This window comes from Triticum aestivum, chromosome 1D (assembly GCF_018294505.1).
Source record: "Triticum aestivum cultivar Chinese Spring chromosome 1D, IWGSC CS RefSeq v2.1, whole genome shotgun sequence".
NCBI classification, from domain to species: domain Eukaryota; kingdom Viridiplantae; phylum Streptophyta; class Magnoliopsida; order Poales; family Poaceae; genus Triticum; species Triticum aestivum.
The window spans coordinates 246193882-246265970 of NC_057796.1; positions in this window are offsets into that span (position 1 = coordinate 246193882).

Here is a 72089-nt window from a genome sequence, read left to right on the forward strand (position 1 = left end):
CCCTAGGGGAGTCGACGAAAATCAATTCCAACCACTGGAAGTTCCAGAAACACCAAATCCAATCTAGAGACCATCGCGGAGGGGTTCATCATGTCCATTGGTGCCTCTCCGATGATGCGTGAGTAGTTCTTTGTAGACCGACGGGTCCGCAGTTAGTAGCTAGATGGTTTCCTCTCTCTCGTTTGATTCTCAATACAATGGTCTCTTGGAGATCCATATGATGTAATTCTTTTGCGGTGTGTTTGTTGGGATCCGTTGAACTTTGAGTTTATGATCAGATCTATCTCTTTTTATCCATGAAAGTTATTTGAGTCTTCTTTGATCAATTATATGCATGATTGATTATAGCCTCGTATTTCTTATTCGATATTTGGGTTTTGTTTGGCCAACTTGATCTATTTATCTTGCAATGGGAAGAGGTGCTTTGTGATTAGTTCGATCTTACGGTGCTTTGTCCCAGTGACAAAGGGGAACCGACACATATGTATCGTTGCTATTAAGGATAACAAGATGGGGTCTATTTCTACATAAATAGATCTTGTCTACATCATGTCATCGTTCCTATTAGCATTACTCCATTTCTCCATGAACTTAATACACTCGGTGCATGCTGGACAGCGGTCGATGTGTGGAGTAATAGTAGTAGATGCAGGCAGGAGTCGGTCTAATAATCTTGGACGTGATGCCTATATAATGATCATTGCCTGAATATCGTCATGATTATTTGAAGTTCTATCAATTGCCCAACAATAATTTGTTCACCCACCGTCTGCTATTTTTCTCGAGAGAAGCCACTAGTGAAAACTACGACCCTCGGGTCTCTTCTTTAATATATTTGCCTTTGCGATCTATTTCCCTTTGCTTTTATTTTTAGATCTATTAAACCAAAATTACAAAAGTACCCAGCTGCAATTTATTTTATCCGAGATCTATTTATCCCATCTATCATATTTTTATCACGTCCGTTTGCCAATTTCTGGCACCGTTACCCGAAAGGGATTGACAACCCCTTTTACACGTCGGGTTGCGAGTATTTGTTATTTGTGTGCAGGTGCTGTTTACATAGTGTTACTTGGTTCTCCTAGTGGTTCGATAACCTTGGTCTCATCACTGAGGGAAATACCTACCATCGCTGTGCTGCATCATCCCTTCCTCTTTGGGGAAATACTGACATAGTTCTAGTAGACATCAACCCCCGATACTAGCCATGGATTCATCAAAATAAGCAAACAACACTTAGAAAACAGAATCTGTCAAAAACACTGTATCAATCTGTAAACTTGGAATACTTCTTTAACTCTCAAAATTTTGAAAAATTAGGACAACAGAGGAAATTCTTATATCAATCTTGTGTAAAAATTTAAGATCTTTATCATGCACCAGTGAATTTTAGAAATTCAGCTACTGGAGTCAAAAGTTTATGTTTCTCAGCAAAATCAAATCAACTATCACCGTAAGCCATCCCAAAGGTCTTACTTGGCTCAAACACTAATTAAAACACCAAAACACAATTACTACACTAGCATAATTGTGTAAACTCATAAAACATAAAATAAAAATATTGGGTTGTCTCCCGACAAGCGCTTTTCTTTGAAGCCTTTATGCTAGGCAATGATAATTTTAATGATGCTCACATGAAAGATAGCAATTGAAACACGAAGAGAGCATCATGTAGCATGTGAAAAACAAGTTTAAGTCTAACATACTTCCTTTACATATGAATTTTATAAGCAAACAAATTATCAAGACAAGCAAAAACTAGCATATGCAAGGAAGAAGAAAGAAACAATAACAATCTCAACATGACGAGAGGTAATTTAGTAACATGAAGATTTCTACAACCATATTTTCCTCTCTCATAATAATTACATGTAGGATCATAATAAAATTCAACAATATAGCTATCACATAAAATATTCTCAACATGATCCACATGCATGCAAAGTTGACACTCTTCCAAAGTAGTGGGATTAATATAAAATAAAATTCAAGCCCACTTTTATCAAAAAATTCATAAGATTTATCAATCTCCAAAGTAGTGGGATCATTATTAACTAGAGTTGACACTCTTCCAAACCCACTATCAATATTATAGCAAACATATTCATCATGGGGCTTAAATAAAATTTTAAGATCATAAGAAGCATTATCACCCCAATCATGATCATTGCAATAAGTAGCGGACATAGCAAAACTAGCATCCCCAAGCTTGGGGTTTTGTATTATTAGCACAATTGACATTAATAGAATTTATAATAACACCATTGCAATCATGCTTTTCATTCAAGGAGCTATAATGAATCTCTTCACAGATTTCTTCTTTTAATACTTCATCACAATTTTCAGATTCATGAATTTCAAGCAAAACTTCATAAAGATAATCTAGTGCACTCACTAGTAATAGGTTCATCATAGTTGGATCTCCTAAAAAGATTAGCAAGTGGATGAGGATCCATAAGCTTTTTTTTCTTGATTTCCAATAAACACACAATTATGCCAAGCGAACAAGCAAACAAACCAAGTAAGACATAAAGGGCAAACGAAAAGAAGGCAAATAAAAAGGCAAATATTTTTGTGTTTTTTTGAAGATGTTTTAGAAGTGGGGGAGAGGAAAATGAGAGGCAAATGACGAATAATGTAATGCAAGATATGCGAGTTTTATGATGGGTACTTGGTAGGCTTGACGTAGATCTCCCCGGCAACGGCGCCAGAAATTCTTCCTACTACTTCTTGAGCTTGCGTTGGTTTTTCCTTTGAAGAGGAAAGGGTGATGCAACACGGTAGAGATAAGTATTTCCCTCAGTTAAGAACCAAGGTATCAATCCAATAGGAGAAACGCGCAAGTCCCCAATAGATGCACCTACACAAACAATCAAACACTTGCACCCAACGCGATAAAGGGTTGCCAATCCCTTCACGGTCACTTGCAAAGGTGAGATCTGATAGAGATAGATATAGAAGATTACTAAAACGTAAAAGTGAATAGATTGCAGAAAGGTATTTTTGATATATATATATATATATATATCTGAAAAATATAATGAGGAAAATAGACCCGGGGGCCATAAGTTTCACTAGAGGCTTCTCTCTTGAAGGCAAATAATATGGCGGGTGAGCAAATTACTGTCGAGCAGTTGATATAAAAGCGCAAAGTTATGATGATATCCAAGGCAATGATTATGAAATATAGGCATCACGTCCGTATCAAGTAGACCGACTCCTGCTTGCATCTACTACTATTATTCCACACATCGACCGACTCATGCCTGCATCTAGAGTATTAAGTTCATAAGAACAGAGTAACACATTAAGTAAGATGACATGATGTAGCGGGATAAACTCAAGCAATATGATGAAAACCCCATCTTGCTATCCTCGATGGCAACAAAGCAATACGTGTCTCGCTACCCCTACTATGTCACTGGGTGAAATCACGCAAGTCTGAACCCAAAGCTAAGCACCTCTCCCATTGCAAGAAAAATCTATCTAGTTGGCCAAACCAAACCGATAATTCGAAGAGAAATAAAAAGATATCAAATATGCATATAAGAGTTCAGAGAAGATTCAAATAATATTCATAGATAAGCTGATCATAAATCCACAATTCATCAAAGCTCGACAAACACACCGCAAAAGAAGATTATATTGGATAGATCTCCAAGAACATCGAGGAGAACACGGTATTGAGAATCAAAGAGAGAGAAGAAGCCATCTAGCTACTAGCTATGGACCCGTAGGTCTGTGGTAAACTACCCACGCTTCATCGAAAGGGCAATAGAGTTGATGTAGATGCCCTCCATGATCGAATCCCCCTCCGACAGGATGCCAGGAAAGGCCCCAAGATGGGATCTCACGGGAACAGAAGGTTGCGGCGGTGGAAAAGTGTTTTCGTGGAAGCTTCTGATGGTTTTGGAATATATGTGAATATATAGGAGGAAGATCTAGGTCAGGAGGTCACCGAGGGTCCCACAAGGTAGGGGGTGCGACCCCCCTAGGGCGTGCCCACCACCCTTGCCGCTGCCTCGTGGCTCTTCTGACTTGGACTCCAAGTCCCCTGGTTGTCTTCTGGTCCAAGAAAAATCATCGTGACGTTTCATTCCGTTTGGACTCCCTTTGGTATTCTTTCTCTGCGAAGCTCAAAAACAAGGAAAAAACAGAAACTGGCACTGGGCTCTAGGTTAATAAGTTAGTCCCAGAAACAATATAAAATAGCATTTTAATATATATAAAACATCCGAAATAGATAATATAAGAGCATGGAATAATCAAATTTTTTAGGTACGTTGGAGACGTATCGGTGCGCCCCTCGGTGACGTCCCGCACCTCCTCTTTGCTCTATAAATACCCCAATATTCCAGAAACACTAGGGGAGCCGATGTAAAACAATTGTAGCTGCCGCAAGTTCCAGAACCACTAGATCCAATCTAGACACCATCAAGAGGGGTCCATCATCCTCATTGGTGCCTCTCCGATGATGCGTGAGTAGTTCATCATAGACCTACGGGTCCATAGGCAGTAGCTAGATATCTTCCTCTCTCTCTCTCTTTTGATTCTCAATACAATGGTCTCTTGGAGATCTATTTGATGTAACTCTTTTGCGGTGTGTTTGTTGGGATCCGATGAACTTTGAGTTTATGATTAGATCTATATCCATGAAAGTTATTTGAGTTTCTTTGATCCCTTATATGCATGATTACTTATAGCCTCGCATTTCTTCTTCGAATCTTTGGTTTAGTTGGGCCAACTAGATCGATTTTTCTTGCCATGGGAAGAGGTGCTTTGTGATGGGTTTGATCGTCTGGTGTTCTTTCCCAGTGAGAGAAGGGGCAGCAAGACACACATGTATCGTTGCTATTAAGGATAACAAGATGGGGGCTATTCCTACATGAATAGATCTTGTCTACATCATTTCTTTGTTCTTATTGCATTACTCTGTTTCTCTATGAACTTAATACACTAGATGCATGCTGGACAGCGGTCGATGTGTGGAGTAATAGTAGTAGATGCAGGCAGGAGTCGGTCGACTAATCTTGGGCGTGATGCCTATATAATGATCATTGCCTGGATATCGTCATAATTATTCGATGTTCTATCAATTTCCCAACAATAATTTTTTTACCCATCGTATGCTATTTTCTCGAGAGAAGCCACTAGTGAAATCTACGGCCCCCGGGTCTACTTTCTCATCATATATTTTCAGATCATCATTGCTATTTGCTTTTTCCTTCATTTGCATCTTTTATTTTCAGATCTATATTATCGTAAACCCAAAAATACCTTGCTGCACTTTTTGTTACTTATTTTATTTCGCGTCTTACCGAGAGCTATTTATCCAATCTACCACAAAAATCTATCTTTTTACCGTGGAGGGATTGACAACCCCTATTACCACTAGAAAAAAATACACTTCCATGATGATACGTGTTTGTCACAGTAGGTCACGCTTTTTGTCATGCATGTACATCCATGTCGTAGAAGTGTTCAATGACAATACCAAAATTATCATCATGGAAGTGTCCACTTCCATGACGATAAATGGCGCGTCATGGAAGTGCTTTCGTCAAGGGTAACCGACACATGGCATCCAACATAACGGGTTGCCGTTAAGCTATCGGGTTCCGGTTTGGATCCGATAACCCGTTAACAGTCCGTACCAATGGGGATTTTCCACGTGTAAAATCATCATCAGCTGGAGGAAACACATGTCGGCTCCTCGGTGGGCCAGATGTCATCCGTCCAATGGAGGAGAAGTGCGTATGATACGTCAACACGTGGCAGGGCCCAACAGGGGCCCATATAGGTTAAAAAGGCCGGCCCAGTCAAAGGCCCGTTGTATTTACTCAGGTACTAGTGGGCCAGCCCACTAATGGCCTGTTTAAACCTGGCCCATTTACGGCCCGAAGCCAAATCTGGCCCGTTAATTGTTTGCCGAATATTTGGGCCCAATTACGGCCGAGTGACATTTTGGCCTGTTAGAGGCCCGATGTAGACATGGGTCTACTTCAGCCCGGTGTGTGTTTTGGCCTGGGAATGGCCCATGCTGCCCATGGGCCATATATGGTCCGACGTGACATCCGGCCCTCTAACGGCCCGTGATCAAGGTGGCAACAGTGCAGCCCAATGCGACTTTGGGCCTGTTAAAGGCCTATCGTATAATTCGGCCCATTGATGCCTCTACTAAGCTTTCGGCCTCTTAAAGGCCCATGATATCAGTGGGCCAACTAAGGCCCGAGATATGTTTCGGCCTGGTAATGGCCCATCATATAACTGGGCCAATAATGGCCCGGTCTACATTTCAGCCTGCTGAAGGCCCATCGACGACTAGTGAAAATTGAGGCCCAACATGCATTTCGGCCTGCTAAAGGCCCATGGTTTCTTTTCGGTCGTAACAGGTCAGCAGAATATTCAGCCTGTTAATGGACCGAAGCTACATGGGCCTAACTAAGCGCTGGGTCCACTAAAGGCCCAACTAAACTTTTAGCCGAATATAGGCCCATGTAAGTTGTGGGCCTGGCGCAAAGTGTGAAGGCCCCAATGGCCTTTCAGGCCCAAGAAATTTGCAGGCTGCCCAATTGTGGCCCGCTAAAATGTAGGCCCATTAGAGGCGAATGTTTCGGCCCGGTCGACTACATCAGATTTTCGCCATTTTTTCAGATAGCGAATGATGGCATATACGGTAACTAGTAGGAATTAAGAACAAACCTACTATATACAATAAAGAAATTATGGCATAGTAACTTAGAACAAACCTACACTATACAATAAAGGATTTATGGTATATTACATCCACTGGGCATCGAAGTTCGCCACCAGTGATCATAAAGCGCAACAAAGAAGCAGATTACAAAAACTGGGCGCCATTGCAGTGTAACAAAATAATACTAAACCAAGACCACTTCTAAGATAGTTTAAGAAAGGTTAGCCTTGCGCGGGAACTGTTGCACAAGCTGCTGAGCAAGGCTGTGAGACCTGCCTAGCATGTCGGTCATAGCTTCGAGGTGTAGCTGTTTAGCAATGAGGTTCTCATTGGTGTTCTCCGCAATCTTTCTTAGAGATAGGACTTCAAGTCGAAGTTGAGTTGCAGAATGCCTTTCTGCTAGAACTTGGGACTGAAGAAGTTGAACTGATTCAGACAACGAATTCTGTGAGCTTGTCTGACTGTTAGTCTCAAGTAACTTGAACACTACATCAAGACAAGACTTTGGGGTTGTCTCGCTATCTTCAAGATATTTTGCCTTCTTTGCTGCAATATATGTTGGGTTTGACTCACAGCCTTCAGCAGACTTATGCATGCCATCAGGCATATTGTCGGGGGGATGACCCCCGGATATGCCCAAGACGGCGAAAAGACGCTTCAAAACATTACCAGGGGAGTGCCCCCTAGCTGGCTGGAACTTGGCTGGCTGGAATCTGGCTGAGTTGACTTTGGCCGGGTTGACCCTGTCCGGGTGAGGGAGTCCTGGACTAAGGGGTCCTCGGGCGTCCGGCCTGTTGGACATGGGCCAGACTAATGGGTTGTGAAGATACAAGACCGAAGACTCTCTCCCGTGTCCGGATGGGACTCTCCATGGCGTGGAAGGCAAGCTTGGCGTCCAAATATGAAGATTCTTTTCTCTGTAACCGACCTTGTACAACCCTGTTCCCCTCCGGTGTCTATATAAATCAGAGGGCTTAGTCCGGAAGATAGATAGTCATACAGGCTAGACTTCTAGGGTTTTAGCCATTACGATCTCGTGGTAGATCAAGTCTTGTAATACTCATATTCATCAAGATCAATCAAGCAGGAAGTAGGGTATTACCTCCATAGAGAGGGCCCGAACCTGGGTAAACATTGTGTCCCCTGTCTCCTGTTACCATCGACCTTAGACGCACAGTTCGGGACCCCCTACCCGAGATCCGCCGGTTTTGACACCGACATTGGTGCTTTCACTGAGAGTCCACTGTGCCGTGCCCAAAGTGTTTGATGGCTCCTTCAATCGTCTATAATGATGCTGTCCAAGGGGAAATCTTCCTCCCCGGACAGATCTTCGTATTCGGCGGCTTCGCACTGCGGGCCAACTCGCTTGGCCATCTGGAGTAGATCGACAGCTATGCCCCTGGCCATCAGGTCAGATTTGGGAGCTTGATCTACGTCGCGGATATCCGTGGAGACTTGATCTTCGACGGATTCGAGACCACGGCAGCCGCTCCCTGTCACCGTGATGAACATGACTTAAATCTGTCATCGGACCATACCCAGGAAATTGCACCTGTAACCGCTCTGGCCTTAGATCCGGAACAGATCGCGCCATCCGAGGAGGGGAAGCTCAACCCCGCCACGGAAGCCGCAGACCCCGCGGTGTTGGAGCCGCACACAGACCTAACCTTGGGTGATATCTGTGCCACCGGAACCTCGGACTCGTTTCCGGCTACAAGTTCCGAACCATGTGCGTCCGCATACGTTGAACTTGATCAGTCATCGATCGTCGAATTCAGCGCCGCGAACATCTTCCGGCACTCGCCTTTAGGCGACGTGCTAAACTCGTTAAAAAATCTATCCTTAGCGGGGGACTCACAACCGAATTATATCCGGTTCAAACTGGAGGCTAATGACGGAGAATTTCACTTCCCACCCACCGCCCACTTCATAGCCACTGTCGAGGACTTAACCGACATGCTTGATTACGGCTTCGAGGACATCGACGGTATGGACGACGATACCGATGAGGAGCAGGGCCAAAACTCGCCGTTTACTGGACGCTGGACGACCACTTCTTCATACGACGTATACATGGTGGATACACCTAAAGAAACTAACGACGATGACAAAGAAGATGCAGTTGAGGATAAACCTCCTGAGACACAGCCCAGACGCCGGTGTCAGCGGCACCGCTCTAAGTCACGTCGTGCAAAAGATAGCAATACCGGCACCGGAGAAAATAATACTCCGGACTATGCCAAAGACAATGAAGACCCTGTTGGGGCAACCTCCAAACAGGAGGAACGGGAAAACGGGCAAGTTAGCCCTGATGAACATGCCATACACGATGACTCGGAGGACAGTAATTATCTTCCACTCTCCGAGGATGAGGTGAGCCTCGGCAACGAGGATTTCTTCGTGCCTGAGGAACCTCTCGAGCAGGAGCGCTTCAAGCGCCGACTAATAGGCACTGCAAGGAGCCTGAAAAAAAGCAGCAGCAGCTTGAAGCTGACCAAGACCTGCTCAATGATAGATGGAAAGATGTCCTGGCAGCCGAAGAATACGGCCTCAAGCGCCCAGCCAAGAGTTACCTGAAGCGCAAATTGCTACCTCAGTTCAATGAGGAGGCGCCGGAGCCTGTACCACCCTCGCGCAATGCGACTGACCGACCACCATGCGGTCGGGACAATGCGGCTGACCGACCACCACGCGGTCAGGATAAAGCGGCAACTCAAGCCGAATAGCAGCCCGCCCCACCTCACCGTAAAGGCAGAGATAAAACATCCCAGGGTCATACATATGACCTTCGGCAGGACCTGGACAGCAGAGCATGACATGCTAGATCAATCTACGGATCGCGAGGGCGCGCCATGACATGCGACGACGGCTATCTATTCGGACGTGACAAGCCTAGTCACGCCCGGGCCGAAAACCATAGACGGACTCCATCTGAGCTACGTGCGATGTGGCCTGATATAGAGACGCCACACACCCACTTTGCTTCACTGACGAAGTAATGGAGCACGAATTCCCAAAAGGGTTTAAACCCGTGAATATCGAATCATACGATGGAACAACAGATGTCGCGGTATGGATTGAGGATCTTCTTCTCCATATCCATATGGCCGGTGGAGAAGACCTTCACGCCACCAAATACCTCCCGCTAAAACTCGAAGGGCCAGCTCGGCAGTGGTTAAACAGTCTGCCTAAAAACTCTATTGGCAGCTTGGAGGACTTGGAAGACGCCTTCCGCGACAACTTCCAAGGCACATATATACGACCACCAGATGCGGATGACTTAAGTCACATAGTTCAACAGCCCGGAGAGTCAGCCAGGAAATTCTGGACTAGGTTCCTAACTAAAAAGAACCAGATCGTCGACTGTCCAGATGCCGAAGCCCTAGCGGCCTTTAAACACAACATCCGTGACGAATGGCTCGCCCGCGACCTCGGCCAAGAAAAGCCGAAGTCCATGGTAGCCCTCACGACCCGCTTTTGTGCATGTGAGGATAGTTGGTTGGCCTGTACCAAAAACACGACAAGCGAAGCGGGCACCTCCGAGGTCAAAAATAGCAACGGCAAGCTCCGATGCAATAGGCACAAACACCGAAGCAATGGCGACAATACCGATGACACGATAGTCAATGCCGGATTCACTGGCTCCAAGTCCGGTCAGCGGAAGAAGCCATACAAAAGAAACAATTCGGGGCCATCCAGCCTGGACCGCATACTCGACGGTCTGTGCCAGATCCATGGCACCCCCGACAAAACCAGCCAATCATACCAACAGAGATTGTTGGGTTTTTAAACAGGCCGGCAAGTTAAACGCCGAGAACAAGGAGAAGGGGTCGCAAAGAGAGGATGATGACGAGGAGCCCCGGCCACCAAACACAGGGGGACAGAAGAAGTCCCCCCAGGTTAAAACGGTGAACATGATATATGCTACCCACATCCCCAAGAGGGAGCGCAAGCACGCGCTCAGGGACGTCTATGCGATAGAGTCAGTCACCCCAAAATTTAATACATGGTCATCATGCCCGATAACCTTCGATCGTCGAGATCATCCGACCAGTATCCGTCACGGCGGTTCGGCCGCACTGGTCCTTGAACCAATAATTGATGGATTCCACCTGACGCGAGTCCTCATGGACGGTGGCAGCAGCCTCAACCTGCTCTATCATGATACAGTGCGCAAAATGGACATTAACCCATCACGGATCAAGCCCACAAAGACTACCTTCAAAGGAGTCATACCAGGTGTAGAGTCCCGCTGTACGGGCTCAATCACACTAGAGGTTGCCTTCGGATCTCCGGATAACTTGCGAAGCGAAGAGTTAATCTTCAATGTTGTCCCCTTTCGCAACGGCTATCACGCACTGCTTGGACGAACCGCATTCACTCGATTCAACGTGGTGCCACACTATGCTTATCTCAAGCTCAAGATACCCGGACCACGCGGCGTCATAACAGTTAATGGAAACACGAAACGCTCCCTCCGTACCGAGGAACACACCGCTGCCTTAGCAGCAGAAGTACAGAGCAGCCTTTTCAAGCAGAACCTTAATTCGGCGGCCGAGCTCCCGGACACTATCAAGAGAGTCCGGACTATTCTGCAGCAGGACAGCTCAGCTCGTCGAGAGCTCGACTAGCAATTCGGCCTCCGTCCCAGTCCCGACCAAGTGGAGACAATCATACCACGCGTACATAACTACGCACTCAAAATACCATGGGCATGGATGGAGGCATAACTAGCTTGTGATCACAATACGGCTCGACCGTCCCCGGATACGCGTACTTCCACTTCTTATTCTTTCTCCTTTTCAGGTTTCTTTTCCACAGTCCTTCCCTGACGGCGTGACCATCGGTCCTTTCGAAGGATAAATACACCAAGACGGCAAGAAGCATGGACGTACTGGGGAATTTTTAGGTGGTCTCTTTAATGATCCCTTTGCCTGTTTTCAGGACCCACACGCAGCTCTCCCTTGGTTATGGCATATTAAATAGCCTTCTACTTATTGCACTACTTGTATAAATGTGCTTTCACGTACTAATGAAATTATAATGGAAATAGCTTTCTTTTTTCTTCTTTTTTATTTTTGATAACCTTATCAAATAGCACCCGTACACTTTGGTACGTTTTTATCTGCCAGGGGCTTCATAGCACCCCATAATACGGCAACAAAGTCCGAACACTTTTTACAGTATAGTTCGGCACCCCGAATTTAGCACTATATGCATTGGCTCTGAATCATGTCTTTGGTCAATAGTTGGGTTGCCCGGCTCCTGTGCTTGCTACCTTACGTTCCGCTATATCGGCTAGGGTAGTAAAGGGACAACTACTGCGATTGTGCCCTGGTTTACCCGGATGAGCACCTCAGTAGAGAAAGCCGAAAACTGACTGTCATGATGCGGTGAGAGCCGGTCAGCTCTTCGGAGGTTTTAAATCTTTAGCGATTGTTTCCGCATTACGCGAGGGATTGGTACTTACCCGATCAGGTGTTTACAACATCCTAGTTCGGATACTAGGGGCTGCGCCTAAATTTTTATTGTCAAACTCCTATGGCTAAGTGAGGGTGCTAAAGCCGCATAGTCCGATTGTCTGGTTCATTGCGCTAAACACCTCCTTCAAGGACCAAACAATTGGATCAAGAGTGTTTAGATTACATCCCGAACACCCCTGTACTACCTACGTGGGGGCAGAAGCTGACGACTGGCCAACTCTCAGATTTCACAAAACACGGCCGCACAGGAGGTAAAATTTTCTAAATAACAAACATTATATTACATAACGACTTTGTTTCATCATACAAGGCCGAGACAACATGAATGTATTCATTCGAAAATAATGTCTTGCGCACATTGCATCGCCACAATACGAGACCCCTCCAGGACGTCTTCAAAATACCGTTCGGGCGTGAGGTGCTCCTTGCCCTCTGGCAGTCCCCGGGTCGCAAGCTTGACGGCGTCCATCTTCGCCCACCACACCTTGACGCGGGCGAAGGCCATGCGCACGCCCTCGATGCAGACCGACCGCTTGACGACGTCCAGCCGAGGGCAGGCATTCACCAGCCGCTTCACGAGCCCGAAGTAGCTGTTGTGTATAGCTTCGGCAGGCCACAGCCGGATTATTAAATCTTTCATGGCCAGTTCGACCACCCTCACTACAAAAAAATACACTTCCGTGATGATACGTGTTTGTCACAGTAGGTCACGTTTTCTGTCATGCATGTACATCCATGACAAATTTATGACAGAATCAAGATAGTCATACCTGTGCTGTCGTAGAAGTGTTCCATGACATTACCAAAATTATCATCATGGAAGTGTCCACTTCCATGACGATAAATCGCGCATCACAGAAGTGCTTTCGTCAAGGGTGACCGACACGTGGCATCCACCGTAACGGAACGCCGTTAAGCTATCGGGTCCGGTTTTGGATCCGATAACCCGTTAACAGCCCCGACCAATGGGGATTTTCCATGTGTAAAATTATCATTGGCTGGAGGAAACACGTGTCGGCTCACCGTTGGGACAGATGCCATCCACTCATTGGACCCAAAGCGCCTATGATACACTGACACGTGGCACGGCCCAAGAGAGGCCCATTCCTGTGAAAAGGCCGGCCCGTTTACCTTGGTCAAAAGGTGGCGGGCTGGCCCACGGCAAGCCTGTTAACGGCATGTTCTCATATAGCCCATTTACAGCCCGCTATCCTAGGGCTCGTTTACGGCCTATCCGAATTAGGCCCAGTAGCGTCATCTGGGCCGTCCAATATAATTCCAGCCCGTTTTAACTTCCGGCCCATGTATAGCCCATGACGTCTTTCGGCCCATATGAGGCCCTTAGTAACCCTCGGCCCCTTAACGGCCGATGGTAAAACTGGCCCTTAATGAATAGTGTATCACTTTATACCCATTAACGGCCCATTATTCCGTTGGACCGTTTCCAGCCCATGATATCTTTCGGCCTTCTCAGGGCCCATTTATTCTTGGGCTCATTTCCAGCATTCGGTTACTTACGGGCCGTTACTGTCATTTTCTGCTTGTGGGCCAAATTCAGCCCGTGGTTACAGTCGGCCCGTTTGCGGCCCGTTAATATGTTGGGCCGTTTTCATGTCGAAAAAAACCCGTTGGGCTGTTTTCATAGAGTTATCAAATACGGCCAATAAACGGCCCGTTATTGTCCATGAATAGTATGACCCATGATTGGCTAAATGATGATACGCCCCGTAGAAGGCCCATGGATCCTACGGCACGTAAAAGGCCCATGGATCGTACGGCCCGTAGAAGGCCCATGGATCCTACGGCCCGTAGAAGGCCCATGGATCATACGGCCCGCAGGAGGCCCATGGTTACAACAGTCCGTGTGTTGCCATGATTATTTTGGCCTAGTTTCCAAAAATAGGTTATTGTGGCCACTAGAAAAACACAGAAAAAGAACTGCAGTGACTACAAGCAAACAACTAAACAAGACAATAAGGAAATAAATAAGCAAGCAATTAACGCTAGCCTATTACCGCTATTACACATATTACATCCACTGGGCATCAAAGTTCGCCACCAGTGCAAATAAAGGGAACAAAGCAGCATATTACATACACTGGCCGTCAAAATTGGCCACCAGTGCAAATAAATGTGGCAGCAAAACAAGAGCATAACTGAAACAACTTCATAAGAGCTCAAGAAACGTGGTATCCACCATGCTGGCAATAAGCTTAGCAAGCTTACTAGCTTTGTCCTGTTTGGCGCTAAAATCCTCCAACGCTTGTTGTTGCACCAGAAAGTATGCATCTGAATGCTCCAGGGACTTCCGCAGTCCTTCCGCTTCTTGTCGCAGCACAGCTGATCGATGTCTTTCAGCTTGTAGTTGAGATTCAAGAAACCGAACTGATTCAGACAGTGAGTTTGAATAGCTTGTGCAAGCGGTAGTGGCCAGTAACTCCAACACTAAACCAACAAAGGACTTTGGGGTTGTCTCGCTGTCTTTGAGATAGTCTTCCTTAGCTGTTTTATCAGCTTTGTTGGAGACCAACAAGGATGTGTCACTATCCTGAACCTTATCTGCATTACTTCCTTTACCATTGCTTAATAAGGCACTCTTCCCCAATATTCTGTCAGCATTCTAAAAGAAGAAACAAGCAGACACATAACAGTTTAGCATGTACTAGTATATGAAACACATTTCGGTGAACCAGTTCATTAGTAAGGTGGACAGGATTAAACTACCAAGTCTTCTATTTCCAAGTACTAGTACATAATAAAATCATCAAACAAAACATATGTCTATGTCCTATGGTCACTGCATTGTCTTGCCAAATCAAAATAGAGACACGGTTCAAATCATATCAGTTCAAGACAAAGCAGCAGTGAAACAATACAAAGCGTGGGAAAGTACACGGCACAACAAGATTTCAGATGGGTACCACGGGTCTACATGTACAACAACACTATTGCCTTTGTTGTGATGCTAGTAATGTGCATGATATGAGAAGTCAAATGTATACACAATTGAAATTGAAATCAACAGAGCTATTGATAAGAGCAAGCCTGTTAAAGAAACATGCGTGAACATACCTGCTGTGCCATTGAAGTTTCGATTGGATCCTTCAATTTAAAAATAAGTTTGTATGAGTAAATACAGTGATACAAGAGCAAAGTAGTATGCACGATAGCAATCATAGTTAAAAAAGGCGTGCCTAAGCAAGCGCTTAAGCGCGCCTAGGCTCTAGGCGTTGGCGAAATGCATTGCGCATAACTACGCTTAATCTGTGCATAACTGCGCATAAGCATGTGCTTTGGTCAGTAAAGCGCAAGGCAGTGGCAAAACGCACAATTAACGCCTAGCGCTTTTTTGAACTATGATAGCAATGGAATTTTAAATTAGAACAGTTGTTCTTCAGGTTTAGGCACTTGTTCTACATGAACAGAGTACATTAAGACGCAAGAATATAGTACTTAAAATAGAAAATGAGCTCATAGACCTTACCACATTCTTGGTTCGGGACCAGTACAGAACAAGGCATTCCCAGTCATCGTCCAGTAAATGTGTCTCAGGAGAACGTAAGGGAATTTGATGAGTTTCTTTGCCGGTGAAGTACATTTTCTTCAGGTAATTCCGATACTGCCACCAAGCATTCTTGAAGATAGCAGAGGTATTAGCACAGGTTACCTCATCCTGAGTTTCCAAATCGGTCCTTCTCTATAGAGAAAAATGGGAAAATTTGCAGTATTATAACCATCATGGAGGTAGGATGTATGGGACAAAGCAAAGTAATTGCCATGAATAACATTACTTACACATAACTCCTGGACAAACACCTGCAACTGGCATTTTCCTTCATCTTCAGTATAATATTTCCAAGATGGGAAGATACACACATATGATTTAACAACATCAAATGCGATAGATGCTAAACTACGGCTAGCTGGTTGTGCTTCCTCCACAGGAATAGGCGTACTAACTGGTGGAGTTGGGGTTCGCCGTGGTAGTACTGGCCCTTTGGGCACTGCAGCTGCCTTACTAACTGCTCTTGTTTGCGAGCTCTGTGGTGGAGATGGTGCTGTGTCAATAGGAACTGGGTTACTATCTGCTGGGGTTGGGGTTAGATTGGGTGAAGCTGGTTCTCTGTCCATCGCAGTAGGGGTACAATCTGCGAGAGTTTGGGTTATGTGTGGTAGGGCTGGTTCTCGTGCATGTACAACCGGGGTGCTATCTCCACCAAGAGGTAGCACTGTTTTATTTGAAGACCGTGTTTTTAGTCCGCTAGATGCTGGCATGACCCGCTCCAATTCAAATGGTTGATAAACAGGAAACATAGTTGAATGTACAGACATTGTATGAGAGACAGATGCAATAGATAGTGTGGAAAAAAAGAGGGCATGGAATAGTTGACATGTATATTGTTTAACTAAAATGGATAGCATGACATAATTTCACATATATGATGTCTATCTAAACTGGATAGCATAGCATAACATAATTCAAAGATATGATGAATAACTAAACAGGATCGCATGACATAATTCACCTACATGTTATCTAAGTAATCAGGATCGCATCATTTAATTCACATATGTGATTCATATGCTAAACAGAGGGCATTAGATATGATGTCTGAACTAAGAACATGGTGTTGAATATTGTGTATATGATGTCTAATCTATGCAATGCAAGACACCATATGCATGATATGAGCAGTATAACCGTGCCAAGTTAGAGCATACACCTCAGTGGGGGAATAGGACTGGTCATCTGTCTCTGAATCCATCTCTGAGGAGCTAACGGGACCCAACAAGAGATCTGCTTCGACAGGTAGCACTGTCTGCGCTGAAGGCCTTCGTTGGAGCAGCCCCGGTGAGCCGTAAGACGTCAAGGCTAAAGCAGCACAAGACAGACATCGTCAATCTCAAGTGGGATTCTAATAGCATCTCCAATAGATGAGGTAAAATAGATGTAAAATTTACATCACCAAAAACCACCTGACTACAACAGATGAGGTAAAAACTGTTGACTCTGAACTTAACTGTCGAAACTAAAATTTACTATGGAATCTGAATGTTACTATCAAAACTGAACGCAATGGTAGCAGAGAGGCACTTGACATGTAGTTTAGGGAGGGCCTGCAGTTCATCTTCAACCTACACCCCCCTGAGCCACCAGCCACCACCAGCCGAACCGCCGGCCCCAGCGCCACCTCGCCGCCCCAAAACAACTCCCCACCGCCGGTCCGCCACTGCCCCGGCCAACCCTATAGGCCCCCCGCCGCCCACCCTGAACCCTAAGATAGATAGTGGGGTACCTCTCCAGCAAGCCCTCGTCCCTCCTGCGGGTGGTTCTTCCTTAACTCCGGCGAGCCCCCCCACCCCCTAAAAATCGACTGACCCAAAAGTCGATTCAGTCGACTGCAGTGTAGCTAAATCAGAGCAGAGCAGCAGCAGCAGCGCGAGCGAGCGAGCGAGAGCCAGAGCAGCGGCAGCTGGGCGAGCGAGAGTCGGAGCAGCATCAGCATATTCGGCTGGTATGGACGCCGCCGCTGAAGGGGCCTCACACTGGGGGAGAGCCGCCGTGGAGATGTCGCCCACGGCGCCGGCTTCAAGTTAGCCGCTCCATGGGGGTGCGGGATGGAGCACCGTCGGCACCGGGAGGTCGAGCTAAGGAGAAGGTGCGATGCGACGAGTGTACAACCTCTTTGGTGGCGCCGAGTAGGCCTCGGCTTCGTCCGAGGAGTCCGTGAGGATGCTGCGGTTCCGGTGGAGCAGGTTAAGGCGGCGCTGTGGGGATCGAGCAGCCGTGACAGACGAGGCGATTGTTGGAGCAGCTCCTTGGAGGTGGAGGACAGGGCGGCTGAACCGGCGAGACGACGGATCCTCATCCGGGCAGGTGGACGAGGGACGTCGAGCTGTTGTGGTGGATGACGTCGTCGGGGAAGAGGCTCCGGTTGGGCAGCGGTGAGGTGGCGAATGGAGGAGGGTGGGGTTTCGCGGCTGGAGCGGAGAGGTTATGGCGGCCTAGGATTTCGAATGGCAAAAAGGAGGCGATGGGAGGAGGTGAACCATGACTTAGGGACGCGCTTGTCCAAAATGTAGGGTGTGTTACAAAAGTACCACACACCAATTTGAACTAGCAGCCCTTTCGGCTCAGGGTTAGAAGAGGGATTTCGCGTGTCGGGATTTGGTAGCTGGAGGGAGTTTTCGCGCGCGTTGTAATTTCGGGATAGCAAGGCGCGGGTTGTGAAGGCGCCAGTTTTGGGAGCACGATATCTGAATTTTCGGGATATAACAAGGCGCGGGTTGAATTTTAGGTATAAGCCTAACGTGTAATATTGTACTTGTACGTACCAAATCAATTCGCACTTCCCTCAACCAAAAAGAAAACAAAAAAAATAAAACTATTCGCAGCACACAAAGAGAGAGTCTTGCCCCGTTTTACTATAAAAATGCTATTTAAAGCTACTCATACCAACAATTCAGTGCAATTAAATGCTATTCGGTAGTATGAATCCATGTTATGTCCAATTAATTTTTTTCGCTTGCTGTATAATGCATGTAACCTACTCATACCAACATTTTAGTGCATTCCAAATGTCTATACTACCGCTGCAAGTCGAACTGAATTTGAATTCGTTTCTCTATTTCAATAACAAATCTACAATCATGATTGTTGCCAACTTCAACCATCATGCATGTATTACCTTAATAACACACCACATGATTACTATAGAGATAGATATGAACTATGTGTACTACATGAACTCGAATTCTATTTTTTGAATACACTTGATGTTGATTCCAAATAATAGTACATTTGATGTACTAACTATATATTCATAATCTAAGACCATGTTCCATACGTGTACACCGTGTTTATCACACATAGTATAGTGCCCCGCCCCCTACATTATGACAAGTATTTAGACCTGAGCTGCAAAAGCCACAGATTAGCCCAAATTATGATCAATGTTCTATATGTTATACGTAGTACTACCAAGATGCCCATGCGTTCCACAGAACATCAACATGATCAAGGGGATGCCTAATTTGCAAATATGGAGAGGGGTGTGGGTATCTTTTTTCAAAATTGCCATAGTTTCCGTCCTACCCTACAGATATAAATCGGACGGCCTATATTGCAGGATGGCACCAACATCAACAACTCCATTTTTTATAAGAGTAGAGATAAAATATATTATATGTGGTATAACATGTTGATAACCACACCATCTGTATCACCGTTATATATATTCACACATGCGTCGGTTTAAAACACTATGATAAATTCTTCAAATATCCGAATTCGCTTTTTATAATGAAGTATGATCTCTGTTCGTCTTTTACACCCACACAATGCTCTTTTCTTTGTAGCAAGCTAGTGCTAACTTTCTCTCGTGCATGCAGATGCCCGCATCCCTCTAACCCTCCCTCAGCATTCTCTAGCTCCATCGTGCAAATTCGTCTTTTCACTTTAGGTCGTTCACCCATGGTGTGTGTAGGCCCCCCAGCTCCTTCTTTACGGCCCACATCGATCGATATGCCTCTCTAGCCAGGTGTGCCTAGCACAAAACACAAGCTTCCCCTCTTCTCTTATCATCGTCCATGCCTCACTCCCACCACTCTTTTCATCGATCTCGTACTCGCACACATCTCCCCCTCGATATAGTATGACTCTCGCACCACCTCCTAGATGCATCCCTCTCTCTCTATCCTTCTCCCCGTGCCTCATTTGCTTCTAACACACACATGGATGTATACCGATCGATCTCCCAACATATACCTAGGTCGACTTTAACTATTCCCCCCCCATCGACCGACGTACCTCACAAGTTATGTATCTCCTTTCTCTGACAAAGGACGATTGATCTTCCTATGTAGTTATGTCTGCCTACCACATCCATATTGCCCCCTCCCATCATTCGTGCATGCCTCCTGACCCGACTCTCACACGCACGTGCATAGACAGGCAGCCATCCCCTCTCTTATTGATATTGCAGGCGTGCCCTCTGGTTGTCTAGCAATCTTATCCCACCATTTGTTAGAAGCAACTCCACTACGACCCCCTCCAACACTCTAGCTCTGTCTCTCTCCCAACCTTATTCCTCTCCTACACATATGCATGGATGACGATCGATCTCCCTTAATACATGAGGTAGATCGATCTCCCTTAATACATGAGGTAGGCCTCTCTCCTCCTCCACACATATACCAGCCATTGTACCTCTATAGTTAATTAGGCCCGCTCCCCCCACCACACACAGATAGTCGAGCATTGTAGGTAGGAATCCATGCCACAGAGACAAACTGCACATGTCCCCTCTCGTGTTCCAGTAGGCCAGCCACTCTATATATTTGACGTGGGCACACACAAATTCGATGGCACTCTTTATCGATCGCGCGTGCACACACACACATCATCCCTCTCTTCGATTCTATGGACACCTCAAGCCGATGATACCTCCACTCTCTTCTCGTGGATCACCCCCTCTATATATATGATATATCCAGGACTCTATTTCACACACATTGCATATGTTACATTTTTTGATTGACCCCACCCTCCCCTCCCCCCAAAAAAAAAACTCTCACGAACCCACACACTATATCTCTCTACGTTTGTATCTCTCTCACACAACCCCACGTAGGTGGTGTACGTATACAAGAAGAGAATAGGTGCACCGTGCATGTACTCATGCTTTGTGCCCAGCCACACCCGCGCGGTTACAGGGTGGAGCTCATTTCTGTATGAAATGGCAGCCCACGTGCTAATTTGAACGCGTGTAGCGGTTGTTTACCTACGGAGGTCGTGTACCACGCGTGCACGAAACAAAGTTTGACTTGATGCGTTGGCGCGTTATTTTTAAATAAAGTTATGTCGCTCAATGGCACGTACACAGAATATAAATCAATTTTTATGGATAAAATGGTAGTCCGCTCCACTATATACAATGGATCCTGCCTGCCTGGTTTGTCTCTCTTCAAAATATCTCACACAAGGTTGCGGTGGCCTCTCTCTCTCACCGTTGGTCACTGATCCGGCCGCATCCCGTCCGCCGGTGGAAAGGAAGGACGTGCATCGTTTCTCCGTTCGACGGCGACGAGGCAGCCGTCCCGATCTGCGGCACACGTCATTCTCTATGACCAAGCTCCGGCGTGGTAGGGCCTACGCCACCTGCTCGCTGCCGCAGTATGGGCAGATTCCGCCTGCCGCCGCTCACCTAGTTACATCCTGACGACCTCCAAGTATCCCCTCCGGCCTTGCTCCGCTGCCCATCTTCCCATGTCGCTGCATGTGGATCTTCCATAGTTCTTTGCCCAAAACGTAGCTCGTCCGGCATACTTTTCATATTGCAATCTCGTCCTCGCACCGTTTTAGACAAACACAATTGTGTTGTTATCTTCCCTTAGGACAAGGAATATGCTTCCTTTTTGTCGTCGCATGTGTCATCAACTGTTATTGGCCAGTAATTGTTTCCTTTCTACCTCTTTTTTGCAAACAGGGCTATCCATTTCACCTCGTTGCTATTGCGACCTTTTGGTGAACTGCACAAATCACTTTTTTCTTAAGAGTGTTCTGTGTAGTTCTGCCAAAATGTCACACGGGCAACGTCTCTATATTTCATTGCGACTGCACAATGGGAGATTGGTTTTGCTCTATCATCCTCATCCAACTCTGAGCCTAATCTTCTCCAACTAGTTAGTCTTAAGAGAGACTGCAAAGGTGACCGGCTTCTATTTGTGTGTTTATTGTTTCATCAGCAGTCCTCTATTATCATAATCACACTTAATATCTTTGGAACAGGGACGCTCAGCTCTATTTTAGTGGAACTTCACAAAATGATCGGAATGTTGCATGCTCCAGACAACTACTTTTTTTCCCAACATGCCTTGTTGATTTAGACAGAGCTGGGGGGACGTTGCTGCCAATGAAAGCATGGATCAATTTGAATTTAACACCTTCTCACAACTTTGTCTTCAGTTGTGATGTAAATATTAGCTCTGATTAGCAAGGAAGTTAGTTTTTTATTGTTTCCGAAAGAGCATCGATGGCAAGACACATGAAACAAAAGCTGAAAGCTCACACCATTGTACAATTTCATGTCGCTAGAAAATTATTTGCATAGTTCGTCAATTATGTAAACAAATGCTGGAAGCTTGATAGCATTGCCAGAAGCCTCTTCGGCTTCCGGGTCCATGTGCCATGCACAAAATTATACTCCTTCGTTCCTAAATATTTGTCTTTTTACAAATTTCAAATGGGCATATTTTAGAGTGTAGATTCACTCATTTTGCTTCATATGTGTACTCCCTCCGTTCCTAAATATTTGTCTTTCTAGAGATTTCAACAAGTGACTACATACGGAGAAAAATGAGTGAATCTACACTCTAAAATATGTCTATATACATCCGTATGTAGTAGTCCATTTGAATCTCTAAAAGGACAAATATTTGAGTAGTCACTCGTTGAAATCTCTAGAAAGACAAGTACTCCAAAGTATATTTAAGAACCGAGGGGGTAGTGCACAGCCGCATGGGAGACTCAGACCGGTCGTTGCGCTGCATTAATAGTGGGTAATGAGCAGTCAAATAAGCCCCACCTTTCCCACTGTATGTTGCTCGGAAGAAGCAACCATCAATACACTCTTCTTTGAATCCGCTCATACTACTCCATCCGTCACTGTTTATAGAGCGCGCTTCAGAAAAAGAGAAAATCTCTGGGACCAAGGCGACTAGCGGTCGGCCTGAAAAATAGCATTGGTAGTTATAGCACGGCGTCTATTACTAGAGGAAATAATGCGTACACACATGCATGCAGTGCTTCCGCCCCGGGTAGACACATGCATGCACGTACTGTGACACCCAAGTTTTTATTTGGGTTTTTCAAAAGATTTCTATTTGACTTGAGGGGAGTGATTTAAATTTTTCCCTTTAAAAGAACTCTCCCTCTCATATATTTTTCCTTATGGCAAAAGTTTTGTTTGGATTCACCCAAGATCTGCCTTTGGTCTTGGAAGTTCTTACTTTTCATTTGGACTCAAGACAAAATGTTTTTCCTTTGGGAAAATAACTCCTGAAAATCTTTTTAAATTTTGCACTATGGCTTTTGGAAAGTCCTTTGCCACTTTCAACTATTCCTTCTTGCCATGGCATTAGTGCAAATCTTCTCCCCAAATCCTTCCTTCACCTTTGGATCTTGTTTTACACCTAATCCAGCAAGTTGAACCTCCCCATATGATTATTTCCATTCAAATTATATTCAAACAAATTTCTGTCTTCTATTCTACCACTTGGAGTTTTACAAAGGAACTCCATCTTCTGTTTTGACTTTTGCCACAAAACTTCTTCACCCTCCTAGTCCTTTGAAATCTCAACCTAGAACCATGAAGATCCACTGGTCTTCAGTTCAAAAATTTCAAACTACACCTGCTGCAAGTTTGGACCAGATTTGGCAAATTTGGTGAAATTCATTCAAAACCTTCCCCAAAAATTCCAAGTAAATTCAGGCAGCCCCTGGGTACTTTGAGTGATCATCTCACCAAGTTACAGCTCCAGAAAAATTTATCTCATAGCCAAAACCTTCTGTCGAACACCTGCAGTGCATGGTCATTGTCATGTTCAGAGGTTTCAGAGAATCAGTTCAGTGCTCACTGTCGTTTTCTTCAGAGATGGACATCGATCTCGCCAGTGCCACCGCGTCGCCTTGCTCCTCGTCCTCGCCCCCTTGTTCCTGCACCGCACGAGTGCCTGGCACCTTGCGGGCGTCGGCGACGAGCAGCAGAAGGTGCCCCGCCCCGTGACCGACGCCGGCAGCGGCTTTGCGGGCGCCAGCGGGAGACACGGCGCCGACGACGCCACCCAGCGCCGCCCAAACCACCGGACCTCGCCGCGTGGCCTTCCACTCCCCCGAACGCGCTGCCGCTCTCGTCGTGAACCGCAGGGCGCGGAGCGCGCTCTCTGGCGCCGTTGAGCCCGTGCGGTCACCTCACCGTGGACCGATGCCATTACGCCAAGACCGACCCCGTTTAGCTGCAAATCGAGTCCAGTAACATCCACTGATGCTGCCCGACCGCTCAAACCCCCTGCCAACCCACTGCTCCGCCGTAATCGCTCGCCGGAGATTCACCGTTCACGGCCACCCCGTCGATCTGCCTATAAATAGGGGCCCCGAGCTTCAACTCGAGCACCCACCATCCCTGCACTCCCCCTAGAGCACGCCTAGCCTCTGGAAGAGCCCCGAGGAGGTCTCCTTCCTCGGCTCCGGCCGCCGCGACCCGCCACGGGATCCAGCCCGATTCGCCCCCGTGTGTGCTCCTCCGCCTCCTTTCTCTTGCCAGTAGCTTCACCATGCATCCCTCTTCCTGACCCGCACTTCAATTTGAAGCTTGCAGCCCTCCACCGGAGTTCCCCATCCTCACCCGAGCCGCCGCCCGCCAGAGAAAGTGTCGTCGTCGACGTGGTGCCCCCCGTTGGACGAGTCCACCACCCACCGACGCGGAAGAGGACGCTGAAGCTCTTGGTACCCTCCGTTTCTCCTAACTCGCCGTGGTTCGACGCCGGCGTCCACCGCAGTCTTCGGGCGCCGGCGAGCTTTTCAAACCTGACATGTGGACCCCGCATGTCAGCCTCTGTTCTTTTATTCGTGAACCGTTTTCTGTTGGCGCCTTCGGGCAAAATACGTCTCCTCCTTTGCGCTTGCGCATTCCCAGCCGAAGCGTTTTCTGTTTTCTCAGTTAAAACCCTGGAACTTTTCTGTTTCATTACAGATAAGTCCCTGGACAGAAACCTTTATAACTTTTTAATAAAAGGGTATTTTTGGGTAATTCTTTTTCTGACAACCTCCAAATTTTGTCTAGTTTTTTATGGGATTTATTCGAAAAATATTTGGAAAAGTTTCTGTGTATGTGTTGGTTTTCACGATAGTACCCGTTTCGTGATTTGCCGTAGGTTCTGGGAGGGGTGACGGAGCCGCGAACTTCGCCGAGCTAGACTCCGACTTCTCCGAACCAGGCAAGCTTGTTTGAAAATTTGATATGGCAGATGTTTTGCATGTTCATGGGACCGAGAGGGGGGCACCCCCTTAGAGCGCGCGTATATAAATTTGATCCCATGCTACGCGAGGTTGTAGCCTCCCCGTCTCAAGGTTTTTCTTGAACGTCGCCGAGGGTGATCCCTGGCTTCGGATGGTTGAATTGGGTGTGTACTGGTTAGACGTGTTTCTTCCAAAACACCGTAGACGGAACTAGTCCCCGTGACTACTGAAATCCGTTGGCTGTGGTTAAGTACAAGCTCTGCAGAGTCAATTCTTTCCAAATCATCGTATCCATGATCAGTAGTGTAAACATTATATCCATATCTATCCGTGTGAAAAAACTTGTCCCCGGTGAACAAGCTCAAGTGGTAAAATTTCAGATTTATTGTTATTCCAGTGGATGGACTAACTTTATTTTGTGCCTCATGCTTGTGATAGTTTATGCCTCCGAACCGTTGTAATAATGAGATGTGATATAAGACCTTTAGGTGACGTCGCGCAGACGTCCGACTGTGGCGTGTACTCGTTTCTCACTTTCGATATAAGCCCTTTATGTGATGTCGCTCAGACGTCCGACTGCGGCATGCACTGTCTTTACTTTCGATATAAGCCATTTATGTGATGTCGCTCAGACGTCCGACTGCGGCATGCACAGTCTTTACTTTCTGTTATAAGCCCTTTATGTGGTGTCGCCCCGACGCCCGACTGTGGCATTATTATTCTGCATTTACCTCCCGAGGAGTCTTTCAGACACTCGTTTGGCACCCGCATTATTATTTCGCATTTTCCGCTCAAGGAGTCTTTCAGACACTCGTTTGGCACCCGCATTATTATTTCGCATTTTTCGCTCGAGGAGTCTTTCAGACACTCGTTTGGCACCCGCATTATTATTACGCATTTTCCGCTCGAGGAGTCTTTCAGACACTCGTTTGGCACCAGTATAACTGTTCTACAGTTTCCGCTCGAGGCGTCATTCAGACCCTCGCTTGGCACCCAGTATTTAATTTCCCTATGTTTGATCGCACTGATTAACTTGTTCATATGTTTCATGTTTGCATTTGTTATATCTTATGTCCGAACTGTCTTGCGAGTACTTTCATAGTACTCACCTGGCTTGTTGATTTGGCCAGATGTTGACGAAGGCGATCTCTTGGATGAAGAGTTTGATAGCGCGTCCGACGCCTAGAGGAGTCCCAGTCAGTCCTGCGCGATCTCGGATATTGGTCACTTATGTTGTCTACGCTTCCGCCACCCGCAATAAGTCTTCTCGAGCCTCACTCCGACGCTCGATGAGTTGTAGTGTTCTGGAATTATATCACTCGCTTTTGCGATGATATTTCCACCACCATTATTATTGTGAGTTAGAAGTTTGCCACCCTACCCGCCGTAATGTTTTATCGGCGTGCCTGTAATAAATTGTTGGGCAGTCTCTGCTCAACCTTGTATTATTTTTAGTACTCCTGGTATTTTTCTTCTGTGACCAAGATTATTGTCTACCAGTGAGAAGGAATTCTTCTTCGCTGGTCCGTAAAAGGGATTGGTCTCTCAATAATTATTTTATTGAAAAACCGGTCGTGACAAGCTTGCTATCAGAGCCAGGCTGACTGTAGGAAGCCACTAGGTGCGATCGCTAATCGGTTATTAGCGTCTTTTGTGCTTTTTCAGCATTTTGCAATTGTAGCTATTTTCTGTTGGTCATCATAAAATTTATGACATGACTACTCAGAATTTTTGCCTACTTTTGTAGATGGCTGGCAGCAGCTGTGAGAATCGAGTGTTCACCAATGTGCCCGAGGGGTTTGTCAAGCTCCTCGTCTCCATCACCAAGCTCGCGATCGGGCCAGCAGCTCGCCCGGAGTTCACACTCTATCAGCACAAGCTCAGTGACGACGTGTCTATGCACCAGGCCGTGGTGCAGTTCAAGGGAGGACGTTCGGCTGCTCGTCACTTCCGTTTTACGGGAAGGGCCATGCCTACGGAGAGGCATGCCATGCAGATGGCTGCCCGTGAGGTGATAGCTCGCCTTCGGGACATCCTTCCTACGATGAAGACTCGTCGCTACCGCTACCTCCCATGCCATGTGCCTTACACCAGCCACTATGCGTTCGCCTGCCATCGGGGAGAGCGAGATGAAGCCATCAAGATGGTTGTGGAGTATCTCAAGGCGCTGGAGGAGTCTTTCGACAACCTCGTAGATGATCTTGTGGCTGCCCGCATGGACTTAGTCCGGGGCGGTCCTGCCAGCAGGAAGGAGCTTCTCCACACAGCGCCGCCTCTGACATTCATCTCGTCTTCAACCTCGTATGCACCGGCCTTTTTTGCCACTGCTCGCCGTCTGCCTACCACTGAGGAGTTCGACCGAGTCATCGCTCCTACTCCAGTCAGAGCCGCTCCGCCTGCCGCACGCGCTCTACCACCAGTCGCCCCCGCACCATCACCGCCGCGCAGCGTCACACGCCAGGAGCCAGCTAGAGAGGAGGAGGTTGATTCTCCTGGACCGCTGAGTCTTGCCATCGGCAAGGGGAAGGAGATCTTCACCATCTCCGACTGAGAGCACCAAGTAGCCGCGTGTTATGCCTGCTTGTATGATGTGTTGTTTTTATCTGTACGCTAGTTTGTGTTGGTGTGTTTGCTGCCTTCCGGAGTAGAACGCTAGTTTTTAAATAACATGTCGGGATTGTGTACGCGCATCCTGAGTGCTGTATCTTGTGTTTGCTTCCGCATGTAAGATTTGTGTTAAGCACTGCTTCTCCGTGAAAATCATTTGTGTTTCTTTGAAAACCTTGAAGCCTTTTTTTTATTGCCTTTGCAAGAGTTTTCCTGCGCTACACAGTTTTTCTCATGGGTTTTGCAAATGATACCCCAGACTGGAAAAAATGTCTCGCCCATGGACTCGCTCCATGCCCAATCAGCCAGAAGAGGTTTACGGGACACAGATCAGCAACAATTTCACTCAGGGTCAGTCCAGCCAACAGGACAATGAAGCGGCGCTATCTCAAGTATGCCGTCTCTTCGAGCAAAGCCAGCAACAGCACCAAGAGATGATGAACCATGTCATCAACATGGGAAACCACCGTGAACCCTATCAACCACATTCCAAGTTATCTGAGTTACAGAAGACTCGCCCCTCAACTTTTGCTCACACCGACAGGCCACTGGAAGCCGACGATTGGCTTCGTGAGATTGAAAGGAAACTGATTATCGCTCAGTGCTCAGATCATGAGAAGGTGCTTTATGCACCACACTACCTTACTGGAGCAGCCGCAGCATGGTGGGAAAACTTCCTACACATGCATCCCAGGGAACACAACATCACCTGGGAAGAATTCAAGGAAGGCTTCCGTGGGGCACACATTCCCAGGAGCATCCTAAAGATCAAGAAGAGAGAGTTTGATGACCTGAAGCAAAGAGGCATGTCCGTCACAGAATACAACGGCCAGTTTACCCAACTGTCTCGTTATGCCTACGACGAGCACATGACAGAAAACAAGAAGATGGAAAAATTCCTGGACGGCCTGGCACCAGCATTAAGATGCCAACTGATTGTACACACCTTTCCGGATTTTAAGACGCTGGTGGACAAGGCCATCACCCTGGAGAATGAGCGCCATAGTCTGGAAGATATCCGCAAGCGGAAGAGGGACAAGACGACTCTTGCCTGCAGCAACCGAGGCAAGACTGAGGTCCCAAGGACAGACACAAGGAGATCCACGACTACTGAGCCAAGACCCGTCGGACAATTTCATGCCAGAGACAAGGAGTTCACATGCCGTCCAGGGGTCACCTGCTATGCTTGTGGTCAACAAGGGCATTATGCTAAACAGTGCCCGAAGCCAAGAGACACGGCACCCAAGCCGAACAATGGTGGGAACAATCCAGCCCCCAAGCGCAACAACTTCAACCCCAATAACAACCACAGGAAGGGTCACCTGAACCACGTGACCAGGGAAGAAGCACAGAATGCCCCAGACATCGTGCTCGGTACGTTCCCTGTCAACACAGTACCTGCCACGGTTTTGTTTGATTCTGGAGCTTCCCATTCGTTTGTTTCAAAGAGTTTTGTTTCACAACACGGTTTTCCGATACTTCCCTTGGAAAAATCTATGATCATCAAGTCCCCCGGAAATAAGCAAATTGCTCAGGGTTACTGCCAAGGAGTGGTCATTGAGTTCGAAGGACTGCAATTCCCCGCGAATCTCATCGTGTTGGAAAGTAAAGGACTGGATGTCATTTTAGGAATGGACTGGTTAACCACCAACAAAGGATTCATCGACTGTTTCAATCGGACAGTGATTCTCACTCACCATCACGGCAAGACAATAAGAGTTTCCGCTCAAGAAAGGCCGCGATCGCAGAAACCAAAACTGAACAAAATGGACCTTGCAGAACTGAGAAAAGTTCCAGTGGTATGCGAGTTTCCTAATGTGTTCCCAGAAGAACTACCAGGCATGCCACCATACCGAGAGATCGAATTCAGCATCGAACTAGCACCTGGCACCGCTCCCATTTATAAGAAGCCGTATAGAATGGCACCCTCAGAATTGGTGGAGTTGAAGAAGCAGATAAAGGAATTGTTAGACAAAGGATTTATTCGAGCCAGCTCCTCACCTTGGGGTTCGCCAGTGTTATTCGCCAAGAAGAAGGATGGGACTTTAAGGCTGTGCATAGACTATCGAGCCCTCAATATGGTCACCATCAAAAACAAATATCCGATGCCACGAATAAATGATTTGTTTGACCAGCTCGCACAGGCCAAGGTATTCTCAAAAATTGATTTGAAATCGGGATATCACCAACTGAAGGTACGGACGGAAGATATCCCCAAGACAGCTTTCACTTCCAGATATGGGTTATACGAGTTTACAGTAATGCCTTTTGGACTAACGAACGCCCCTGCATATTTCGTCCACCTCATGAACAAGGTGTTCATGAAATTCATGGACAAATTTGTGGTAGTGTTCATTGACGACATTCTGGTTTACTCAAGGACACCAGAAGAACATGCTGAGCACCTCAGAATTGTTTTGGGAGAATTGAGGAAACATCAGTTGTACGCCAAATTTAGCAAATGCGAATTTTGGCTAAGGCAAGTTGGTTTCTTGGGCCATATATTGAACCAAGAAGGCGTGGCCGTAGACCCAGAAAAAGTCAAGGCCATACTAGACCGGAAGCCACCCGCGAATGTTACAGATGTGCGGAGTTTCCTAGGAATGGTCGGATATTACAGGAGATTTATTGAAGGATTCTCCACTGTGGCAAAACCTATAACACAGTTACTCAAGAAGGACAAGAAATTTGTATGGACAGAAGCATGCGAGCAGAGCTTCCAAGAACTCAAGAAGAAGCTAACAACCGCACCAGTCTTAACTGTGCCAGACATACACAAGAGCTTTGAGGTGTATTGTGACGCGTCCCGAAAAGGTCTCGGATGTGTACTAATGCAGGATGGCAAAGTTGTCGCATATGCCTCCAGGCAACTGCAAAAACATGAGGAAAAATACCCAACACATGACCTGGAGCTAGCAGCAGTTATACATGCACTCAAGGAGTGGAGGCACTTTCTGTTGGGAAATCGCTGTGAAATATATACGGACCATAAGAGCCTCAAATATATTTTCACACAGCCAGAGCTGAATTTACGCCAACGACGCTGGTTGGAACTGGTCAAGGACTATGACATCGGTATTCACTACCACCGAGGGAAAGCAAATGTAGTGGCCGATGCCCTTAGTCGAAACCCCAGCCCATACAGTGACGGTCAGCAAGGTTTGAGGCCTGAGTTTCAGCGAGAGTTCACTCGGCTCAACATGATGTTAGTCTCTGAGGGCACCATATCGAACCTGGAGATACAACCCACCCTAGTGGAACAAATCAAGAACGTTCAACAGGGACATCCCAGTATCGAAGGCATAAAGAAGAAAATGAACCTTAGCAAGACTTCAGAATTCGTCACGGACAGTGAAGGGACATTATGGTACCGAGACAGACTTTGCGTACCTAACATTGAGGAACTCAAGCATCAGATCTTGACGGAGAGCCACACCGCTCCATACTCGATCCACCCTGGAGGAACCAAAATGTACAAGGACATCCAGGAAAGATTTTGGTGGCACGGTATGAAAAGAGATATAGCCACATTCATCGCTTGTTGCGATTCATGTCAGCGCATGAAGGCCGAGCACCAAAAGCCAGCAGGGCTACTTCAACCTAACAGGATACCGGAGTGGAAACGGGATGAAATCGGAATGGACTTCATTGTCGGACTACCCCGATCACAGCATGGAAATGACGCCATCTGGGTCATCACAGACCGACTAACCAAGGTTGCTCACTTCATTCCCGTGAAGACTACCTACTCCACACAAAGACTGGCAAAACTCTATCTCTCCCGCATAGTTTGCTTGCACGGCGTCCCAAAGACTATAATATCAGACCGAGGCACCCAATTCGTCTCCAAATTTTGGGATCACCTACAACAAGCACTGGGCACACAACTAGCTTTTAGTACAGCATACCACCCTCAGACTGATGGACAGACGGAACGTGTGAACCAGATCCTAGAAGATATGCTAAGAGCCTGTGTGCTCACCTATGGATCCAGTTGGGAAGAGAGTTTGCCATATGCCGAATTTGCTTACAACAACAGCTACCAAGCCAGTTTGCAAATGGCACCCTTTGAAGCGTTGTACGGACGAAGGTGTCGTACCCCATTGAATTGGTCAGAAACAGGTGACAGCCGTATCTTCGGCCCAGACATGCTCAAAGAGGCCGAGGAGAAAGTTAAACAAATCAGGGACAGACTCAAGACAGCACAGAGCCGCCAAAAGAGCTACTATGATCAGAAGCACCGTGAGGTCAGCTTTGAACCTGGCAATTCCGTATACCTCCGAGTATCTCCTATGAGGGGTCTGCAACGGTTCAAAATAAAGGGGAAGTTAGCCCCAAGGTTTATTGGACCATTTTGTGTAAAGGCACGAAGAGGCACGGTGGCCTACCAACTAGACCTCCCCAAGGAGCTGTCAGACGTCCATGACGTGTTCCATGTCTCACAGTTAAGAAAATGTGTGAGCAATCCAAAAAACATGTACCTCATGAGGACATTGATATGCAACCAGATCTCACCTACAGAGAAAGGCCAGTAAAGATTTTAGAAGAGTCCGAACGGAGGACCCGTCAGAAAACGACAAAGTTTTTCAAGGTTCAGTGGAGCAACCACACTGAGGATGAAGCCACATGGGAAAGGGAAGATTTCCTCCGAGCAGAGCACCCATATCTATTTGAGGATCAGCAGAAATCTCGAGGACGAGATTTTTCCTAAGGGGGTAGGTGTTGTGACACCCAAGTTTTTATTTGGGTTTTTCAAAAGATTTCTATTTGACTTGAGGGGAGTGATTTAAATTTTTCCCTTTAAAAGAACTCTCCCTCTCATATATTTTTCCTTATGGCAAAAGTTTGGTTTGGATTCACCCAAGATCTGCCTTTGGTCTTGGAAGTTCTTACTTTTCATTTGGACTCAAGACAAAATGTTTTTCATTTGGGAAAATAACTCCTGAAAATCTTTTTAAATTTTGCACTATGGCTTTTGGAAAGTCCTTTGCCACTTTCAACTATTCCTTCTTGCCATGGCATTAGTGCAAATCTTCTCCCCAAATCCTTCCTTCACCTTTGGATCTTGTTTTACACCTAATCCAGCAAGTTGAACCTCCCCATATGATTATTTCCATTCAAATTATATTCAAACAAATTTCTGTCTTCTATTCTACCACTTGGAGTTTTACAAAGGAACTCCATCTTCTGTTTTGACTTTTGCCACCAAACTTCTTTCCCCTCCTAGTCCTTTGAACCCTCAACCTAGAACCATGAAGATCCACTGGTCTTCAGTTCAAAAATTTCAAACTACACCTGCTGCAAGTTTGGACCAGATTTGGCAAATTTGGTGAAATTCATTCAAAACCTTCCCCAAAAATTCCAAGTAAATTCAGGCAGCCCCTGGGTACTTTGAGTGATCTTCTCACCAAGTTACAGCTCCAGAAAAATTTATCTCATAGCCAAAACCTTCTGTCGAACACCTGCAGTGCATGGTCATTGTCAAGTTCAGAGGTTTCAGAGAATCAGTTCAGTGCTCACTGTCGTTTTCTTCAGAGATGGACATCGATCTCGCCAGTGCCACCGCGTCGCCTTGCTCCTCGTCCTCGCCCCCTTGTTCCTGCACCGCACGAGTGCCTGGCACCTTGCGGGCATCGGCGACGAGCAGCAGAAGGTGCGCCGCCCCGTGACCGACGCCGGCGGCGACTTTGCGGGCGCCAGCGGGAGACACGGCGCCGACGACGCCACCCAGCGCCGCCCAAACCACCGGAGCTCGCCGCGTGGCCTTCCACTCCCCCGAACGCGCTGCCGCTCTCGTCGTGAACCGCAGGGCGCGGAGCGTGCTCTCTGGCGCCGTTGAGCCCGTGCGGTCACCTCACCGTGGACCGACGCCATTACGCCAAGACCGACCCCGTTTAGCTGCAAATCGAGTCCAGTAACATCCACTGATGCTGCCCGACCGCTCAAACCCCCTGCCAACCCACTGCTCCGCCGTAATCGCTCACCGGAGATTCACCGTTCACGGCCACCCCATCGATCTGCCTATAAATAGGGGCCCCGAGCTTCAACTCGAGCACCCACCATCCCTGCACTCCCCCTAGAGCACGCCTAGCCTCTGGAAGAGCCCCGAGGAGGTCTCCTTCCTCGGCTCCGGCCGCCGCGACCCGCCACGGGATCCAGCCCGATTCGCCCCCGTGTGTGCTCCTCCGCCTCCTTTCTCTTGCCAGTAGCTTCACCATGCATCCCTCTTCCTGACCCGCACTTCAATTTGAAGCTTGCAGCCCTCCACCGGAGTTCCCCATCCTCACCCGAGCCGCCGCCCGCCGGAGAAAGTGTCGCCGTCGATGTGGTGCCCCCCGTTGGACGAGTCCACCACCCACCGACGCGGAAGAGGACGCTAAAGCTCTTGGTACCCTCCGTTTCTCCTAACTCGCCGTGGTTCGACGCCGGCGTCCACTGCAGTCTTCGGGCGCCGGCGAGCTTTTCAAACCTGACATGTGGACCCCGCATGTCAGCCTCTGTTCTTTTATTCGCGAACTGTTTTCTGTTGGCGCCTTCGGGCAAAATACGTCTCCTCCTTTGCGCTTGCGCATTCCCAGCCGAAGCGTTTTCTGTTTTCTCAGTTAAAACCCTGGAACTTTTCTGTTTCATTACAGATAAGTCCCTGGACAGAAACCTTTATAACTTTTTAATAAAAGGGTATTTTTGGGTAATTCTTTTTCTGACAACCTCCAAATTTTGTCTAGTTTTTTATGGGATTTATTCGAAAAATATTTGGAAAAGTTTCTGTGTATGTGTTGGTTTTCACGATAGTACCCGTTTCGTGATTTGCCGTAGGTTCCGGGAGGGGTGACGGAGCCGCGAACTTCGCCGAGCTAGACTCCGACTTCTCTGAACCAGGCAAGCTTGTTTGAACATTTGATATGGCAGATGTTTTGCATGTTCACGTGAGAGTTTGTGTGTGGCATATGAGTGTTGGTAAAAACCTCGTTGCTTGTCCGGCAACGACCCGGTTGTCCCAAAGTTGCGATGACCTCTGTTGAGAGGTGGCCTAATCATGTGGTGACATGAAGGGCAGCAAGGTGGTACTGTTGTAGCATGCCAGCCTTGCGTCATCCGACTTTCTTCGACGTTAACGTGGTTGGAGCCACGTTATCGATCTTTTCCCGCATGTTCCAAAGTTGCGATGATCTCTGATGAGAGAAAGCCTAATCATGTGGTGACATGAAGGGCAGCAAGGTGGTACTGTTGTAGCATGCCAGCCTTGCGTCATCCGACTTTTCCAACGTTAACATGGTTGGAGCCGTGTTACCGTCCCTTCCCCTTTCTGTGCTACCACATGTCTCATTGCCAGGATGCGGTTTAGTAAGTTGGTAACCTCTTTCCGTGTACACACCAAACAGAGAGGCCGGGATGATGGTACCTTGGCCCAGGATTAAAGCCAGTCATCCGGTCAGGGGGCATGGGTGTTTCGGGTTGGGACCGAGAGGGGGGGCACCCCCTTAGAGCGCGCGTATATAAATTTGATCCCATGCTACGCGAGGTTGTAGCCTCCCCGTCTCAAGGTTTTTCTTGAACGTCGCCGAGGGTGATCCCTGGCTTCGGATGGTTTAATTGGGTGTGTACTGGTTAGACGTGTTTCTTCCAAAACACCGTAGACGGAACTAGTCCCCGTGACTACTGAAATCCGTTGGTTGTGGTTAAGTACAAGCTCTGCAGAGTCAATTCTTTCCAAATCATCGTATCCATGATCAGTAGTGTAAACATTATATCCATATCTATCCATGTGAAAAAACTTGTCCCCGGTGAACAAGCTCAAGTGGTAAAATTTCAGATTTATTGTTATTCCAGTGGATGGACTAACTTTATTTTGTGTCTCATGCTTGTGATAATTTATGCCTCCGAACCGTTGTAATAATGAGATGTGATATAAGCCCTTTAGGTGACGTCGCGCAGACGTCCGACTGTGGCGTGTACTCGTTTCTCACTTTCGATATAAGCCCTTTATGTGATGTCGCTCAGACGTCCGACTGCGGCATGCACTGTCTTTACTTTCGATATAAGCCCTTTATGTGATGTCGCTCAGACGTCCGACTGCGGCATGCACAGTCTTTACTTTCTGTTATAAGCCCTTTATGTGGTGTCGCCCCGACGCCCGACTGTGGCATTATTATTCTGCATTTACCTCCCGAGGAGTCTTTCAGACACTCGTTTGGCACCCGCATTATTATTTCGCATTTTCCGCTCGAGGAGTCTTTCAGACACTCGTTTGGCACCCGCATTATTATTTCGCATTTTCCGCTCGAGGAGTCTTTCAGACACTAGTTTGGCACCTGTATTACTGTCCTGCGGTTTCCGCTCGAGGCGTCATTCAGACCCTCGCTTGGCACCCAGTATTTAATTTCCCTATGTCTGATCGCACTGATTAACTTGTTCATATGTTTCATGTTTGCATTTGTTATATCTTATGTCCGAACTGTCTTGCGAGTACTTTCATAGTACTCACCTGGCTTGTTGATTTGGCCAGATGTTGACGAAGGCGATCTCTTGGATGAAGAGTTTGATAGCGCGTCCGACGCCTAGAGGAGTCGCAGTCAGTACTGCGCGATCCCGGATATTGGTCACTTATGTTGTCTACGCTTCCGCCACCCGCAATAAGTCTTCTCGAGCCTCACTCCGACGCTCGATGAGTTGTAGTGTTCTGGAATTATATCACTCGCTTTGCGATGATATTTCCACCACCATTATTATCGTGAGTTAGAAGTTTGCCACCCTACCCGCCGTAATGTTTTATCGGCGTGCCTGTAATAAATTGTTGGGCAGTCTCTGCTCAACCTTGTATTATTTTTAGTACTCCTGGTATTTTTCTTCTGTGAACAAGATTATTGTCTACCAGTGAGAAGGAATTCTTCTTCGCTGGTCCGTAAAAGGGATTGGTCTCTCAATAATTATTTTATTGAAAAACCGGTCGTGACAAGCTTGGTATCAGAGCTAGGCTGACTGTACGAAGCCACTAGGTGCGATCGCTAATCGGTTATTAGCGTGTTTTGTGATTTTTCAGCATTTTGCAATTGTAGCTATTTTCCGTTGGTCATCATAAAATTTATGACATGACTACTCGGAATTTTTGCCTACTTTTGTAGATGGCTGGCAGCAGCTGTGAGAATCGAGTGTTCACCAACGTGCCCGAGGGGTTTGTCAAGCTCCTCGTCTCCATCACCAAGCTCGCGATCGGGCCAGCAGCTCGCCCGGAGTTCACACTCTATCAGAACAAGCTCAGTGACGACGTGTCTATGCACCAGGCCGTGGTGCAGTTCAAGGGAGGATGTTCTGCTGCTCGTCACTTCCGTTTTACGGGAAGGGCCATGCCTACGGAGAGGCATGCCATGCAGATGGCTGCCCGTGAGGCGATAGCTCGCCTTCGGGACATCCTTCCTACGATGAAGACTCATCGCTACCGCTACCTCCCATGCCATGTGCCTTACACCAGCCACTATGCGTTCACCTGCCATCGGGGATAGCGAGATGAAACCATCGAGATGGTTGTGGAGTATCTCAAGGCGCTGGAGGAGTCTTTCGACAACCTCGTAGATGATCTTGTGGCTGCCCGCATGGACTTAGTCCGGGGCGGTCCTGCCAGCAGGAAGGAGCTTCTCCACACAGCGCCGCCTCTGACATTCATCTCGTCTTCAGCCTCGTATGCACCGGCCGTTTTTTCCACTGCTCGCCGTCTGCCTACCACTGAGGAGTTCGACCGAGTCATCGCTCCTACTCCAGTCAGAGCCGCTCCGCCTGCCGCACGCGCTCTACCACCAGTCGCCCCCACACCATCACCGCCGCGCAGCGTCACATGCCAGGAGCCAGCTAGAGAGGAGGAGGTTGATTGTCCTGGACCGCTGAGTCTTGCCATCGGCAAGGGGAAGGAGATCTTCACCATCTCCGACTGAGAGCACCAAGTAGCCGCGTGTTATGCCTGCTTGTATGATGTGTTGTTTTTATCTGTACGCTAGTTTGTGTTGGTGTGTTTGCTGCCTTCCGGAGTAGAACGCTAGTTTTTAAATAACATGTCAGGATTGTGTACGCGCATCCTGAGTGCTGTATCTTGTGTTTGCTTCCGCATGTAAGATTTGTGTTAAGCACTGCTTCTCCGTGAAAATCATTTGTGTTTCTTTGAAAACCTTGAAGCCTTTTTTTTATTGCCTTTGCAAGAGTTTTCCTGCGCTACACAGTTTTTCTCATGGGTTTTGCAAATGATACCCCAGACTGGAAAAAATGTCTCGCCCATGGACTCGCTCCATGCCCAATCAGCCAGAAGAGGTTTACGGGACACAGACCAGCAACAATTTAACTCAGGGTCAGTCCAGCCAACAGGACAACGAAGCGGCGCTATCTCAAGTATGCCGTCTCTTCGAGCAAAGCCAGCAACAGCACCAAGAGATGATGAACCATGTCATCAACATGGGAAACCACCGTGAACCCTATCAACCACATTCCAAGTTATCTGAGTTACAGAAGACTCGCCCCTCAACTTTTGCTCACACCGACAGGCCACTGGAAGCCGACGATTGGCTTCGTGAGATTGAAAGGAAACTGATTATCGCTCAGTGCTCAGATCATGAGAAGGTGCTTTATGCACCACACTACCTTACTGGAGCAGCCGCGGCATGGTGGGAAAACTTCCTACACATGCATCCCAGGGAACACAACATCACCTGGGAAGAATTCAAGGAAGGCTTCCGTGGGGCACACATTCCCAGGAGCATCCTAAAGATCAAGAAGAGAGAGTTTGATGACCTGAAGCAAAGAGGCATGTCCGTCACAGAATACAACGGCCAGTTTACCCAACTGTCTCGTTATGCCTACGACGAGCACATGACAGAAAACAAGAAGATGGAAAAATTCCTGGATGGCCTGGCACCAGCATTAAGATGGCAACTGATTGTACACACCTTTCCGGATTTTAAGACGCTGGTGGACAAGGCCATCACCCTGGAGAATGAGCGCCGTAGTCTGGAAGATATCCGCAAGCGGAAGAGGGACAAGACGACTCTTGCCCGCAACAACCGAGGCAAGACTGAGGTCCCAAGGACAGACACAAGGAGATCCACGACTACTGAGCCAAGACCCGTCGGACAATTTCATGCCAGAGACAAGGAGTTCACATACCGTCCAGGGGTCACCTGCTATGCTTGTGGTCAACAAGGGCATTATGCTAAACAGTGTCCGTAAAAGGGATTGGTCTCTCAATAATTATTTTATTGAAAAACCGGTCGTGACACGTACTCCACTCCGTAGTACTACATCGAGAGAAAATTGCGGTTACCATGCCCTAATTAATTGAGCATTAAACCAAACGCGTCTAAAGTCTCTCTAGTGGTGTAAATGCATTGAGAGAAATGCATCATAATGAAGCACGCCCTGTAAACTGTGACGGAGGGACGAGTAGTATGAAGGTGCAAAACCAAGTACCGTATGGCCAGTCGGTCAACGCACCTCGTCTTGGCATATCACTGACATGTGGGACCGGAGTGTGAGCAAACCGATCTCAATTGACGGCAAAATGGCCAACCCGCCGTTCCTTGAGAGAGACGAGGAGCGAGAACACACATACGGGCTCGCACGGAGGCCAAGATATATTCGAGCATGGTTGATCGATATCATCATTACATGTTGGGCTGCCGTTTTCCGCCCTTCTCCGGAATAAATGTGTACTCTATCAAAGATTAAGAAAAATAAGAGTACAGAGGCTCCACCATGCGGTTCTAGTAGTAGTACTACTCATACTACTAAACCTTGCGCTTGGCTCTTCGCGTCTTCGTGAAGTCGAACAATGATGGTACTTCGCATGTTCGTTACTACAGTGTATGCCTCTGGCAATCTGACACCGAATGAACTGATGCATGTCCACCGCCTGGGCGAGGTACGTTGCATTAGTCAAAAGGCGTAAGCGAGCTTCACCTTGTCCTGCAAGCTTCTCCTCGTTCTGCGAGTTGACGGGACACACCAACAAGTAGTGTTAGTCCATACTCCCTCCTTTCCGGTTAATATGGCTTAATCTTTTTTGCGGGTAAATGAGAGAGATTTATTCATATATAAGCATTCTTAGGACGATCAGCCAAGACACTGGTCACTAGGAAGCGAGGTACCCCGCAAAAAAAGAAGTAGGAAGCGAGGTGTTTCATCAAGCCAGCTCTCGACCATATTAAAGTGCAGCAAGCACGGTTCGCACAAAGATGCGCCGCAAGGTTTGCTGACCTGTTTACATGCTGAATAACAAAAAAGAGAGGAAATATTACCGAGCGCTCCTATTTGTAACAGGATATGAGCCACAATTAAGCGAGAATTGTGGCGAGTGTTCCATGCAATCAACTTCCATTATCACATGGGAGAACCCTCAAAGAGAACCAAATGTGTTGAAGATTGCTTTATCACATTTTAAAAATATAATAAGAGTGCAGACGCTCCTCCATCCGGTTCCTAGTACTAGTATAGTACCTCTATAGACTATAGTAGTAGTACTAGTAAACTTTGCGCTTGGCTGTTCGCCTCTTCGGGAAGTGCAACAATAATAGTACTAGTATAGTGTATGCTTCTGGCAATCTGACACCGAATTAACTGTTGCACGTCCACCGCCTGAGCGAAGTACAGCTTGCATTAGTCAAAAGTTTCTCCTTGTCCTACGAGCCACCGCGCGCAAGCTTCTCCCGTCCTGCAAGCTTCCCTTCGTTCGGCAAGTTGACGGGACACAGCAAAGTAATGCTAGTCCATACTGCCTCCTCTCCGGTTAATATGGCTTAATTTCAAACGAGATAAATACACTGTTTGTCACTATATATTTGTAAAAATACGGTCAGTGGACTTCATAATACGCTCATTGCGCTCAATATATACATTTTCCGGTGTTTATACGGTCACTAGCTCACCCTGGCTGAGTATGTGTGTGCATGCACGTGTAGGTTGAGCACTTGAGCGTGACCGTGTGTGTTCCATCGTGTGCTCGGACATGCATGCATTAGGGCGTCGCGCGCGTTTTTGCGTCCTTGTGTACGTGTGACTGTTGCATACACGTAGGGGGAGTACGTGTAGGGGCCACTAAAGGAGCAGTCAAATCACACAGTAAGTTAGTCGGAAGAAGCAACCATCATTTCACTCTTCAATGACACGTACGCAATATAAAATGGTTGATATGGAGAGAAAAAGAAAATCACTATATATACACACTACTAGAAAAACGGTTATAGCTAATATGGACATTAATGGCGCACCATGCTTGTAGTGCGCCACTGCTATATAGCAGTGGCGCACCAGATATAGGTACGCCATTATTGGCCACATTAGTAATGGCGCACCTGGTGTGTAGTGCGCCATTTCTAGTTTTGAAAAGAATAATTAAAAAAATTGTTAGCAGTGGTACACCAGGGGATAGTGCGCCATTACTAAGTTGACATCGTAATGGCGCACCTTCACAAAGTGCGCCATTACTATGTGTATGACTTGGTCAAACTTAGTAATGCCGCACTTTGCATAGGTGCGCCATTACTATGTCAAACTTAGTAATGGCGCACCTATACAAAGTGCGCCATTACTAACTTTGACCAAGGTTTGACCAAGTCATACACATAGTAATGGCGCACTTTGTGAAGGTGCGCCATTACTAAATGCACCCCCCTTGGACCGCCTTTTCAGTTTTAGAAAAATAAAAGAAAATGATGGAAATGTCAAAAAAATAAGTTTCCCATGTGATATGTGGTCTAGTTGTTGGGAAAAATTTCAAATATGAATTTCGACTTTATTTGCAAAATCTCTCTGGAATTTAGTAAAATGGGCATAACTTTTGCATACGAACTCGGATTAAAAAGTTTTTTATATGAAAAATTATCTACTCGAAAAGTTACATCCGAATTCAACAGGGGGTACCCCGTTGAAGATTTTTAGAATCCCCAAAACCTAACATAATAAAAGATACGAGGCTTTTAAGATCTAGAGGGGGGAAATGGAAAAAATTTCAAACTTAGTAATGGCGCACCATTTGCTAGGTGCGCCACTAGTAACAGAAAAAAATTGGTTTCAAATTTTTTTTGGAAAAAATGTTCAAAATATGATACGTAATATGACCGGGAAGTTTTAAATATTTTTTCAAATTTCATCACACTCATGAACATGAACAAAGTCCTAGACATCAACAAGGTTTAATAGGATTGATATGATAGAAACATCAACAAGTGCCTGTTAAGTGAGCTGGTGCTGGGGTTGGATAGAACTGCGAAGTTAAGCATGCTTGGGCTAGAGTAGTGTGAGGATGGGTGACCTTCCGGGAAGTTTGACCATGGAGTGCGATTTGACTTGAGATTAAGCATATTAACCCGAGATTAAGAAAAAAAACAAAAAAAATTAAAAAAAATTCTGAATTTTTTTTTGGAAAAAAATTGTTAGTAATGGCGCACCAGATATGCGGTGTGCCATTAGTAAGTCAGATAGTAATGGCGCACTGTTGGGCATAGTAATGGCGCACTACCAGGTGCGCCACTATTATCAAGTATATTAATGGCGCACCAGAGGTGCGCCATTAGTATTTGTTACTAGTGGCGTGGTAATAGTGGCGCACCTATAGTGCGCCATTAATGGCAAAAATAGGTGCGCCACTAACAGGCCTTTTTCTAGTAGTGACACTAGCAGGAGCCTAAGCTACAAGCCTGCTTGCTTGGGTTGCTCTCTTCACAAGCATCGAACGACGGTGGACACACCGCTGGTCACATATCCGGCCTGATCCCGCAGCTGGGGGAGGGAACAATGTTCTGCGTAGACGCGCTCGACATCGGTGCGGGAGAAAATCCACAGTCGGTGCGTCCCAATCGGGGGTCACCGCGGTATGTGCCGATGTCGCGTCCCAACCGCCCTTCTAGCTACAGCCCGACGTCCCAGGTAGTCCATCTTCCTTTTGGAGCCGGCTTGCTCCACTACCGCAGCTCCCCACGTAGCTCTATCTCCATGTCGATCTTTCTCTACTTCTACCGGCTTCTACTTGTGATTAGTTTATGTCTCATGAACTAGTGCCAGTCCTATTATTCTAATCACACTTCTTCAATATCTTTGCCATCAGAGATGCTTAGCTCAATTTTAGTGGAACTACACAAAAGCATCGTATGATCCGAGGGTGCCAGCCGTCTTTCCTTCAACAGGTTCTACCTGTCCAGGAAATTAAATCCTATTTAGGGTTTATGGTTTGACTCGTAGTGACCCAATCAGTAGTTTTTCTTTCGTACACACCCTCACAACTTTTGTCTTTAGTTGTGAAGTAAATATTGGCTATGATCTGTGAATCATTGAGATGCATCAGCATGCGTGTTAGTTTTCCTTTGTATTTGATGGAATGTTGTAACGGGTCAACCTTGGAGTAGGAATGAAAATGGAGTGGAAAGTTTCCGTTTTTCCGGAGAAAAAATGGAAACGAAGAGAAACCAACGTTTCGTTTCGTTGGATCACGCCATCGAGCAAAACCAACGTTCAAATCACGTCTGTCGCGTTCGTGTCTCACCCTCCTCCACGGCTCGACCCCACACGGTCGCTTGGCATGCCACTCACCGCAAACCGAGTATACGATAACTTCCCCGCCTGCTTGTCGATGGATCGCGCCATGGAGTACTGGTACTACTGGAAGAGATTGACGAGTTGGGGAGGACAGCTAGCTGTAGCACGGACTCCCAAGAACTTTTTACATGCATGTTGTGGCCGGCTATTGTGACCTTTGAACGTGGAGCAGTCGCGTGCACTAGGAAGCGGCACGGGCGACGCTCTCTCGGCCGGCGCGCCGATTCAATGCCGGCGCCAGTGAGAGGTTGCGTCCGCTCTGGTCGGGCATGAATGCGGCACTTACCGTTTCGGGCGGGAAGCACGCGCGGGTGATGAAGATGGTTCGGGTTGGTCAGGAGCGGCCGTGGCAGCGGTCCGGACGCCCGCAAACAAGAGATGATGTACGTTAATATTTCTGCGTATATAATTAACAACGTAAATAATGTGCCAGTTGGACAAATATGATTGGAGATGGAGATGGAAATGGAATGTTACGTAAACACGGATAGGCATGTCTATTTTCTATGTGTGTGTGTGCGACGACTCTCGCGACCTGAAAGCGGGGGTTTGTTTTTGACCGAGTTTTCTTTCTTGGTACGTTAGAAAATTCACCGCTAGTTTTCGTTTCTTTTTTTCGGGTACGCGCGTATTGTATTTAAAACCACTGCTATGGAGAGATTGTTTTACTCCATTATAGCCTCTTGTTTGATAGAGTTTCTTGCGTCTCGCTCTCTCACCCTCTCCATATCAAAACAAGATGACAGTGTCCACACTATCTCTCTCCTCACCGGTGGTCACAGATCCGGCCGAATCCCGTCCGTTGCGGGAGGTGAGGAGGTGCAGCGTTGACATTGTCGCCGTCGGCGATGGAGGAAGCCGATGCGCACCGTCCTCTCGGAGCCGGCGCTGGCGCGGACGAAGGTCCTCCGTGCCCTTGTTCGCTGTCGTCGTGTGGGCAGATCCCGCCCGCCCGCATAAGCGACATCTCGCCCACCTGAGGTATAACTTCTTGTACTGGTCCAGCTCCCCAGGTCGCTGCATGCGGGTTTTCTTCTATGCGACTACTCCCCAGCTACCCATGTATAGTAGCTAGGGTTCGTCGGCTGGTCCAACATCACCTACTATTATAGAGGAAATGCCACTCGAAAAGTTGTCCTGATTTATGCCTCGGTGGAGGTATACATTTTGTTTCGACAAAAAGTACATGGTGGTTGTGCGGTCATTGTCCATATGCTCCTATTGTTGCTGCTGCTAATCTAATACTATCACTGGTTAAATGAAGAAATGCTTTTTTTTCTCGGGTATCCTGGTTTAGTTCCCATCAAGATAATCATGATGCTTCTGTTTGTTGGTGTACTTTTCATAATTCTTATTGACAATTGAGATGTCGTTGTTAATCTTGTAAAACAAAGTAACAACACTATATCCCTTTTTTATATTTTTGGAAACAGCGATGCGTATCTCCATACCCGGGCATGTCTTCCTCAATTTTAGTGGAACTGCACAAAATTGGATGGCCATTGTTGTTCCGCCTCACTGTCCTCTGCCACGTGGTTCTTCCTTCCTTGAGCTTGACTACTGAGAAGAAACAGACCGCAGTGAGGATTTGTCGAACTTCATAGGTGCCTCACCCAAACTTGATGCCAAATGGAGCATCACCACGATGGCCTATCGATGCTCATGGTTGCGCCTCATGGTTGCGTCGGCTGGTGAAGCTGATCGATTTTCAATGAAAAACAAGTTGTCTTCCATCAGTGCTCTTTGCTTGTTACCCACAAAGATGATATCCTTCGTCAATTCAACTTGGTTGCGTTGGAGACGCAGTCGTCTTTCACGTTGGTGCAATTTTATCACACAATTGGCTATGAACCAAATGTTTCCTCGAAGAAGGATCGATGTTGGTACTAAGAGCATAAGTTTTGTATTGATTTCTAAGCCTTCTCACAACTTTGTCTCCGGCTCCCCTGTAATTTTATTTGTCCAGCTATTAACTTTGATTAAAAAAATGGTGTGGACTATAAACCCGGATGGACGTAGTAGCCCTCCATTTTTATTTACTCTGCATATTAGATTTGACTGAAGTCAAACTTTGTAAAGTTTGACCAAGTTTAGGCCGAACACAACAAGCTGTAATTATTAGAGAGGGAAAACTGTACATACTCTCAAACCTTTCCGATAATTGAAATTAAAATTCTTTATTTGTACACACTCTCACACGTTTCCGATAATTTGGCGCATGTGTGGTTGTTCACTTAAGGGAGGGTAGTGTACCGCACGAAGGACAGGAAGTGCGACCAGGACGCGTGGATCGTTAGTTCATCGGAAGTACTCCCTCCGTTCCTAAATATTTGCCTTTCAAGTGGTTTGCAATGGACTACCACATACGGATGTATATAGACATATTTTACAGTGTAGATTCACTCATTTTGCTCCATATGTAGTCATTTGTTGAAATCTCTAGAAAGACAAATATTTTGGAATAGAGGGAGTAGTAGTTTTCTTCACTGGTACGTTAAATGAAGAGTTTCGTTTCGTACTTACACAATTTAAAACGATTGTTATGGAGAGAATATAAAACCACTCCACTATATATTAGTCGTATACATGAGTACTATATGGACGCAGCTTCATTGACTTTAGTGCACCTGCCTTTGGGTTTATGACAGGTGGGCCCAAAATGTGGCTGGCCCACCTGTCATACAGCCAAAAGCAGGTGCAGTTAAGGCACCGGAGCTTAGTCCGTACTACAGTATATATAAGCTGGAGCCTCAGCGCTTGTTCGCTAGGGTTTGCACTCTCCACACTCTCGCCGCACTACATATATGTAAATACATGCTGGAGGCTCAGTGTTCCTTTGCTAGGGTTTGCTATATTCACTGTCTCTCACCCTCTTCACCAGATCTAAACAAGACTGTGTTGTGGCCTCTATCTCTCTTACCCCCTCACAGACAGCTGGCGAAGGAGGCATCCGGATCTTGTCGCACCGGGAAGGGGAGGAGGTGCAACGTTCACTCTATCGCCTTTGGCGAGGGAGGCAATCCAGTGCCGGCTGCGCTTTTCTCTTTCACCCAGTGCCTGTGCGGGAGGGCCACCGACCCCTTCTTCCTCGCTATCGTACGTAGTGTGGGCAGATCCGACCTCCCGCCGCACGCCTTGCCACATCCAGATGACCCTAAGGTATAAGTTTCTTTGAAACCGTCATTGGTCTAGTTGCATGCTGATCTTTTTCGATTCTTTAGTCGAATCTAGGTCTTGGTTCAAAGAGGAAAGAAGGGTGCGGTGGGGTGGAGCATGAATCTAGGACGTGGTTCAATGAGGAAAGGAGGGCGGAAAAGTAGTATAGACTAGCTATCCAGCCGCTTTTTTGGTCGAAAAGGGAAAAAGGGGGTAACCCAGTACACACATTTGTAAGGTACCCAACTCTTTGTTGAAAAGGGAAAGAAGCTGGGGGTCGGGTTGTTTGTGCAGGACTAGATTTGCTGCCCTCACATCGGAAAAAGTTTCAAAGAGAACAAATATGGGACCAACGCAGATATGCTGCTTGGCTACATACTCTGCATCACCCATTTATACATGTGGACGCACATGGTGCTGGCATGTCCCATGTCCCATCCACATGATCGTGCAGTGTGTTTTGAGATGTTGTGCTACTTGTATTGGTACTGTTTTAAATAAATGTTGAATTGAAGCTATTGTATTTTAAGCAATGCCACTCTCAGAATTAACTACTGAACTACTTTAAGAGAATTTCTCTGTTAATATGAATCAATGGAACCGTTTTAGAAATGCTACTGTCCTATACTCTGTTTTCCATCAAGATAAGGTAGATGCTTCTTTGGCCGCATGTTTCATCCTCCTTTATTGATAGTAATTGTTTCCTTTTTTGCCTCTGTTAAATCAGGGATATCTATTCAACTTGTTACTATAGCAAACTTAAATGTCTCACCGGCGACTTTACTTGATTTCAGAGTAACTGCACAAAATGAGATTGGATTTCCTATTCGTGTTGGCAGATTCGTACGTGATCTTGTGTGCGTCATGATAGGTTGGTACTTGCCTTCATCCACATGATCGTGCAGTGTGTTTTGAGATGTTGTGCTACTTGTATTGGTACTGTTTTAAATAAATGTTGAATTGAAGCTATTGTATTGCTGTCTTTTCCCATTAAGTAGTGAACAAAAATGGGACCAACCCAGACATTATGCTTGTTGCTTTGTTACAACAAACTCTGCATCACCCCCTTTATAAGTAGATGGAAGCACATGTTCTGGTTGCGCCCACTCTCCCCTGGAACTGTTTATGCTTTTTGTTAATCTAATGCCGCTAGTAGAATCAAGCAATGCCACTCTCAGAATTAACTACTGAATCTTATTTCAAAACTGCAACACTTGTTAGGGATTGGCAGGATTACCATTTTTGTGGCCGCATGTTTCATCCTCCTTTATTGGTCAGTAACTGATTCCTTTTTTGCCTCTGTTAAAACAGGGATATCTATTCAACTTGTTGCTATTGCGACATTTTGCTTCGCTTAATTTTGGTGGAACTGCACAAAATGAGACCAGATTTCCATATATGTGTTGAGATCTCTTTTAGATCCACCTCAGGCATTTTTTCAAATCTTGGTCTTGAAAGGTCAGTACCTACTTTCCTCAGAATTAACTACTGAATCTTAGTTCAAAACTGCAACACTTGTTAGGGATCGGCGGGAGTACCATTTCTGTTAGGGATCGGCCGGAGTACGTATTTAAGAAATGTATTGTTGAGATAATGTCTCTGTTATTATATATCAGTTACAGTGTTTTACAAATGGTACTATCCTGCTTTGTAGTTCTTTCTACATGTTTAACCAAGGTATGTTAAGATAATGTCTTTGTTAAAATGAATCAGTCGCATTGTTTTAGGAATGATACTTTTCTGCTTTGTCATTCTTTATACATGTTGAAACAAGGCATTGTTAAGATAATGTCTCAGTTAATATGAATGAATCACACTGATTGAGAATTGCTACTCTCCTGCTTTGCTTCCTATTAAGATAAGGTAGATTAGTAGATGTTTTTCTTCTGGGAGTACAAGTCATCAACCGTTATTTCTCAGTAATTGTTTCCCTTATACCTTTTGTTGCTTACAGGGATATCAAAATTAAAGCTCGGTTTTATTCCGACTTTGATTTTAGTTGAACTGCACAAAAGGAGCCAATGTGTCTAAGGCAAACTGCTGCATTAGTGGGTCCAGTTGGTCTTACCACTTTGCATAAAGAAGCAATCACTGTTTGCGCTACATTACACAAGGAATGATCGAGAAGCTTTACAGAGTATTAGTAGACGCTGGTGACATGACTAGTCTGCATAGATGGCTGCTTTACTTGTGGTTCGGAGGAATACTGGGCAAACAAGTGCCCAAACAAGTACCAAGAAGCCAGGACAGGACTCCAAGTCTGTCAATGTCACTCTAAGCAACAATGATGGGGCATCTGGGTATGGTAATCTGTTTACCATACTTTCAGTTTGTTAGTCCACCGATTGGTGGGTTGACACTGGGGCCAATATTCATGTGTGTGCTTATGTGTCTTTGTTTTCTGGCAGCATATAAATATGAAATCCACAGGGATGCTCAACTTGATTTTAGTGGAACTGCACAAAATGTTCAGATGGTTCGTGTCCTCCATAATAATACTTCATCATGCACAATACATTGAATGGTTGTCTAATCATTCGTCTCACCTTGACCACCGGACTATCAGATGACAAACTGATGACAAACCCTGCCCGTCCCACAATCATAGGCATTACATATTTTGAATGGGAAAAGCTTGTCAAAGTTGACATTAGTTTAATATATTGGAATTGGAAAACCTTGTCAATTTTTGCTGATTGATGTTAGCCAGAAGACATGCATTTGATATTTTTGAGTGGGACGCCCTTTGCTGTGAGCAACGTCGATCGTTTCTTCCTATTCCTGTCTTCAGTTCAGAAGTAAATATTTACTCTGCTGAGATGCATAGTCACATGAATGTTGACTTATGTAAGATATTCTAAGAGTTTGTTCTGAATATTGTCTATGTAATGCCAGGCCTTGTGTTTGATTGCAAAGTTGAGCTTGGAATGTTGTGGCATGCGGCATCACGAGCTGTTCACCGTGCCTCCTGAGAATAATGCTTCATATTGTTTTGCATGTCGATCTAATGCCAGTGATTTGCTTGTTAGGAAGATCATCCTCTTCTGTTGTTTCCGTGCTTAAGAAGTTCATCGTCTTATGTTTCAATCATAGCCTATACGACAAGTCGGGTAGGTTAGACGTGAAACCATATGATCTTCCGACCAACTCATCATCTTAGGCTGTGATTGGATCGTTGTTTTCCAACCAAAACCGCTTGTAAAACTGATGCTTGTAAATAAAAGCAGATGGTCTTGGGCGAAGCGCTTGGTTGGTCGATTTCGACTAGTAAAATATACACTGGTCTCTCAAATTACATGCGTAACCCGCCGGTTTTACTTACAGACCTCGGGCCCTCGGTTTCATTATGCCTGTATTTTACGCGTTGTTTCCGATGACGAGTAAATTACAGTTGTATCTTAATACAGTTGTGAAATAAACCAGAGGTCCCAAGCGTGGCCTTATCGTTTCATGCCGTCTCAGTCTCTCGAAGGTACTCATAGGTGTCCGATGATCCTGGCTTCCTGAATGAGCAGCGGGCGCTGTATCAGACCATCCGTAGGGCCCGCGAGGCCCTCTTCGTTGTCCTTCGAGTTGTTGCGCTCGCCGTGGCGCCGAGCATTGTTAACATGGTCAATGAACATGAGGATTCAGGAGATGACTTTATTTTGACTGGTTGATAGTAGGGACCCACTAGGGCCATAGCCGTACGTACGCAAGTGCCTCCTTATTATGTACAACTATATATTTTTTGCTTCCTCCTGGTTTCCTGACATCACGGTCCCACACCATTGTTAACCTATGTAGTCAATAAACGAGAGAATTGCACAAGGTGCGGCCGACAGCTGGGACCAAGCAGCTCGAGCAATATTTGTGTTTTTGAGGTGTGAGCACTGCAGAGTTTTTCTTGGCGATGTTTTCGTTGTTGTTCAGAGGAGAGCAGGGTATTAACTGGGCGGGCTGTGGCCCGTCTAGCCCAGGACAGATATCCAGCCTAGATATTAATTTTTTTCAAGATGAAAATGGCTAGCCCAGCTATACTTTTTTTGGAGGAATACCCAGGCAAGGTCAACTTGCTATTCTCTGCCCCGCTGGGCTGCAAATCTTTCCTAGGAGGGATGCACTAGGCTTAACAGGAAAATGGGCTTTAAAAAATAATAAATGGGATGCAATTATAAAAACTGGGTAGTAACTATAAAAAAATGCACCAAGCACGGAATTAGTTTATAAAATATTATTTATGGATTTTGAAAATCCTAATATTTAGTTGTTGCGCGCGCAATGTTTCGTTAGATTTTTACGTAATACAAATTTATATTTAATCTGACTAGAAATTTTGGGATAAAAATATTTCGGATCCCATCAAAATGTGGGTAATTTTATTGAATTATGTCTTGAATGGTTGGTTGAAATTATTAATCGTTGTCCTAGCTAGAAAATGAGTTGTACTTTTAACAAACTGTAAATGGGCTGTAGTAAATTCCATTAGAATTAAAAAAATGGGCTGTACATTCTTACAAATCGCAAATGGGCTATAAGTTCTCTCCCACACACTTGTGGGCCTACTAAGTTGACGCGTCCCCTAAAAAAAGAAGTTGACGCGTATGCAAGGCTTTGTCAACTTATTATAGTCAACACACGGTTCTAGCAGAAGTGGCCGTTGGATGTCCATCCAACGGATGTCGTGCTTCTTCTTCAATCTCGGATATTCTAGCTTCACCCGCCCAAAAAATGATTCCTCCCCCTGACATCTGGGGCGAACCGTTTCGGAAGCTGACCTGTGGGCCTACTAAGTTGACCCGTACCAAGGGCTTTGTCAACTTAGTCAATATGAACGATTCTAGCTGCAGTGACCGTACGATGTCCATCCAATGGCCGTAGTGCTTCTTCAACCTCTGGTCTTCTTGCTCCAGCCGCCCAAAGGAGCGTCGGACGTGCCGCGTGCTCCTGCCTCTCGTGGCCGGCTGTGATGCCGCGGAGGCCTCACCGCCCCCTACTACTCCCACCGCTGGCCCGGCCATCCCTCTACTCGCCCACACCCCCTGTTATTCCGCGGCGACGGCAGCCTCACACCGCAGTCGAACCAGTGAACCCTCGTACTCCTCTCCGCGCGGGCTTCCACTGCCGCGTCTTCCCCGGCTCCGCTTCATCCCCTTCCTAGGCCTCACCGTCGTCCACCGCCCTAGTGCTCTCGGCGCGGCATGGTCAACGTGGTCAAGGAACGGCTTCCATCGGACGTGGACTGTACGTGGAGAGGCTGACAGCTGGGTCCACGACGGCAGCAAGGAAGTGCCTCCTTATTACGCGGAAAATAATGATTCCTCCACCTGACAGCAGGGACCCACCGGACGGGCCACCGTATTTCACAAAAAAACGTTTGCCCCCTCACTGCTGGGACCCACCAGACGGGCCACCGTATTGCGCGAAAAAAAAAACGTTCCCCCCGCCGTCAGCTCGGACCCACCGGAAGTGCCTCCTTATTACGCACAAAAAATGAATACTCCCCTTGCTGGTTGGGACCCACCTTGGTGGGAGGCTGACTTGTGGGCCTACTAAGTTGACGGGGATGGAGTGCTTTGTCAACTTAGTCCATGTGAACGATTCTAGCTCCAGTGACCGTACGATGTCCATCCAACGGCCGTAGTGCTTCTTCAACATCTGGTCTTGTTGCTCCAGCCGCCCAAAGCAGCGCCGGTCCTGCCGCATGCTCCTGCCTCCCGTGGCCGGCTATGCTGTCGCGGAGGCCTTACCGCCCCCTACTATTCCCACCGCTGGCCAGGCCCTGCGGTGACGGCAACCTCACGCTGCAGCCGAACCAGTGAACCCTCGTACTCCTCTCCGCGCGGGCTTCCACTGCCGCGTCTTCCTCGGCTCCGCGTCGTCCCCTTCCTAGGCCTCGCCATCGTTCACCGCCCTGGTGCTCTCGGCGCGGCGTGGTCAACGTGGTCAAGGAACGACTTCCATCGGAAGAGTACTGTCGTGGAGAGGCTGACAGCTGGGTCCACGACCGCAGTAAGGAAGTGCCTCCTTATTACGCGCAAAATAATTATTCCTCCACCTGACAGCGGGGACCCACCGGACGGGCCACCGTATTTCATGAAAAAAACATTTCCCCCTGACTGCTGGGACCCACCAGCTACATCTTCGCACGCAAGGAAGTGCCTGACAGTCGGGACCCACCTGGTCGAAGTGTACGTAGCGTTGTCATTCTGGTCGCGAACGTGTACGTACATACTGGTCGATGTAGAGGCGCGCACGTGTCGTAGTAGAGGCGCGCACGTAGCATGTACACGTACGTACAGCGGCCAGGGTGCAAGAAAGTAAATACGGCTGTCACAGCCCTAGAAATCTTCTTGTAATTAGTGGCATTGCATCCATGCATCATTTTCGATTTCAATTAATCTTGAAATGGGGATGTTGAAACCCTAGCACCAAATGCATTCAACTAGGTTCAAGTAAACAATATTTTCAATGAACCCAAATGCCCTTTAGAAAAGTTCATGATTTTTGTTCAAGGTGAAAACCTCTGCCAAAAATGATGCACCTATTTCTAGGTCATTTTTGGATTTTTGAATTAACTCATATCGTATTTGAATTGGGGCATTTAAATCCTATAAATATTTTAAATGCTCTAATAATTCTGAAACTAGTTGAGGGCTGTTGGAAATATTTTCAAAAGCGCCCACAATTATTTTCAGGATTTTACAAAATGGTTTAGTATTATTACTAAATCAAAAACAGAAAAGCAGAATAGAAAAACTGAACCAAAACAAATAAGAGAAGGGAGCGAAAGTTACCTGGACCTACCTACTGTGCAGCCCACCTGGCCTGGCCCTGTGCCGGCCCAGCCCACCTCCTCCTCCCCTGTCGTCTTTCTCCCCCTGCCAGGAGGACGGCGCGTGCCCGACGCGCGCACGCACGCGCCCCGGCCACCTCCTGCTTCCTGCCGCTTCCCCCACGTCGCCCTGGGCCTCCCTCGCGACGCCACGTAGCCCCGACCGCTCTCTCCTCTCTCTCATTTTCCCCTCTAGCCCTCTCTCCCGCAAAAACAGAGTGCCACCGAGCGAGCTCGCCGACGCCGATCGCCGTACCTGCGGCCACCGCCACCACCTCGCCTCTCCGAGCTGTCCAAGAGCTCTGCCTCATCTGCTTCTTCCTCCTCGACGATCCTCCCGGCCTCGGACGCGCTGCTTCATCGCCACCGTCGCCGTTTCCGTCACCGGCCACCGAGGCTCCTCGTCGGTCGATTCGCCGCCTCCAGAGCGTCCCCGAGCCTGCTGACCGCCCCCTCGAACCCGCTGTGAGCTCCTGCTCCTCCCCCCTTTCTCACCCCCTCCGTTCTCGCCCGTTAGCCGCCGCCCCCACGAAACCGAGCTCCGGCCATCGCCATGGCCAGCGAGCCCCGCGCTCCCGAGCTCCTCCTCTCGCCCCAGTAGCACCCGCCTGCTAACCATGCTCTCAGGAGCCGAACGCACGCACTAGCTCCTTCTCCCGTGCACCGCAGCGTCGTCCTCACCGACGCCCGAACTCCGGCCGCCGCCTTGCTCGCCGCCGGCTCTGCTCCCGGCCACCCCGCGGCCTCCCATCCGGTCCTTTGGATGCGGACGAGCAAGAGCTACTTCCCGGTGCCTTTAGCTCACCAAACCACCACCCGTAGCTCAAATCCGAGCCGAGCCACCGTCGTTTAGGTCGCCGTCGGCTGAACTCCGGCGACCGATGACGTGGACGTCATTAGGCGCTAACCCCGCTGCTTAAACCGCCCACAACCACTGACAGTGGGCCCCAGGCCTGGTCAAACCCCAGTCAGCGCTGGGTTTGACCGGGATTAGCCATGTGTCACTGACGTGTGGACCCCACATGTCAAGTTTGACCAGGACGACCCCGCTGACCAGCTGACGTCACAGTGATGCAGTGCTGACGCAATAACTCATTTCTGGATTTATTCTTATATAGGAAATTCCAGAAAATGCATAAAACTTCTAAAAATCATATAAAATCAACCGTAGCTCAGAATGAAATAATTTATATATGAAAAATGATCAAAAAAATGCAATCTATCCATCTGTATCATTTTCATGCATGTCAGACTAAGTTATACCTGCTGTATAGGTGAAAACATGATAATGCACTATTTGAATTCATAGTTTGAATTTGAATTTGAACCTTGAGTTCAAATCAACCCAAACCTTTCTGTTGCTAGTTGCATTAGGCCAAATCATGTCATATTGCCATGTCATAATCATGCATCATAATTGTTGCATTGCATTGATTGTGTTCTTCCTTGTTTGCCGGTGATTGTCCCCTCTCGATAGTCGTGATTCCGACGATGAGTTCGATGACACCGATGAAGAACTATAATATCTTCAGAAGTGCCAGGCAAGCATAACCCCCTTTGTTCATTCCGATACAATCCCACTCTCTCGCTCCTGCTCTCTTTACTACATTAGGACAACAACGATTCAACTGTTACATGCTGCGGTAGTTGAACCCCTTATCCTCTGCATGACCTGTCATTGCCATAGTAAATAGATGAAACCCACTAGCATGAGTAGGAGTTGTTTGAGCCCTGATGTGCCTACTCATTCATGCTTGTTTGTCATGCCTGCTACTGCTTAGAGTTGAGTCGGGTTTGATTCACCGGGGATGAATTGGAATGGTGATGAACATGTCCTACTGTGTGTGAGCTAAGTGTGTGAACACGATTTGGTAAAGGTAGCGGTGAGAGGCCATGTAGGAGTACATGGTGGGTTGTCTCATTGAAGCCGTCCTCAGGAACTGAGTTCTGTGTTTGTGATCCATGATACAGTTACTACCACGCATTGGGCCCGAAACCAATGGACCCCCTCGGCTTCTTAATCACCCTTGTCCTCTGTCCAGGAGTTGCACGTAGTTTCTGGTGTTTGTAGTAGGTTGGAGGCCGTGGACAGCGCTGACCGAGGGGTGGGCTGTGATGCGGTAGGCACGTGGCACGGTGTATCGGGCGCCCGTTTGGTGTCTCGGGAACCCTGCACACATCGTTCGGGGCCGTATGTGGAAACCTCAGCCGGACTCCCTGCGGATGGAACCTGAATAGGCAATAAACCTGGACTAGAGACTTGAGTGTTTAGGTAGGCTGTGGCCGACACCCACGTTGGGCTTCCGCTTCAAGGTTGCCGAGTACATGTCGTGTAAACGACGGTAAGTGGTGAGAGCGTGGTTGTCGAAGTACCCCCCTGCAGGGTTAACATCATCTATTCGAATAGCCGTGTCCGCGGTAAAGGACTTCTGGGTTGCCTATAACAGTTCATAGACAAGTGAAAGTGGATACTCTAAAATGCGCAAGATAAGCGTGAGTGCTATGGATGGCGATCTCGTAGGGAGACGGGAGCGGATCCATAGTGGAGTATTGATATGGTGAATATGTGGACTCGTGTGCGCCACCTCAAAAGAGTTACTTGCAGTCGTAGTTAGGATAGCCACCGAGTCAAAGCTGGCTTGCTGCAGTTAAACTCCACCACCCCCTTTGTTGATACCGATGCATATGTAGATAGTTCTGATGTAAGTCTTGCTGGGTACATTTGTACTCACGTTTGCTTATTTTATGTTTTGCAGAGAGACGTCAGTCTCGCTAGTAGTTCCGTGTGGACTTCGACGTTTAGCTTGATACCTCAGCTACGATCTTGTGCCCTCGGCAGGATCTAGTAAATAGTCAGGCTTCTCAGCCTTTTTCATTTGTAGATGTCTGTACTCAGACATGTTAAGCTTCCGCATGTGCTTTGACTTGTATGCTCTGAATGTTGGGTCATGAGACCCATGTTTGTAATATCTGGCTCTTCAGGGCCTAATGAATAAATACTCTGAGTCGTAGAGTCTTGTTGTGATGCCATGTTGTATTTGCACATATCGAGCATATTGTGTGTATGATTGAAATGCTTGGTATGTGTGGGATCCGACTACCTAGTTGTGTATCCTTGGTAGCCTCTCTTATGGGGAAATGTAGTCTTGTGCTCCATGAGCCATAGTAGTCTGCTACAGCCCGGTTCACTGGAGTCCTGCTAGCCCAGCACTACTGCTCCGGAACACTTGACTGGCCGGCATGTGATTCACTTCGTTCCTGTGTCTGTCCCTTCGGGGAAATGTCATGCGGTGACATCCGGAGTCCTGCCTAGCCTGCTACAGCCCGGGTTCCCGGAGTCCTGTTAGCCCAGTGCTACAGCCCGGATTCACACGCTGCTGACCGACATGCTCGATGTTGATTCATGTATGCCTGTCCCCGTAAGTTAGTGCCACTTTGGGTTCACGACTAGTCATGTCGGCCCAGGTTCTCTGTCATATGGATGCTAGCGACATTATCATATACGTGAGCCAAAAGGCGCAAACGGTCCCGGGCCATGGTAAGGCGACACCCGTGGGAATACCGTGCGTGAGGCCGCACTATGAGGTGTTACAGGCTAGATCGGTGTGACTTAGAATCGGGGTCCCGACAACGGCCACGTACGTACATACATGCGGGGTCTCGAACGCCTACTCGCGCGTACGTACGGCCAGGGCTCGTGTACATGGATGGGTCGAAACGGAGAAACAGCGTCGTCGTCGTGTTCATAGGGAGCCAACCGGCTGGGTCGGAATGGAATGCGTCGTCGTGTTCATCGGGAGGGCTTGGACGGAACAACCGATGGAAACGAGGCCTGGCGTACCGCGGAATGGAGGAAACGGCCTTGTGTTCGACCGGCCACGTTCGAAACGGGATCCTGTTCATCGAGAGGGGTCTGGCGTACCGCAAAACGAAGGAAACGGACCTCCTACGGCCGAAACGGGGGTCCTGTTGATCGGGAGGGGTGTGGCGTACTGCAAAACGGGACTCCACGGGATACTGTTCATCTCCACCGTCGACCCCCTCCAACCTCCACGGGCTAATGTTCATCCACCTTCAACCTCCTCTAGCCTCCACCTGCGACTGTTCATCCACGGGCTCCTGTTCATCCAGCCTCCACCGCAGGCTACTCCACCGGCTACTGTTCAACCAGCCCTTTCCACGGGCTCCTGTTCAACCACCCCTCCACGGGCTACTATTCATCCAGGCCTCCACCGTCTACTCTTCATCCTGCCCTCCACGGGGTGGTCCTGTTCATCCTGCCCTCCACGGGGTCCTGTTCATCCAGCCCCAACCGGCTCGAACGATCGGGGTCCTGTTCATCCACCCCCACAGGGAACTGTTCATCCAAACCCCCCAGCAACGCTCACTGTTCATCCAGAGGCAACGCCATGGGGTCCTGTTCATCCACCCCCATCGGGAACTGTTCATCCAAACCGCCCCAACAACGCTCAATGTTCATCCAGAGGCAGCATCGATCGGCTTCAGTTAGCAGCAGTAGCGAAGGAATCGCTCATTCGGGTTCAGTTAACAGCCATCGATTGATCGCTCGGGTTCAGTAATGCGTAGCCTGCAGTGCAATCGCTCGGGTTTAGTTAGAGCCCAACGCCTCGCTCGGGTTCAGTTAGAGCCTAATGCCTCGCACACACGCACGCACGTACGAGAGAAACGTGCATCGCTCGGCCCCCGACCACCCACCGTAACCGGGGACTCCCCAATATTTTCAGCGCCCTCGCTTCTACCACAGTTTTTTCTGTCATGGATGGCCCAAAGAATGTCATGCAGCTGCGTCTCCGGCCCGCCCAGGACGAAAAGCCCATTTTCTGTCATGATTCTTTGTCATAGAAGTAGGACCCCACCACATCTATGATGATACCGTGTTTTTTCACAATTATTGTCATAGAAGTGTCATAAGTATGACAGAAAAGATTTTCGTTTGGCCCAAAATGTCACCGATGTGTCTTTTTTTTGTAGTGCCTATGCAGCTCGACCAGCTATTTTAGCTGATCGCTAAAGGGAACTGGATTTTCTGGCGCAAGATATTGCGACCAGAGTAGCTTCTCCGTTGAGCTCCCTTCTTCGGCTCAGAAGAACTCCGCAGCGTCAGACACACTGCACGGCAGATCCGCAAACGCCCCTAGAGAACTCCGAATCCGGGTTAGTAAGAGATACTTCTTCTTCACATACTTGCTTTGCATACTAAACGCCTTACCCGCCGCGATTTTCTTGGCCTCCTGGATCTCCTGGAGGGCGCCCTGGGCCTCAACCCGGGCCTCTTCCGCGCTTTGGCGAGCCTTAGCGAGTTCAGTCTCTCGAGCCAAAACATCGCGCTCTAAGGATTCGCATTTCTTCACGGCATCCTGGAGCTCTTGCTGGACCTCATCAAGCCTGGCCTCGTGCTTCTCATGGGCGGCTTTTTCCTTGGCAGCTTTCTCCTCGGCCTCGGCCAGGGCCTTTTTAAGGACCTCAACCTCGGTCACTGCTCCTACAAATATCATGGCACTACGGTCAATACACATCATTTATTCTTTCTGAATATACAGCGAGTCATTACATACCTTGCTTGTCTTCTAGCTGCTTCCTCGTTTGGCCGAGCTCCTCCTCGGCCCGCTCCAGTCTCTGCTTTAGTCCAGAGACTTCGACAGTATGTGCGGTCGCAGCTAGCAATGACGCCTGCTTCAACACATTGGCGCACATGGTGAGTCTCCTGCGAAAAACTGTTTGATCCTCTGTCCGGCTCTTCTTTCCGAACACCAGATAGAGTCTTAGGGGCTACTATCTATACTGTGACATTCTTTTTATAAAATTGCGTCGCTTACCTCAAAGCCGGTCAGCAGGCTGCTGCAGGCTTCGGCCAGTCCGCTCTTCACGGACTGAACCTTCTCAATCACCGTACCCATAAGGATACGGTGTTCCTCTACAATGGAAGCGCCTCGTAGCGCTTCCAGCAGATTAATCCGGTGCCCCTGGTTGGACAGATGGCACTGGCAGAATAGGCACACCCCCTTCTTTTGAAGGAGGCTGCTCGCCGGATTCCGGAGCCGTATAGGTCTCCGGAATCGTATTCGGCTAGGGGCCGAACTGAGCATGGCCCCCATCACCAGTCTCCATGGGGGTCTGCTCCCCCTGTGCCCGGCGACTGAGGTTTCGCCCTCCGGCGCCTCCCTGACAGCCTCCCGAACCTCTCCCTCGCTGGGGAAGGTCCTTCGGGACAGCACCTCGGCGTCGCCATTGGCCTTGGGAGATTGAGTAGCCGGCGGTGACTCGCTGGCCATCGCCTTCGAATCCAGCGAACCTCCTGATGAGGATCGCAGGGAGCTGTCATGGGCCGAACTACAATAGCATAATTTAACATGTTAATACCATGAAGCAGAGAGGCCGGATACATGGACGTAAGCGGGTTTTTAGTACTTACGATGCGGCCAGGGGCTTGTTTTGGGGGCGTCGCTCCGGGCTGCTGTCAACATCCCACGCGGAGTTATCCGCAAGGGGGCCCTTCCCCCTCTTGGGCGCCTCCGCCTCCAGATTTGTGGAGGCCGCCCTCTTCTTCCTCCTCCCATCAGGGGGAGAGTTGCTCTCTTCCTCCTCCTCGTCATCGTCTTCAGCGGCGGAGGAGTGAGTCTTGTCTTCGGACGACACGTCCGAAGCTCCCTTGCGGCGGGGGCCACTCCGGACCCCCTTGGCCTCCTTCTTGGCCTTCCTCTCGGCGCCTGATAGGGCACCGGGACCAGCACCTTCGCCAGGAGCGGGATGACTGGTTCCTCGGGCAGCGGAGCCGAACATTGAATCCGCTTCGCTTTCTTTGTCCATACCTGAAAAAATAAAATAGTAAAGTTTAGATATATTCCTTGAGCAAGCAAGTAGAGGATGCGCCTTGAGACATGAAAGACTTACCGCACTGGTAGGATGGGCAAGATCGTGCCCGCGGTCCGAGTCTATGTCCCGTGGCGTCTCATTGCCCTTAAAGAGCAACTTCCAGACATCTTCGTGAGTGGTTCCGAAGAGCCTTTCCAAGGTTTGGTGCTTCTCCGGATCGAATTCCCATAAAGGGCAGGTTCGGCTTTGGCATGGAAGGATCCAGCGAACTAGCATCACTTGGATCACGTTGACGAGCTTGATGTTTTTATCCACCATGCTTTGGATGCGCGTTTGCAGCGCTATCAGTTCGTCCGACGAAGACCAATTTGGACCCTTCTCTATCCAGGAGGTGAGCCGCATTGGAGCTCCGGATTTGAATTCAGGAGCCGCCGCCCAAGTGGCATCGCGAGGCTCTGTGATATAGAACCACTGTTTCTGCCACTCTTTGACAGTCTCCACAAAAGTACCCTTGGGCCATGTGACATTGGGCAGCTTGCTCACCATGGTGCCTCTGCACTCCGCGTGTTGGCCATCCACCACCTTCGGCTTCACGTTGAAGATCTTGAGCCACAGTCCGAAGTGGGGTTGGATGCGGAGGAAGGCCTCACACAGGACAATGAATGACGAGATGTTGAGGAAGGAGTTCGGGGCTAGATCATGGAAGTCTAGCCCGTAATAGAACATAAGTCCGCGGATGAAATGGTGGAGAGGAAACCCTAACCCGCGGACGAAGTGAGGGATGAACACCACCGTCTCAGTGGGCTTCGGGGTGGGGATGATTTGCCCCTTGGCCGGAAGCCGGTGGGAAATTTCTTTCGCCAGATACCCGACCTCCCGAAGCTTGGTGATGTCCTTCTCCTTAATGGAGGAGACCATCCATTTTCCTTGCGCTCCAAATCTGGACATGGTTGAGTGCTTTCTCGAGGCAGAAAAGATGAGGACTTGGGCGCTAGAGCTCGAGAATGGAAGGGCAGAGAAGGAGAGAAGGCGTGGGTGAGAGAAAGGAATCCTTATATCCTTATAAAGGCATTGAATATCAAGCGCCTCCCCACTCGCCTTAAAACTCGCCTATTCCCAAGGGCTGTGTGAAAGGCACGACTGGATTACCCACGCCCGTATTTATGAGAATCCCTCAATAAGGGGACACGATCTCTTCTTCGACAAGACGTGCCAATGAAAACCGCGTCTCGAAACGTGGAACGGCAGACGAAAATGGTTCGAAATAATGACCGGGTAGACATGATGTCACATTACAAAAAGTTGTCAGCGGATTGGACTCGTGAAATATTGTACTCTCTGCAGTTGTGTGTGGTACTTGTGTTGCAGATCCGGACACGATCGTTGCGTCCGAAGACTATCTTGGAGTTCGGACAGGGGAACCCGCCTTGCAATGTCGAAGACAATCTGCGCGCCAGACACCTCGTCATTGAAGCCTGGTTCACGCGCTACTGAAGGAGTCCTGGACTAAGGGGTCCTCGGGCGTCCGGCCTGTTGGACATGGGCCGGACTAATGGGCTGTGAAGATACAAGACCGAGGACTCTCTCCCGTGTCTGGATGGGACTCTCCTTGGCGTGGAAGGCAATCTTGGCATCCAAATATGAAGATACTTTTCTCTGTAACCGACGTTGTACAACCCTGATCCCCTCCGATGTCTATATAAACCGGAGGGCTTAGTCCGGAAGGTATATATAGTCATACATGCTAGACTTCTAGGGTTTTAGCCATTACGATCTCGTGGTAGATGAACTCTTGTAATACTCATATTCATCAAGATCAATCAAGCTGGAAGTAGGGTATTACCTCCATAGAGAGGGCCCGAACCTGGGTAAACATTGTGTCCCCTGTCTCCTGTTACCATCGACCTTAGACGCACAGTTCGGGACCACCTACCCGAGATCCGCCGGTTTTGACACCGACACCGGGTTAACCTTGGCCGGGTTGACCTGGCCGGGTTGACCTTAGTCGGGTTGACCTTGGCCGGGTTGACCTGTCCGGGTTGACCCTGGCCGGGTTGTGCTGTCCTGGTTGACCCTGGCCGGGTTGGGCCCATCCGGTTTGACCCTGTCCGGGTTCTCCCTGGCCGATTTCTCCCTGTCCGGGTCGACCTGTCCGGGTTGAGCCCCGTCCGGGTTGAGCCCGTCCAGCTGGAATCTAGCCAAGTCAACTAAGACGCCTCGTCAGACCTGCGTAAATGTGACGGCCATACCCTATAGTGAAGCACTGTAGACGAGCAGCCAACACTGTTCCTGCATCATGTGACACTTCACTGCGCTCCAATAGTGGTGCACTGTAGCCTGCATCATCATATGACATCTCAATAGTGTAGTGGGTGTGTGGGCCACCCCTTGTCCCTCGGCACTAGTATATAAAGTGACCCACGGGAGGCCTCACACACCCCGCTTCACTATGCCACACTCACACATCCATCCATCCATGCCCACTCGGCCACACACATGCACGCTCATAGCAAGAGCCCTTGGCTCTCACGCCACACACACTCACACTCACTCTCACATGAGGCCGAGTAGAGAATAAGTGTAGCCAGCTTCCCGATTCATCCGGATACAGCTCCAGGAGCAACTCTGTACTGCTATGTATACACTGCATATATCATCAGACATGCATGATTACGGGTATTATCTATCCGGAGAGCACTGAACCTGGGTAAATCACCGCGTCTTGTTTGCCCAATCCCGTCCCTTGATCTCCAGAGCAGTCTTGCCCTCACCTCAAGCCACCCCATGGCATCTGTCATCTCGCGAAACCGCCCGCGAGATAACCACGACAGTTGGCGCCCACCGTGGGGCAAGCTGCTGCTGGAACCGCTGTCCGGGCGGGAGCGTCTTCGTCATCACCACCGCGGCGTCGTCACCGTCTCTCCAGCACCGGTCAGGGGCTCGACATCAGCATGCCGTTGGCCTCGGCTCTGTCATCAGTCCGCGCGCGCCGCTTCGCCTCGGCTCTGCACCGCCTCTGTCCGCGCATGTGCATCGCCGCCGCCTCGCTTTCGTTGGCCACTTCCATCCACATGCCACTCCGCCCGCGGCCGAGCGGCTGCTCCTCTCCGCATTGCGTCTCGCTCCGGCTGGGATGCACGGTGGGGCGAGCTGCTGATGGAACCGCGGTCCGGGCGGGACCATCTTCGTCGTCATCACCGTGATGTCGCCGCCGCCTCTCCGGCCGCGCTCAAAGGCTCGACATCAACTCGCCCTAGGGGCGGCCGTGAGAAACGGCGCACCTTAACCGTTGGCCTCTTCATCAGCTCCACCGTGACGTCGTCGTCGCCTCTCTGGTCGCGCTCGAGGGCTCGACATCGACACGCCCCCGGGATGGCCGCTTGGGGCGGCGTGTCCTCGTCGTCGGCCTCGCCCGTCCACTGTTCGCCGTCATCCGGCCGACTCTCCTCCCTCCGTTTGTCCGAGCCAGCTGCTCCATCTGCAGCCATGCGCCCGCTCCGACCAGCTGCGCTGCCTGCGGTCTCTTCGCGATGGCCACTGCTTCGCACGCCGCTCTCCTCCACTCCCGCAGTTTTTCCCTGCTTTCGCTGCGAGCTCGCCCGTCGCTCACTATAGTTGTAGCTGTTGTCATGCGTCGCTGTAGCTGTACCGCTGCCATGCCTCGCGGCCACACCTCACGCGCAGACAAGCTAGCCACAGACCTCCGTCCCCGCGCATGCATGCACTTGAGCCTGACTAGCTCTGTTTGGTTGGGAGTCCCCTCTCGGACGCCTATTCTCCTGCCCCCTCTCAGACGCACACATTGGCGCCGTACTGGCTCTGTTTGGTTGGGAGTTGCTGGCTAAGCCACTAGTGGAGGAGGCAGCTGAGGTTGCAGTGTAGCTTGTACGCGGGAGGTCAGGTGGTTCGGTTGCATACTATCAGTGAATGCACAACCCCTCAAAGTGATCGTGTGGAATGTTCGGGGCCTCAATGCTCCGGCTCGTAGGAGTGTAGTCTATCAAGTGATTGCGTCGCAAACACAGCTATTGTATGCCTGCAGGAAACAAAGCTACAAGATCTATCTGTGACCGTTGTACAATAGTGCCTTGGAAATAAATTTGGGAAGTTTTTTCTACTTGCCGGCGATAGGGACTCGTGGAGGAATCCTGGTGGCTTGGGATGACTCAATAACCCAACTGTCAAACCCACACTACATGGATAATACACTAACTGCAATTGTGAAGATGGCGGGTGAGCAGGAATGGTGGCTCACGTGTGTCTATGGCCCCCATGAAGAGAGGGAGAAGGTGGATTTCCTTTAGGAGCTTGTGGATATTAGAGACCTCCATGTCGGTCCGTGGCTTGTGGCCGGTGATTTCAACTTGCTGGTAAATCAGGAGGATAAGAGTAATGCTTTGATGAACCGAAGAATGATGAGTAGATTTCGGGCAAAACTAAATCTGCTAGAGTTGAAGGAGCTGTACCTAAATGGTAGGCATTATACTTGGTCAAATGAAAGGCAACATGCAACGCTGGAGAAGATTGATCATGTTTTCGTTTCTAATGAGTGGGATGAGGCATTCCCCACTTGTTTCCTCTCGGCTTTGGGACGGCCATTTCGGACCATTGCCCGTTGATGCTGGACATGAACATGGAGGTCCACACGCATAAGAGGTTCAAATTTGAGTCGTTCTGGGTGCAGGCGGATGGTTTCATGGATACAGTGCAGGAAGCATGGAACTCAGTTCCGGTGGCGTCGAATGCATATCTTACGTTGCATGACAAGTTGAAAGCCACGGCTATGGCTCTTCAGAAGTGGAGTGATAGATGGATTGGTAATGTGAAGCTGCAAATACGCATAGCACTGGAAGTGATAAATTGTCTAGACATTGCCATGGATGCTCGACAACTATCAGAGGCTGAGATGGAGCTCCGTAAGTGCTTGAAAAGAAAATTGTTGGGATTGTGCTCTCTTGAAATATCTATTGCTTAGCAGAGGTCGTGTTTGCTATAGCTGCAGGAAGGGGTTGGAAACACTAGGCTGTTCCATCAACAAGCTAGTCATCGGTAGAGGAAGAACACCATTCGAACGGTGCGGCATAACGGGAATCTGTACACGGGCCAAGATAATGTGGCAGCTGTGGTGGATGACTATTATGGAGAGGCCTTTGGATCGTGTGAAACGAGGAGGCACACGCTCAACTTGGAGGCTCTGGGATTGCCACGGCTGGACCTAGCGCATCTCGAGGTGCACTTTTCCATGGAGGAAGTTGAGAAGGTTATTAAGTCCATGCCTCCGGATAAAGCACTAGGACTGGACGGATTCACGAGCCGCTTTTACGCCACATGTTGGCATATCATACGGGAGGATTTCATGGCAGCAATGACATGCTTCTACAATGGTGATGTGAGAGGATTGGCGACAATTGATAAATCCCTTGTGTCCCTCTTACCGAAGAAGGAGGGTGCCTTGGATGTGGGGGATTTTAGGCCCATAAACCTGTGCACGGGGCAGTGAAGATTTTTGAGTAGGTGCTTGCTTCTAGGCTTGTGGTGGAGTTACCGAACCTGGTTGGGAATCACCAAAGTGCTTTTGTGAAAGGACGATCACTGCACGATAACTTCATGTTAGTTCAGAGCATGGCCAGGCGTTTGCATGCTCTAAAAAACACTGCAGTGCTTTTGAAGCTGGATATCTCAAAAGCTTTTGACTCTATCCAATGGCCGTTTCTTCTGGAAGTTATGGAGCAACTCGGCTTTGGCACAAGGTGGAGATCATGGGTGTGTGGAATCTTAGCAACTTCCACAACAAGAATTATGGTGAATGGAGACCCGGGTGAAACTATCTATAACTGCAAGGGTTTGCGGGAAGGTGACCCCGTCTCACCGATGCTCTTTTTCTCGAGCTTTTGACTCTATCCAATGGCCATTTCTTCTGGAAGTTATGGAGCAACTCGGCTTTGGCACAAGGTGGAGATCATGGGTGTGTGGAATCTTAGCAACTTCCACAACAAGAATTATGGTGAATGGAGCCGCTGCGTCGACTCTTCGAATGGGCTGCCCAGCATGGGTTCTTGTAGCCGTTGGCGACAACAGGATTGAAGAAAAGGATCTCCATCTTTGCTGATGATGTTGTCTTGTTCACCAAGCCGGAACCAATGGATCTTGCTATCTGCAAATGCATCTTTGACCTATTTGGGGAGGCATCGGGCCTGCACATAAACATGAGCAAATCGGTCATGCTGCCGATACGATGTTCGGATCAGAGTATAGCCTTGGCCAGTCAGGAGCTTGGATGTCTGGTGGGATTTTCCCAGCTAGGTATCTTTGGTTGCCCCTGTCTACAAGGAAGCAATCAACGGCTCAGCTTCAGTACCTGGTGGATTAGATGGCAAACCGCTTGCCAAGGTGGAAGGCAGCTCTTATCCCTAAAAGTGGTAGGCTCATGTTGGTGATTTCGGTTCTATGCGCGATGCCCATCCATGCGATGATGGCTTTGGACCTTCCTGTCAAAACGCTTGCGGCCATGAACAAGATTTGTCGTGGGTTTCTCTGGTGCCGTAAAGCGGAGGCAAAGGGAGGCAATTGTGAGGTGGCATGGGAGACTGTGTGTGCCCCTAAATGGGAAGGAGGCTTAGGACTGCCTAACTTGAGGTGGATGAATGTGGCAATACAAGCCAAATGGCCATGGTTGCAGAGGACGGACAACAACAGACCATGGAGTGAATTCAAAATCAAAGTGCCAGCTGACGCGGTGCAAATCTTCCAAGCGGCCACAAGGTGTACGACAAATAATGGGCTAAACACCTTATTCTGGGAAGACAGGTGGCTGGACGGGAGGAGGACTCAGGAGATTGCCCCGGCCGTTTATGACATGGTGCCGCGCCGGGTTAGACAGATGTGCATGCTTGGCCAGGTGGTGACCGATGGGTCGTGGGCAGCATGCCTCGGCCCCAACATGAGTATGGTGGCACTGTAGCAGTTCCTACAGCTCTGGCAGAGGGTACAGGCTTGGCAACGAGTTGAGAATGTCTCGGACAGGATAGCTTGGTCTTGGGAGACGATGGGATAGTTCACAGTGAGATCTGCGTACGCAGCGAAGTTAACTTGGAAATCGCGAGCTCCATCACAATGCAAATTCTTCGCGTGGCTGACACTACGAAACAAATGCTGGACGTCTGACCGACATGCTAAGAGGGGGCTGCCGCATCAGGATAAATGCCCTCTTTGTGACCAAGAGGAGGAAACAATTGACCATGTGTTACTAACATGCGTCTTCGCCAGGACGATTTGGATGGTGGTTTGTACGACATTAGGGAAGCTAGAGTGGACGCCATCCATGCAGGATGCCCTCATGCCATGGGTATGTGGAAAACAAGCGGCAGGCACAATGGCAAGGAAGGATTTGCACACTATACTGCTACTGACGCTATGGGAGTTGTGGAAGCATAGAAATGCAGTTGTGTTCGACGGTGCTTCACCATCGTCAGGTCGCCTCATGCAGAGAATTGAAGCGGAAGGACGAAGTTGGTTGATGTCTAGACTCATGAAAGGAAACGTAGATTTTGTGTTTGTGGGCTTAGCTAGGTGGATCAGTGGCGAGGAGTAGTCCAGTTAGCGTACGTGGTGTGGAGTTGTACATACGGTCGTGAGAAATCACACCATTTGTGAATGACTGGTGGAGGCATTCTATGCCTTTCCTTCTTTAATATATGATATGCACACTTGTGCATATTCGAAAAAAGAGCCTGACTAGCTAGCTACCACCCATACAATGCCCATACAGTCATGCTACACTTATACGTTGGTCAGATGCTAAGTAGACAATATTCAGACAATGGCTGTAACCGGCCTGTATGTTGGCCGGATGCAAGACGCACACCGCCCGTGCACTAGCTCGCTCCGGCTGGCTGCGCCGCCTCCGCATGCCACTCTACCTCGCTTCGGCCGACTGCGCGGCCTGTATGTTGGCCGGATGCAAGACACACACAACCCGTGCACTAGCTCGCTCCGGCCGGTTGCGCCGCCTCCGCGTGCCGCTCTGCCTCGCTCCAGCCGGCTGCGCTGCCCACGCGCGTTGCTATACATCGCTCTGCTCCATCCGCCGCGAGCTCACGCCCAGCCATCTCCAGCCGCTGGGCGTGAAGCACAGTGTGCACCCACCGAGCCGGCCTGCTTGGTTTGCTTCGTTCTAGACCACTGCTCCTCCCACAGCCCCGTTGCTCCCTTCCCGCGGCCGCGCATTGCTGCAGCCCCTTGCGCACTGGGCTGCTGCTCCGTGCTGCTCCAGCTCCATCGAGCTCCTCCTCTGGCCAGCAAGCCCGCCGCCAGTCCTCTGCGCCTTGCCTCCTCTTTCCCGTGCTGAGCGCCTCGCTGAACCGGCCAGCGCCTCCCTCTGCTCCTCCTGCTGAGGAGCCTCTGCAACACGAACCATCCGGCCTCTGTAGCGCCAGCCCGCCGACTGCTGCCGTGCTGCCCCGTGCCTGGGCGGGTCTGATACGTCTCCAACGTATCTATAATTTTTGATTGTTCCATGCTATTATATATTCTATTTTGGATATTTAATGGGCTTTATTATACACTTCTATATTATTTTTGGGACTAACCTATTAACCGGAGGCCCAACCCAAATTGCTGTTTTTTTTGTCTATTTCAGTGTTTCGAAGGAAAAGGATATCAAACGGAGTCCAAACGGAATGAAACCTTCGGGAACGTGATTTTCAGAACAAACGTGATCCAGAGGACTTGGAGTGGACGTCAAGCAATCAACGAGGAGGCCACGAGACAGGGAGGCGCGCCTGCCCCCCTGGGCGCACCCCCCACCCTCGTGGGCCCCTCGTAGCTCTCCTAACCGACCTCTTTCGCCTATATATACTCATATACCCTGGAAACATCATATACGGAGCCAAAACCCTATTTCCACCGCCGCAACTCTCTGTACCCGTGAGATCCCATCTTGGGGCCTTTTCCGGCGCTCCGCCGGAGGGGGCATTGATCACGGAGGGCTCCTACATGAACACCATAGGCTCTCCGATGATGTGTGAGTAGTTTACCTCAGACCTTCGGGTCCATAGTTATTAGCTAGATGGCTTCTTCTCTCTCTTTGGATCTCAATACAAAGTTCTCCTCGATTCTCTTGGAGATCTACTCGATGTAATCTTCTTTTGCGGTGTGTTTGTTGAGATCCGATGAATTGTGGGTTTATGATCAAGATTATCTATGAACAATATTTGAATCTCCTCTGAATTCTTTTATGTATGATTGGTTATCTTTGCAAGTCTCTTTGAATTATCAGTTTGGTTTGGCCTACTAGATTGATCTTTCTTGCAATGGGAGAAGTGCTTAGCTTTGGGTTCACTCTTGCGGTGCTCGATCCCAGCGATAGTAGGGGAAACGACACATATTGTATTGTTGCCATCGAGGATAAAAAGATGGGGTTTATATCATATTGCATGAGTTTATCCCTCTACATCATGTCATCTTGCTTATAGCGTTAGTCCGTTCTTATGAACCTAATACTCTAGATGCATGCTGGATAGCGGTCGATGTGTGGAGTAATAGTAGTAGATGCAGGCAGGAGTCGGTCTACTTGTCATGGACGTGATGCCTATATACATGATCATACCTATATATTCTCGTAACTATGCTCAATTCTATCAATTGCTCGACAGTAATTCGTTTACCCACCGTAATACTTATGCTCTTGAGAGAAGCCACTAGTGAAACCTATGGCCCCCGGGTCTATTTTCCATCATATTAATCTCCCGTCAACTATCTATTTCTGGCGCCGTTTATTTTACTTTGCAATCTTTACTTTTACTCTTTATCACAAAAATACCAAAAATATTATCTTATCATCTCTATCAGATCTCACTTTTGCAAGTGGCCGTGAAGGGATTGACAACCCCTTTATTGCGTTGGTTGCAAGGTTCTTATTTGTTTGTGTAGGTGCGTGGTACTTGAGCGTGGTCTCCTACTGGATTGATACCTTGGTTCTCAAAAACTAAGGGAAATACTTACGCTACTTTACTGCATCACCCTTTCCTCTTCAAGGGAAAACCAGCGCAGTGCTCAAGAGGTAGCAAGAAGGATTTCTGGCGCCGTTGCCGGGGAGTCTACGCACAAGTCAAGACATACCAAGTACCCATCACAAACTCTTATCCCTCGCATTACATTATTTGCCATTTGCCTCTCGTTTTCCTCTCCCCCACTTCACCCTTGCCTTTTTTTCGCCATCTCTTTCCGTTTGCCTTTTTCTCGCCAGATCTATTGTTTGATTTGTGTTACCATGTGCCTTCTATTTGCTTGCATCTTTGCTTGCTAAAAATCTATTGTTATGGATCCACTTAAAGTGTTTTACTTGGATCATCTTCGATCCTTATGCACTCGTGCTGAAACCCCAACTAGCCTAGTTGATGGGAAATCTTTAGATGAGCATGCTCATTTTGTGCGTCAACGTTTGTCTGAAAAATGGAGACTCTTATGGGATCAAATAAACAGATTACTATGTTATGCTTGGAATCTTTGTGAAATTTGTGATCTTACTTGTTGCTCTAAGAACCCTAAAAAACACCTCCCCTACCTATGTGAGTTTAATGATAATGAAATCTTATCTTCTTATGCAAAGGGTGTTTATAGTTACTACGATATCGAACAAACTAAAGAATTTGTTGCTTTTAAGGGTGCTTATGAAGTTGCTTCTTTGTTTGAAAAGTATGATATTACTCTCTACGAATCTGAAAATCTTGACATACTTAAATATTGCTATGAAAACTATGCTGATAATGTCTATGTCAAAGAATTTATTGAAAGAATGACTGTTGCTTCGGAAGAAAATAATGATATGCATGAATCTATAGATAATTATGATTCCGATGATTTGATTGAAATATCCCTTGATGAACATGATGCTTGCTATTCTTGTGGCCATGATGCCAATATTTATGAAGATTAATTTGCTATAGTTCCTTATGTTAAACATGAGATCGTTGCTATTGCACCCATACTTGATGATCCCTTTGATGAAAAACATGATTGCAATGATTTCACTATAAATTCTCTTGATGTCAACTGTGCTAATAATATGCAAAACCTCAAGCTTGGGGATGCTAGTTTTGCTATGACTACTATTTGTTGCAATGATCATGATTGGGGTGATTCTTCTTTTGATGTTGAAAATTTATTTAAGCCCGATGATGAATATGATATTGATAATAGTGTTTGCAATATTATTGAAAGTGGTTTTGGAAGAGTGTCAACTTTAGATCCCACATATTTGGAGAATGTTCAATCTTATGGTATTTTTGATAAAAGTGGGTTTGGAGAGGTCATGACTTTAGTTAATGTTAATCCCACTATTTTGGAAGAGTGTCAACTTTGCATACATGTGGATCGTGTTAAGAATATGTTTTGTGATAGCTATATTTTTGAATTTTCTTATGATCCTACATGTAATTATTATGAGAGAGGAAAATATGGTTGTAGAAATTTTCATGTTACTAAATTACCTCTCGTTATGTTGAGATTGTTATTGTTTCTTTCCGCTTCCTTGCATATGCTAGTTTTTGCTTGCCTTGATAATTTGTTTGCCTATAAGATGCCTATGCATAGGAAGTATGTTAGACTTAGATGTGATTTTCACATGTTTTATGATGCTCTCTTTGTGTTTCAATTACTATCTTTTATGCGAGCATCATCGAAATCTCAATGCGTAGCTAAAAAGGCTTTAAAGAAAAGCGCTTGTTGGGAGGCAAACCAATTTTATTTTAGTTTTTTGCTTTTTTGCTCCTGTTTAGGAATAAATATTTGATCTAGCCTCTGGTTAGATTTTTTTATGTTTTAATTAGTGTTTGTGCCAAGTAAAACCTATAGGATCGTCTTGGATAATAGTTATTTGTTCTTGCTGAAAAAGTCAAAAACTTTCTGTTCACG